This window comes from Dipteris shenzhenensis, chromosome 9 (assembly GCF_047967505.1).
Source record: "Dipteris shenzhenensis isolate YYH24624 ecotype China chromosome 9, Dip_SZ_1.0, whole genome shotgun sequence".
Classification (NCBI taxonomy): Eukaryota; Viridiplantae; Streptophyta; class Polypodiopsida; order Gleicheniales; family Dipteridaceae; genus Dipteris; species Dipteris shenzhenensis.
Window position 1 is genome coordinate 31,705,440 of NC_141604.1, and position 72,089 is coordinate 31,777,528.

General features: G+C 41.0%; 1 protein-coding gene and 1 long non-coding RNA gene across 3 annotated transcripts; one reads left to right on the forward strand and one right to left on the reverse strand.

The window, feature by feature from the left end:
• The first annotated feature begins 1,599 nt into the window (after positions 1–1,599).
• LOC147898520 (paramyosin) lies at positions 1,600–18,842 on the forward strand. The gene is made up of 6 exons (XM_087379418.1): positions 1,600–1,774; positions 1,955–3,473; positions 3,575–3,651; positions 3,788–3,899; positions 4,014–4,139; positions 17,991–18,842. Exons 2-6 carry the CDS (start codon positions 2,052–2,054, stop codon positions 18,339–18,341), a joined length of 2,088 nt encoding a protein of 695 aa, XP_087235544.1. The 5' UTR covers positions 1,600–1,774; positions 1,955–2,051; the 3' UTR covers positions 18,342–18,842.
• Positions 18,843–22,885: 4,043 nt separating this feature from the next.
• Positions 22,886–25,389, reverse strand: LOC147898521 (uncharacterized). 2 transcript variants are annotated; one of them, XR_015541608.1, is made up of 4 exons: positions 25,297–25,389; positions 25,066–25,197; positions 23,105–23,165; positions 22,886–23,011 (listed from the first exon to the last, which is right to left on the reverse strand). It is a non-coding gene; the product is annotated as an uncharacterized LOC147898521 (long non-coding RNA). The 2 variants fall into 2 exon arrangements; XR_015541607.1 differs by lacking the exons at positions 22,886–23,011; positions 23,105–23,165 and adding an exon at positions 24,531–24,704.
• Positions 25,390–72,089: the final 46,700 nt, after the last annotated feature.

Consider the following 72,089-nt stretch of genomic DNA (forward strand, 5'->3'; position numbering starts at 1 on the left):
CATAACAAGACATGCATGAGTTTTGAGTACTATGATTGCATCATTAAATTCCCATCACCCAGTTCCATTAGATCTTGCTCTTTCAACACACCACCTTCATCTCTCTTCGATTGGTGATTGAATCTTTCATTGCTTATGCCAAAATTGACAATATCTTCCACACTAGAGCAATGTTTATGAGAGCTCTACGTTAACAGGTATCCTCGTTTTTGGCTTTCTCTCTATATTCTCACTCTTCCTGATTAAACTTCTCATGTAGCTTGGCAATCCGTTTTAGTTATTTCTTAACATCTTACAAAGGTATTCAACGAACTAAAGCGATATTTCCTTTAGTAGACATGATCATTTGGCAATCTTCTAATCACAACTATGGGTTCTTTGCACATATGTGATTCAATTGCTTCATAAACCTACAATGAAATCCTTCCATGTAGACCTTGGAGTACTTCAATTGCCCCTACGTTACATACAATGCAACATAACCTTTAGAGGCTCATGTGTATATGGATTTAGTTCACACATTGTTTTTTGACTCCTAAGATTAGAGCTTATGAATGTGTTAACTTTAGAGTGTTTTAGGGCCAATAAGCTAGGTGGAAGGGTGACCTTCGAGACATGAGACATAGATGCTTTGGATTGCCATGTCAATGGTAAAAAGCCTCATTCTTCCTTGGATTAGACCTAGGATGTGAATGTGAGAATAGACAAAGAAGCCAATGTTGCCATCTGCAGAATTGGCCATATGGCAAATTGATAAACCACATTATACCTGATGTGTGGACCTCTTGGATGTAGGTTGCAGCTCATATGGAACTCTTTTTCCCTATCATCTAGAGGTAGATAGACTTGGCCGACAAATTTCATGCCATGTGTCTATAATTTAGGAGGAAGTAAAGAACTCTGAGAGTAGCAGGCTTTGAGAGAGCATTATGGGTTCAATGGTGCAATTTGCAACTTTCATGCAAGAGCACTAGGAAGGGGAGATGTACTCTTCGATGCAGATAGACAAGCGTAGTACTGACCACCAATGCTTACCATTGACAACTCCATAGTTGCCATTTTGTCAACATACTTGACCAACTCACGTGATCGATTTGGCTATAATTTTTGGAGAGAAAGCATGCCTGACGCTTTTTTTTGGGGGGGTGAAACCACTGATTCAATTAGTTAATAAAATGTACAAATCACCACCACCAGGTGTGGCATCTAGAAGCAGTGGGAAAACACTTCTAAAAGATGGAGAGAGATTCCACCCATATGATCAGCATCATATAGGGATGTATGCAAGGAGCACTAGAAGAATGCATAAGTATCTAAAGAGGCATGGGAAGATGCCAAATGGTCCAGTAGGCAGTAGATCTAAAGTGTCATGCGTGACACTTTCACGCCAGATGGTCCAGTAGGCAGTAGATCTAACACCAGATGGTCTAGTAGGCAATAGATATAACGAGTCATGCGTGCAGGCTATTGCCATGTGGGCATGACACGTTGGAAAGGCCAATGGGAGTGAATTGCTGACTGGCCTGCCAGCATGGCATCATTGCTTTTTGTTTGGGCTTTTCTATGTTCTTTTGCTTTTGTGATCATTTGATCATTCCTTCGCTTGTGTGAAAAAATTCACGAGTTCTTCGCAATCGATTCCATCGACAGTCGCTTCTTTGATTCTGCGCAACATCAATCTCCGTTCTTTGTCTCTAAAATTCCGTCTTCCCTTTCCCGGTTTCAGATATCCGTCTCATTGTAGATCGAAGAATTGCAGAAGATCAGTGTGCAGGTCAGTTTTCCTAATCCTCGTTTGTTGTTTTTGTTCACATCCCCTCAGATAATCGATAATCATCGCTCTACCCAACAAAAATTTTGAAAGATTAGGGTTCAGTTCCCCTATCGATTGTCGTTGCTTGCGTTTTGCTTCCTTCTGTGAGCAATCCCTGAATATTTTTCATCGTAGCTGCAGAATTTGGAATATGTTGTGATTTATCTTCACGATACCAAGCCTTCCCATTGGATTTTGGGATGGCAACCTGGCCTTAGTATTCTCCTGTTGAGTAATCATGGAAAATGCGGCAGACGAAGAGGAAGCTCTCAGCGATTTGGAAGATGACGCAGCGCTTGTAGTTCTACCTCCCCCTGCAGCTGTTCCAAACGGGGATAGCTTGAACGCAGTTCTTGCGGAGCTCGAAGGGGAGAGGCAGGCAAGGAAAGCAGCAGAGGCTGCAAAAGTGGAATTGCAATCTACGTTTGCGCGTCTCAAAAACTACACACAGGAAGCCGTGAGGCAGAGAGATGAAGCGGTTAGACACAAAGAGGAATTGCAGAAGTCGAAGGAGGAACTCGCTAAACAACTCAATGACGCTTTGCTGCGACGAGACGATGCGATTAGACAAAGAGGCGAGCTTGCAAAGCAAAAAGAGGACGCTCTCAAATTAAAGGATGAGTTCTCCCGTCAGAAGGATGAGGCAAGTAAAGCCAGGGACTCTTCTAGGTCCGAAATTGAAGCTGCTGCACGATTGCTTGTGGCAGGGGCCGAGAAGATCACAGCTAGGGCTAGTTCTATCAAGAGCTTTCCTGGAAACCTTCCACGATCTTCATCCCACACAGGCGTGGCAGCCATTGCCTATGGTTATACAAAGCGAGCAGAAGAGATAGTGGATGAATTAGTAAGACACCAGGAAATAGCTGTAAAAAACATCTCCGAAATGCGTCAGCAAATGGAGCAGCGCAATTATCAAATCGCTATCGAAGTGTCTGAACTCGAGGCATCTATCCAACGAGCGAAAGACGAACTATCACAGAAGTCCTTGGAACTAGATAAATGGCAAAAGCTCACTGCCTCCAAGGAAGGTAGAATTTTGGAGATTGAAAAAGAGATGTCCGAGAAACTGGCAGAGGCTGAGAAGGAAATTGAGGTGTTCAAGAATGCAGTTCAGGCAGCTCAGGCCAGGATAGAGAGTTTGAAGGCACCTGCTTCAGAATTGTCGCATCTCATTTTCAAGGCAAATGACACCCTTGTAAATCTTGCTGATTCATTCTCTACCTCACAGACGCAACAAGATAATAAATCAGCCTCTTTTTCATCCAGCTACAGAGATCCTGAGGAGCATCTCCAAGGGTGCATAATCAGGTTGAAGGAAGTCCTTGAGCTTTGCTTGAAACTAGGGACGACTTGGAAAGACCATAAAGAGCTTAGGAAGAAGGAAATGGATGATTTGGAGGGCTCGATAACTAGACTCATAACAGAGAAAAAAGAAATCACAAATTTTCTTAGAAGTGCTCTTGCCAACAAGCAAGAAGTGTTGGAGGCAGTTTCCAAGTCAGACGTGGGAAGTAATCATAAATTAGACACAGCAGCAAAGAATAGGGAGACACAAAACGAGAGCAGTGGGTCTGATGTGGATGGAGGAGGGATTGTTTCAGTAAGCAGAAGAGAGGGCTCTATTGGTGATGAGCTTAAGACAGGAGAGGCTATCAGCATGGTGCGGAATCTGTCCCTTTAGACATCTCTCACAACGTTTGTTTTACTATGCAATTTTTTTTCTCAACTGCTCACGTGGCTGGATTGCTTGTATACAAACAGGCCTCTGCTTTGGAGAATGAAGTGAAAAATCTGAGGCAAGAGATCTTTGAGTTGCAACAATTTTTAGCTGTTGCAAGGTATGTGGTGTTAAATGGAACCCCATTCCTCATTAAAGTGCGTACATAATCTTAGAACTGTGAGCATTACTTTTCCTTCATGTCTCATGTTACAAAATGTCTCTCATAAATGTGCCTGTTGTCCTGGTACTTTCAGGGGCGAAGTGGAATGGCTTAAAGTCACCTCAGAACGGCAATCAAAAGAACTCTTCGAAAAATCAGCTGAGATACGAGAACTCGAAGAAAAGTGCTCTCTTGCTCAAGAGAATGTATTGATTTGATCATTTTAGACTAGAATTATTTTGCTTTATGCATTCAAAAGCCAGGCGTGCCATGTATAAAGGCATTTTAATGTTGTCATGTGTGCTGTGTTGTTATGAAAGATGGAGGTTCTCAATACGGACTTGGCAGCAGCACATGAAGAAATTCTTCGCTGGAAGCAAGCTGCCACAAAAGAGGCGGAAGCTGGAGCTTCTGTGCTTGAAGAGGCTGACAGATGTCAGGAGGAGGTAAATATTTGAGAAGAGGAAAATCTGATGTGAATTTTAACTAAAAAATATATTTGCCTAGAGTAGAAGTCCTTGCACAGGATGTCTTTTCTTTGACAGAAGTATGGTAGCAATCAACACAATGTATACATGTCTACCTGCAAACCATTCTTAAGTGACTCACAAGAGAATGTTCTCTCTTTGAGTGAGGTAGAAACCAAGAATTGAGTGGACTCTTCCAAATAACTAAGCTTTTAGTCGATTTCAATCAATTGGTTTCTACCCTACTAGAAGCCATAGTTTTCTCTTTTACCTTGAGTAGGGCACGAGATTGTGCACAGGAGCTTACTAATTTCATGCAATTTGCTGATGATTATTTTGAGAAGGAAGATTTTGACTCTTGCTATATATGATAGAAGTTTTATATTTATGAGAGATATTGGCCCAGTACTTTGTTTTGATCTCGTTCATCTCAAGTTTGTATCAAAGCTCCTTTCAGGTGAATCTATTGACTCGTCAAGGATCTCTTGTCCTAAATAGCCATCAACCAGCTGGCTTTAAAAATTGGCTATCTCTATGGCCTTTTGGTAGAGCAAATTGATACGTAAGGCTTATTAATCCTCTTCGTGGGAGGGTACGATTATTAGTCCTCTTCGTTCTGCAAAACTTAGGAGAGAGCTCTTATTAGTTTTCATCCCAAGGTTGCTATGATTTACACAGCGAGATTTGTGCAACCTAGGTAGGAGTTTCCTAGTGTACTCTATCTCCACTCAAAAGAATGATCTTTTTTGAACCAAAAAGAAAGAAGAACTTTGGACATTTTGTTGCTTTTGGGGTTTTTGAAAGGCTCACCTTTTTCTCAACGTTTTCTTTATTAATCTATATGGGTCTTAGCTTTATCTTGAATCTTTGTAACAGATGTGGTCATACTTGGTCAACTCAAGTGCTTCTTATGTTTAGTGAGCGCTGTTCATGGTTGCCAGGTTATTGTTGAGTTCAGACCTGAAATAATGAATGGGTATGCTGTAAGTCAATTGCTATGAAATTTATGAGCTCTCCAGATATTGGGTGTTATTCTCATTGATGCTATGGACTGTAATCCTAAGAAGGATTAATCTCTCTCCTAAATTTTGGAGGTTGGCTTACTAAGCGAGCCTCACCTCTCCTACCTCTGTGGCAGTCCAGCCCAGAAGTAGAACAAAGTACTCAATTGTTGTGGCCTTTGCCTCTGCCTTGGGATGGATCGCCTTGTTGATACACTCGAATGTCCTATGTCCTTATCGGTAACAAAGTCCCATATCTTTGCTCGTTCTAAGAATTCAGGATTCAAAGTCCTCCAGTCCACCGTATTGATTCTGTTCCTTACTGTATTCCCCTTTTTCAAAATCATCACGCGGAGTGATCTTGCTGGCGATTCTGAGTTCAATTGGAAGGGCATCAGAAATTCTTTAATTGCTCAGATGTATGCTGTTTTGTGCCTGAATTTTTTTGCTTTGATGTGCACCTTGTCATGTTGCAATGTTACCCTGTCCCCCTCTATCTATAGATCCCGGGAATTTACTCCCCCAATCTTCGAGCCTTCGTTTTCTGATTTTGTACGCGATGCATCTGTTCATAATTTTCAACTTTTCCAGATGGAGGATTTAAAAGAGACAGTAACCCTAGAGAGGTTGGGGCTAAACTGAGTAATGAGGACATGTGTCAGTTAGTTGATTCAACTTGATGCAGAACTGTATCAAAGATTGTTTGGTATCTACACACACGTTGGTAGGGGCCTGGATGTGCTCTCGACCTAGCTGGGTATTCTTAGAGACTCCGCGGGTCTTTAGAAACCCAATATAGCTGCTTATGCTTGGGCACTGATGACGACACAAGTGTTGCTTTGCTTGCTAAGTACGTCTTCCTTATGTTTTTCATAAAAGTTTTGTTACCTCTTTTTTCTTCTCTTTCGTTTTCTCTTTTATTTTCTGTGTGGATTTTTGGTCTTTAGAACAACAAAAATCTAAATTTGGACTTATTCTAGTCTTACAAAGGTATATTCTTAGAAGGCCCCACTCCTAAGAATGACCCAAGTGAGTAATGGCTCTCACTTATATAGATATAGGGTGTCTTAGCTTAGGACTACATTTAGTGTACCAAAGCTACCACATGTCGTAAATATCCCAAGGTTAGAATACACATAGGTCAACCTAACCTCCATAATACTAGCCACATTATGTCCAGACGTGGACAAAACATGATCCCATAATTGCATGTACCTTTCAGATACAAAGTAAACGTGAACCAGGGTTACAATGATTCTCCCTTGGCTTTGGATAAAACTAACAAAGCAACCTCATGGCAATGGCAATATTTGGGCAAGAAGTAAAGCAAACTAGGGCTGCATGGTATGGGAGACACAGTCTTACCTAGGATGGACTATGGTTGGAGGTCTCTAGCTTGGGGTTGATCCTGAGGGATCTATGGTTGCGTGGTGATGCACTAGCCTATACCCAAGATGACCTTGTGCTTGTATACTAACGCTTATTGATCTTGAAGGTTAGCATGGAGATAGAGGAGATCCTAACACCCCCAGGTTAGTGGCATCTAACATGTAAGGGGCTGGTTCGTTAGGTATCAAAGCGAACTGTATCTTCTTGTTTGTGAGTCGTGTGTGTGTCAGATATGGATTTTGCAGAGGATTCAAGGATGCTTGAATCGAGTTGTTTTGTGCTCAGATATGGCAGCATGAATCGAGTTTGAGCATGCTTTTCATAGGCTGTTTACAGGCCTGTTGAATTGAACTTGGATAAGCATGTTTGAATTGTTGCTTAGGTAGACAGTAGTTGGATGCGAGAGCAGATAATTGATGAAATCTTGGTAGAATTTGCAGCTATAGAGCTGTGATGGAATTTATTTCTGTAGAAATAAATTCTCCAGCAGCCTTGTCTAGTGAATGCAACGAATTCTGTTGCTGTTTGCAAGCAATAGAAGCTGGTGATAGACAGATAGGCAGAGATTAAACTTGTATTTTGAACAAGCAAACTGACCAGTAGGTGCTGCGGGTGATGGATGGCAAAAAACGAAAACCTGCTCACATAATTGTTAGGAGACCAAGGATTTTGGTGCTTCTGATTCTGGTTTGGCTTTGTGATGTTGTGCAGATCTCCATGGGCTAGTTGTGGCTTTTTCTGAGGTGAAATGAAGGCTGAATTGGTTAACCTATCGCCTAGTACTGATTTCGTGGCTGGGGGAGGTAACATGCACTCACTTTTCTGGGCTGCATGCCTTGGGAAGTTGTTCTGGCAGTTGCGATTGCTAGAAATCTCTACTTTGTCCCTTCAGTTGTGTGACAAATGTGTCTCATGCGTGGACTGCATCTGCGTGCATGATAAGTTGCCATGCAAAGTGTCATTGGGCTGGCAAGTGAGTTCTACAGATAGCTTGTGGCTGCATGCATTCATGCATGTGGGAATACTAGTTTGCATACACACATGCAATGTCGCATGTGGTTGCATGCATGTAAAAGAACCAATACTTTCGTTTCGCTTTAGTAACAGCTAACTTAAGACCTTTTAAAGTACTTTGTGTGTAGATGAAGCCATGTGGAGTACCCCAAAGGGCAAGTAACTCATGTGGCTTGTGTGCTCCATAGCCACTTTGCCAGACATGCAACCTATGCATGCACCCAATTTCCCTCTTTGTCTCTTAACCTTTTGAGCAGCTAGCAGCCCACCACCTTTTTTATCTCTATCCATTCACCTGTTTTATCAGCTTGTGGTCGACTCCTTTGTTTGCTCTCTCTCCTCTTGCCAAGCTACTATATCCCTAGCTTGCTTCAGGCCTACCAAGAGCACATTTCTCTCTTTTCTACATAAGGAGAAAGGCGTTGTTCTTCATGCCCTCTTTCTTGCATCCTTTTTACTAGTGGTAGGATGAATACATTGACTTGGGAGGAACTGGTCCCGATGGTGCTCGATTAGGAGGGAGGGAAGCCCTCAAGGCCTCACGTACATGTAACTGTTGTGGCCAGAAAGGTCATTACTGGCAGCAATGACCTCAAAGGATCAGTGAGGGGACTAGTGAGTAGAAGGACGGTTCTGCAGCCGCCACGTCGATTGTTCCAGCCTTCTAGTAGCACTTGGAAGGATGCACTGCCAGTAGGCTTTCTAGTTCCAGATGGAGGATTGCTTGCTTGTATGTGGCAGTAGGACCTGGCAGAGGCGAAGGAGTCTTTGATCGAGGCAGGCTTTCAGGCAGGACCTCGAGTTGTTGGTGGTGACTCAGGTGCAGCATGTTACCAGTATGTTTTTTGTTTGGACGTCATGACGTGGCAGATCCAGAGGGGGTTTCCTTGTGTTTTGCTGTAGCTACTGCCTAATGAGCTGTTGGAGATTTGGATGGGTCGGATGATTGCCAGTGCGGGAATCGAGACATAGTAGATTGGTCCTTGTAAGCTGGTGGATGCCCATTGTTTCTGGAGCACCTAGGTTCATCGATCTGGGGGCAGTGCTCTGGTTTGGACCTAAGAGGGGGCTGCATAGCTTTGAGATAAGATGCCCATGCAGGGAAGCTGTCACGGGGACTTGAATTTCTAAAATTTAGGAATTTATGGTGACCAACCAGATCCACCCCAAGGTCATGAGACAGGCTTCCGGGGTGCCAGATTGGCACCAGATCCATTTCGCCTACTAGGTTTGGACTGCCAGGGGCCGAAGGGTGCCAAAAGGAAATCGTTTTTGCTGTTTTTCACCTCTTCCAAGGCTGCTCCTGCTTATTTTTCTTGCTAGAGTGCTCGAGAATTGCGTCAGACAAATTCACCTTTTTGCTTGTTGCTGTTTCAGGGTTCTCAGAGCCTTTAGATCAGTCGATTGCTTCCCAGAAGCTCTCCTACTACCTCAAAATCTTTAGATCCTATTGCTTTGTTGCAGCTAGCCTTTCTGTTTGCCATGAATAGCCATGGTTGGTTGTTTTGCTGGTCTCTGTCTTGCCAGGACTCCCTTGACGGGTATGAGAGCTGCCAAGACAGACTTGGCTGATTTCTCTCCTGCTCCCCTGGCGGGTATCAAAGCTGCCAGGTTAGAACCCTCAGTCAAAATCAAAAGAAGGGTTGCCATGGGATATTGCACTGGACTGGGATGCCTTTTTGTGATTGCATAGCAAGACAGAAGTGCGTGTGCACGGATTATTCAGTTGGCTAATTTCGGGCTGATGCTTTTCTTGTAGTTGGATGCCTTTTGAATAAAAGATAAAGAATACCAAAAGGGGCGCTAAGTTTAGGGCCAATCTCGTGTCTGGTGCAGGACGAGGGCAATCTAGCTCTTGGGTGTTTTGGTTTGCTGTGGGAATTTCTAAATGGCTGGAAATTAAGTATTTGCTGGTTATGAATTGTTCACTGCCCTTTGGTGTTCCCGAAGGCTGGTTTCAGTGGTTCCAGTGCCAGAAAGTGAGATGTGCTGTTGTGAAAGCACAAGATGTGCCAAAGTATATGCCTAATGAGGAACATCCAACATACAGAGGAACAAGGAGATCTTGATTTAAGAACAGTTATTGGCACACAGTGGTAGAGTTTCCCCGTCGCTATTTGGATGTGCTTTGGATTGAGGAGGGTGAACTGGCAGATTCACCTCAGTTGATGCAACTCTACTTTTCAGCTTGAGCCGACTTCAGTTGGGGCTTATTTAGGCTCAGCAGAAACCCGCTTGCTGATGGTTTATTTGCCATGAGACTTCTAGATCAGTGGACTAGTCAGACTATCTGTACATGGTATATGAGTTGGTTATGTTAGAAAATACCCAACAGAGGGTACACACAGCGGAAGACTTATAGTAATGCCTAGGAGCTCACACAGTGTGCGGTGTGGGGTGTGGAATCACAAACCTTTTAACTTATGTGCATAAAATAGGTGTGCAGACTCATCAATAGACAATGAACTGGCCAGATAGAGAAACCACCAAAAAATTTTATGCACATAAGTTAAGAAGTTTGTGATTCCACACCCCACACCACATTGTGTGAGCTCCTGGGCATTACTATAAGTCTTCCGCTGTGCGTACCCTCTGTTGGGTAATTTCTAACATGGTATCAGAGCCCAAGTAGGAGGCTCACAGGTGTGGGAGCCTGAAGGCAGGGACTTTGCTGAAGGACGACTCTGATTCAGAAGCTCTTTGGAATCGACTTCCACGACTGGAGGATTGTGCCCTTGCGAGAAGTAGGGTGACTCAGGTTCAGTCAGGTGCATTTAAAGTTCGCGGTCCAGGTTATCTGGAGATGTACTTTTGTTGCAGACCTTGCCAAAGGAAGGACGGGTTGAAACAGACCCTCAGAGCATGGTGCTTGGAAGACTCCAGGTTGTTCACTCATTATGAGGGGGACAACTGGAAAATCGTGACGGCTGGATTGCTCGAATTCGAAGGCAAGAATGTGACGGAAGGAGGTGGTGCCAGGAGGTGCTACCAAAGATGGACCTGTGTACCAGGATGGTGTGCGGAAGCGGAACCGGACCTGGTGGAGCAGGAGCCACTGGGTGAAAAGCCAGGAAAAGATTTCGACATCGAAAAGTTCCATAGGACTATGACCAGGGAGTTACTGGAGCATCTTCATCGACGTGTTGGCATTGGGCCTGGATGTGTCGGTGAGAGGGGGTGTTGGAAAGGTCACCTCCCCATCTGTAAGCCCCCAAATGAGGAGAGCGTGGGGGATTGGCGTTGGGCTTGGATGTGTCGGTGAGAGGGGGTGTTGGAAAGGTCACCTCCCCATCTGTAAGCCCCCAAATGAGGAGAGCGTGGGGGAGGGAGACCTAGGGCAGGATGTGCCCAAAGAGAGAATTCCTGGATGTGTGGATTGAGAGGGGGTGTTGGAAAGGTCACCTCCCCATCTGTAAGCCCCCAAATGAGGAGAGCGTGGGGGATTGGCATTGGGCCTGGATGTGTCGGTGAGAGGTGGTGTTGGAAAGGTCACCTCCCCATCTGTTAGCCCCCAAATGAGGAGAGTGTGGGGGAGGGAGACCTAGGGCAGGATGTGCCCAAAGAGAGAATACCTGGATGTGTGGATCTGGGACAGATCTGGAGCATTCATGGTTGGTGGGGTATCCCAAGGAAGGAGGGTACCTAGCTGATCTGCAGGAGCATAAGGCGGAGCAGAGGACAGCAGTAGGGACCCAAGAGAAGAGGCCATGAGCTCACGGATGACATCAGCAACAGTACGGAACAGTACGGAGCTGAGGCGCACACGTGTGGGCAGATCAGGGAGCCAAGAAATAGCGCAGCATAGTGGGGGTCTATGGGCAGGTATACAGCCTGCAGCAGGGTCTCCAGCAGCAGCAAAGGGGAGCCTAGCAGCAGCCCAAAAAGGGCCTGGCTAGGGCCCTTATATAGGGCTGGTTGGGCTGAGCCAACCAGGTCGGTTGGGCCAGCCAACCAGGTCTGTCCAGTAGGCCCATTTAGGGCTGGCTGGTCGGTCCATTTGAAAGGGCCTTGAGGCCTATAAAAGGAGAGGCACTTGCCTCATTTCATATCCAGCATAGCCAGCAGTTCCAGGGCAGAAAGGAGCAGCAGGAACCTACTCTCTGGGCCTATCTACAGGAGGTGAGAGAGTGCAACAAGGGCTGCAGACTTAGCCAGGAAGGGCTGGACCTTGGCTGTTTTCTAGGGCAGCAGGTGCTGAGATCATCACACCTTCTGGAGCAGCCATTCACAAGCAGGTTGGAGCAGTGGAACAGCTATCTTGGGGCCTACATTCAGGAGGACCAAGGGGAACTGTGTGCTGCAGACAAAGCTTGGCAGAGGCTGCCCACCTAGGCTGATTCACAGGCAGTAAGGTGGAGAAGAACACACTGGACGGAAAGTCTACAGACGCTCGAGGTGGAGCACGCGGGCTCGAGTCTAGAGATAGCCAGCAGATTGGAGAAGGACCTTGTGGTTAGATCAGAGGAGCACACCATTGGTGGGACTCTGGATCTATCTATTTTGTATTGTGTCCATAGTTTTGGACGGAAATATATATTTTGGCGGTTTCTCTATCTGGCTGGTTCATTGTCTATTGATGAGTCTGCACACCTATTTTATGCACATAAGTTAAGAAGTTTGTGATTCCACACCCCACACCACACTGTGTGAGCTCCTGGGCATTACTATAAGTCTTCCGCTGTGCGTACCCTCTGTTGGGTAATTTCTAATAGGTTACCCGTAGCTCTACCAAATCATATGTTGCATGTATATCTTGTAATCTTGAATATATAGGTACATGTAAGAAAATGGCAAAATCTGCCAAATCTAGTGAGATGGTTTTGTGTTTGGATATGGTTTGCTATTCCAGGCTCTGCAAATCATATACATATTGAACACCAATTGTGCAGTGCAAGTTAAAGCATTGTTTATGATTCCAATGTTACCTGAGTTTCTGAGAAAGGATAGCATACTGCTACAACGGTCACGGCTATTGTCGAGAAGTAGGATGGCCTACTTGCTAGAACAAAAACAGGAAGTGGTAAACTGTGGTCACTGCCACACATAATTCTATGATATTCTTCTGAATATGTGTGGTTTGGATTGTGAACTTATGTGATATATACCATGGATTATGGATGGTTTCTTTCCGGCCAGGACTCTTTTAGAGTTGCCAGGATAGATTTGGACAGTCCCATATAGCCATAAGATGAAGTGGGTAAATAATTGAAAGGAATGTTGGGATAATTATGATCAAGGGCTTGCTCTATGGTACATGTGTGCATCTAGGGGAGTCACATGTGTGTGTGTGTGTGTGTGTGTATGTTGTAGAGGCACATCTAGTGCTATGATGTGTGTAGTGTGTGACCTAAGTGATGATGTAGGCCAAAGGATCCCACATGGGAGGTTCCTTTGATTTAGGCCAGTTCCATTGATGTAGGGGCTGATTGCCACTGATGTAGGGAAGGTGCCTTTGATCTAGGCCACCTTCTCCCCATTTCTATAAGAGAGAGTCACCTATCTCACAATCTGTAGTGAACAACATTTTTGGTTACATCTTGTGCTCTCACTCCTCTTCCAAGATGCATCTATTCTATCCCACGTGTTTCTACATTTGGTATCAGAGCAGGAATGCTCCTAGCTTGCCTAGCCTAGCCTAACCTAAACCCTAGTTAGGTGCCACATCATCATCTTCTTCCTCACCTCCATCTTCCACCTTCCCTCACCAAAGTCGATTTTCAAAGTGAGATTTCTCTTCAAGCTCGCATTCTCAGCCTCTCATCTTTCAGGAGAGTCTTCCCAAGGCTAGGGCGAATCTATAGAACGAGCTATACACGCTATCTCGCCATTTTTGGGGCGGCATTGCCTTAGGAAGCTGCGCCGACCTTCTTCTTGGTTTCACTATGGAGAGCAACATTGTGAAATCCCTTCCAGAGAGAGCTGGGCGACATCACTACCTTGTTGCTCATCAAGTCTGAGCTCATTTGGAGCAAGATTTGGGTCGAATTCATCAAAAATACAGTTCGGGGTTCTTCTACAGTGCTGGCCGACATGCTCATCATTTGTGAAATTCCTCTCTAAGGGAGAAGCCCTACATGTTTTCCTTCCTCCCCAGTGCAAAATCCCTCTGAGTTTCGGCCTCTACATGTCGATTTGGAGTAGATTTTTGAGCTGCCTCTTTTGGCCATGGAAGCTTGACCATGCTAGTCTAAATTTGACTTTGGACAGTCAAAGTTTGACTGGGAGTTTCCAAGATTTATTTTCAGCTTGCTATGCTCATTTTCTAGCATGTTCTTGGTCATCTTTGCTTGGACATCTTGCATAAATGTTGTTCTGACTAATTGCCTCATGCTTTGACATTTACTTAAGTCACATAGAGAAATCCAAGTCAAAGTATTCAAGTTGTCACTCTGTGAAGGATTATTTTTTATTGCTCATATTTCACTTGTAAGGCACTAGACACCGCCCTTGGGCTTACCTTGCCATGGAAGCTAAGACCTTTTCTGATAAGTTTGATGGAACTAGTTTCCATACTTGGCAAACAAAAGCTAAGTTTGTGCTTATGAAAAAGGGGATATGGAATGTTGTGAATGGAAAGGAAAAGAAGCTTACAAAAGAAGAAGCTGATTGGTTGATAAAAGACAAGAAGGCTCTTGCTATCATTGCTTTGGGATTAAGTGACTCGTACATTCACCACATTGATGGCTTTGAAACTTCACATGAAGCTTGGGATCATCTTCACACAGTATTTGGTGCACAAGGGAAATGCTTCAAATATATCTTGCTTATTAAGTTTCTTTGGCTACAATTGAAAAAGGGAGTGTGTTATTTCATGAAGAAGAACAACTCCAAAGAAAATGAAGCATTTCATGTGAAGAAGAGCTGCATCAACAACAAAGAAAATCTTGCTGAAGGAAAGACTCCATCAGCAAAAGAAGCATCCAACTTTGTGGTAGAAGACAAGGACTTTGCCTTTTGAGCAACTTGTCTTTGAATTTTTGTTTATCATCACTTGGTGAAATTTTGAGGTCCTCTACCTGGAGTAGTACTCCAAAAAGAATGTCATATGTTTTGTCTTTTGTAAATCACCTTTGGTCACCATATGATGTAGGCCATGTGATATGTGTTTGGTCTATCCCATTTTTGTAAACCTTGACCTAGCATGAGATCCTAGACATAGATTTATCCTTGACCACCATGAGATGGCCATGTGTGACCACCATGAGATGGCATGAGAAACTATGAGACTAGATGTATCCTTGACATTGCAAGAGGCAAACCCTTGAGGGGGGGTATGTTGGGATAACTATGATCAAGGGCTTGCTCTATGGTGCATGTGTGCATCTAGGGGAGTCACATGTGTGTGTGTGTGTGTTGTAGAGGCACATCTAGTGCTATGATGTGTCTAGTGTGTGACGTAAGTGATGATGTAAGCCAAAGGCCCCCACATGGGAGGTTTCTTTGATTTAGGCCAGTCCCACTGATGTAGGGGCTGATTGCCACTGATGTAGGGAAGGTGCCTTTGATCTAGGCCACCTTCTCCCCATTTCTATAAGAGAGAGTCACCTCTCTCACACTCTGTAGTGAACAACATTTTTGGTTACATCTTGTGCTCTCACTCCTCTTCCAAGATGCATCTATTCTATCCCACGTGTTTCTACAAGAAACATGTGTGAAAAGTATACATGGGATGTTTGTATGCATTCATGAAGTGCTTTCAAGTGTACTCATGATGTACCACTAGTTGTGGGTCTTGAGGAGGGGTAAAAATTTCATTGCTAAAAACAACTTAGGGGGCCATGTTTAGCAAGCTGGCTTGAGGAGCAAAAAAAAACGGGCAAAATTGGCTTTTAGGTGGTTTTCTGGACCATAGAAGAACAAGGAGAGGTAAGTCACAGCCTATGGGCTGTTGGTGGGCTTCCAGGGCTGCCAGAAGCTCAAAAACGAATTTCATTTTTGTGCCAGGAGCCTCCAGATCAGTTTTTTTTTGCTGCATACCTGCTGTTCATACCTTCCGAGAGCCCCAAATCTGATTCACACTTCTTCTAGGAGCCTTCTAGGCCATGCGCCTGTCAAAATCGCACTTTTCCAGACGGTTTGGAGCTTCTAGGCAACTCGATTTGCTTCCAAGTACTGATTTTGCCGTTCCAGATCTACTCCAGGGTCACGAGACAGCCTTTCGGGGTGCCAGATTGGTACCAGATCCATTTCACCTACTAGGATTGGACTGCCAAGGGCCGAAGGGTGCCAGAAGGAAATCGTTTTTGCTGTTTTTCACCTCTTCTAGGGCTGCTCCTACTGATTTCGCCTGCCAAAGTGCTTGAGAACTGCTCCAGACAAATTCACCTTTTTGTTTGTACTGCCTCAAAATCTTCAGATCGTATTGCTTTGTTGCAGCTAGCCTTTCTGTTTGCCAAGAACAGCCATGGTTTGTTGTTTTGCTGGCCTCTGTCTTGCCAGGACTCCCTTGACAGGTATCAGAGGTGCCAAGACAAACTTGGCTGATTTCTCTCCGGCCAGGACTCCTTTGACGGGTATCAGAGCTGCCTGGTTAGAACCCTCAGTCAAAATCGGAAGAAGGGTTGCCATGGGATATTGCACTGGACTGGGATGCCTTTCTGTGAGTGCATAGCAGGACGGAAGTGCCTTTGAACGGATTATTCAGTTGGCTGATTTTGGGCTGATGCCCAATAGTGCTTTTCTTGTATTTGGACGCCTTTTGAATAAAAGATAAAGAAATACCGAAAGGGGCGTAAGTTTAGGGCCAATCTGGTGTCTGGTGCAGGACAAGGGCAATCTAGCTCTTGGTGTTTTGTTCTAAATGGTTTTGGTTTGCTGTGGGAATTTCTGAATGGCTGGAAATCAAGTATTTGTTGGTTATTATATGTTCACCACCCTTTGGAGTTTTCGAAGGCTGGTTTCAGAAGCATACCTTGCACCGACGGCAGTATCAGCTGGATTGTTGTACTAGTTGTATCAGATGGGTTATTGTACCAATACCGGACCAGTGGAGTATGCCTAGCACCTATGGCTTGGGAGCATTAGTATCAGGTTTCCAGTGATCATGCTGAGACAGTTCGTGCCATGAGGGGGCTCCTTCGATAGTACCTATGGCAGTCTTCAGCAACGGAGCATCAAACGACGGATTCCTCCTGTTGTTCTGGTGGCACACCTAGCTCCCTGGAGATCATGTTCCATTGTGGAGCCGAGAGGGTTTGTTGGAGGTCAACATCTCTTGATGTCACATGAACAAGCCAGGTAGAGAGTGAGGGCCTTGCTTGTGGGTGTCCGCCTAGTGAGAGGTTAGGTTAGGCTGAGTGAGGGCCTTTGTTGTGGGTATGCCTGCGCCCGTGAGGTTAGCCTAGTGTAGGGTAGGGCAGATACGCCTCAGTGGAGGTGGCTCGGGGCCCGATGGGCATGGTAGCAGGCTGCCATTCTGGAGCACTGCTGCGAGGTTTTCCCAAGAGGGTTCGGGCCATATCACCTCTCCGTTGGGCTTCTTTGTGGCTTGCTGGCTGTCACGTGGCACCCCCTGTAGAGGCGCCTTGTCTAGGCCTGCTTGGGGGGCCACCTAGGCCACCTCTTGTTGCCTTCCCACCCCTTTCAGGCCCTTTATAGGCAGAGGTGAGACGACCTGAGGGTTGGCCACCTAGGCCTGCTGGTCGGGCAAGGGGGGCTTGGTGGTTGGCCCCTATAGGCTGTGCAGTAGCCCTCTTATAGGACGACTTAGGGCTGGGGGGGTCGGCCCATAGGGCTGCTAGTCGGCTCACATAGGGCAGGTGGAGAGCCCTTTATAGGGCTGTGCAAGGCAGCCCCTATGGGTAGGTGAGGGGGTCCGCCCACCTACAGCAGGGGTCGGCCCATATGACAGCCGACTAAGAGGGGGGGCGGCTGCCTATATATAGGCCCCATCCCTCACTTGTTGAGGCATCTCAGTGTGGAGCAGTTGTGCCTATCTATACAGCAGAGGTTTCCCCCGAGATCTCTCTCTTGGAACCATACTTAACTATGCCACCTGAAAAGGTCAAACTACAGGAATTCCAGTTGTCCTTACTATGCACCTTACAAGCTCAATAGCTGACAGTAGAAAGGAAGACCAAGTTATAATACTACCAAGATCAAATAAATCCTCTATGCTGGTCATCATTCATGAAATCAGATGCCTCTGCTCCATGGTTTAGCTCATTTTGTATGATTTGAAATCCCTGGAAATAAAGCCACTAAACTGAATCAATGAAACAACAATGTGTGTCCTAATTTGAAGTAGTTGAGCCTTCTATCATTCGACTTAATATTCTTGGAGAGCTTTGAAAAGTTGTGGAGCCAACTGCCACATATGACCATTAAAGATACAAGTAGGTCAACTACAGGATATCATTTTTTCCCCTTTGTTTCTAATTTTGTGTTTTTACGTGCTGATACTTTGTTACTGGCGATGTGCATCCAGATAATTGTCCTTAAAGGAAGAATCGAGCAACTGAGTCGGTCATTGGAAGAGTCCAACAGTAAACTGCGTTCAAAGGAGGAAATGACTACAGCTGCCATTGCTGCACAAAATGCAGCTGAGCGATCTCTTCGAATTGCAGATGAACGTGCTGTAGAGTTGAGGGAGAGGATTGAAGAAATGATGAGGCAGTTCGAGGCACTAGAGAGAAGGGGTGATGGGGGAATGACCTTGGGGTTGTTTGATATGTGTTGGCCGTACCAATGGTTTCGTGGCAGACCACCTCATTTACAGCGTGAAACAGCAGCTCGGGCTGGAGCAGAGATGGAAGAGCTTCTAGAGCCACTTGTGTAGATCTTTTGGCAGGAGATTTTAAAGCGTGGGACTGCTTGTTTTGAGTAGTGAAGCTGTGATGTTTGGGGTCCATTTGCCCTAAATATACCTGACATCACCTCAGACAGCAGATTTCAGTGGGGTCAACAGAAGGAATACGCAATATCTGACCTGATTAAATAGCCTTCGGCCATATATTTTTACTCTATTTTTTGCCATTTTTGAAATTTTAGTGAAGCCATCCCCATAGGAAGGGTGATAATGTTATTCCTTCTTTCTTCCAGAGTCCAGAGGAAACTGATGATGGCCATGGATGTAAAAACGGAGTGTACATGGGTATGTGCCATCTACTTGGAAACCTGTAGGTTTTTCGGGGTGCTGCACTTTAAAAAAGATAACAAGAGATCTTTGTAGATCATGCTAGCTTGCGCTCTAAGGTGGCCACATGTCTTTGACCAAGTAATATATCGATTCAATTGCCAGCTCCATCTTTTGAAGTTGAATGAATGGGGAAATGCAAATACGAGCTAAAAAATTGGCAATATTCAAGTGTCCAACATTGAAGGTTGATTGATTTCGGTCTCTTTGGGGCCACATTTGTTGCTTTCTCACTCGAGCTGGTGAAAGATAATAATCTAAAGGAGACAGATGTTGCTAATTTTTCTATTCATAGTCTTTGATAAAATGTCTTGCTCGTTATAATTAACAGGTTGCCAAATATTATCTGTTGCCTCTTTTCTACATTGATTTAGAAAGAAGTATTAGGATCAAAGAACGTTTAGCCTTGTGAAAAATTTAAGCAACATGGCATATATGACAAATTGAAGTAACACGGCATGTTTCTTATTATTGCATCACAGATTTGACACACCACGTCCTCATATAGGATCTCTCCTTCCTAGTTGGATGATTTCTAGGTCTTAACAAAGCTTGGTATATCTCAAGCTTTGTTAGCTCAAATTGACGGATGAATTGATCGGCACACGCATCTCAACATGAAAAAGAACAAAGCAGATATGCTAGTTTCAAATTCACATCCTGGGATGTCTTGCAGTCACTGAGGTATGAGTCAGCTGTACCAACTAGAAACTATTGGGTTGGGTGTAGTAAACCATAAATTAGCTTGCTTGGATAGTTGAGCAACGACTACTATATGCATATAACCTTATATAACTAAGCAATGACTAATTTATGTGTATAATTTTTATAGCAAGGAATGTACACATTTTCTTGTAAAACATTTGTTAAATCGTGCCGGTACTTATGCATAAAAACATACAACAATATCATGTAGTTTACACTCAATTAAAAAAGTAAATAATTGTTGTTAGGGGCAATAATAGTAGGCCGATTGGGCCTCGAGTGCAATTGTGGAGTAGTCAATTGGCTTGCTGTCATGAATTTGATCCTTTTTAACTATTCATTTTGCTTTGAGGACCCTTCATCAGGAAGCTTTTTTTGGTTTTTGGATGTAGATTCATAACTTGGAGAGCTAGTGTAATGAATTTGCCCTAGGAGTTGATCTTTGTCCTCACATTTTAGCAAGCATGCACAATTGCCCTATCCAACGATCTAGGCAATGACACTACAAAAACTACATTTCAATATTTTCTTCACAAACATCCAAAAGAAAAATACATATCAAGAGGAGAACTTTGAGATTTATTGTGGGAACCATTGTCTCATTTTTCTCACTGGCAACTTGTTTGCCTTTTTTAACCTGAAGTGCAGATATTTCCCATAAGCTACTTCTTGTGATGCTCGTTATGGGAAATAGCTCTATTAGATTCCTACAGCTCGTTTAGGCCACATCTAATTTTGTTGATGTGTATTGCCGGAGGAGGGAAACCACGGTGGCTAAAAATTTCACGCCTTCTACACACTTTTGAGTTTTCACACCTCCTGTCCTACAAATCATTGTATATTAAAGGTACATCAAACCTTCTATCGCCTTGCAACCTATACCATGTAGTTACCTTGATGTGATGTCCTTCTTGTGTACACTTTGGTTTGGTAGTATCTTCTTTACTCGGGTAAGTCATCTTCTATGGAAACGAAAGATACTTTTTGTAGTATTTACGGAGGCAACAAGAAGAAAGAAGACTCCTTGCAGAGCAACAGGAAGCAATTGCAGATGCACGCATTCGATCATTGCCATCAGAGTGAAGAACATGAGTTATGGTCTCATGATTGGTGGGATAATTCAAGGTAGAAATATCAAGCCATTAAGTGAATACTCGTCTCAAGTCTTCACAAGCTTTAGCCTGCACCCTAAAAGTCATAGAGTGACAATCCTACCAATACCTCGGGAGATGCACGCCCAAGAGATGATGCTCTCTAATATGAGAAATGGCCTATAGAAAGTGAAAGGGGTGCACATCTTAGATCAACTTCCTGTAAAGAGGGCGACATTAGCTATGTTGGTATCCCCTAAAATAAAGAAGAAATGGCTTTAGCACACAACACTAAAGATGTTGTCAATAATAAGGACCAATGTGGATCCACCGATTGGCCGTAGAGTCAAAAAATGCATGATGATCCCGATTAGAGACGTCTGGGCTTCAACACAATGCAAGAAAAGGAGAGACAGCATAGGTGCGAAAGCCATTGCTAGGGTGACAACATTTTGGCATGAGAATACGAGAGTTTCTCTAATAACAAGGACATCTATAGAAAGCGGGTGGGATGCAAGAAGTTTACCGAGCACATCATACATATGCTTGATACGATACAAGTCAGTGGTTGCCTAAACCAGCTTGTTGGTTGTCTATGATTGAGTTTTGGAATAGTTCAATTGTTTTATCGGCTGCAATATATCCTAGTAGTTAAATTAGTTTAGTTGAATTTTTGAGCTAGCTCGATCATACGCGGGCTCTAGCTTGGACTTAATGTGATCGTCCAAAACCAGCCTGGTCATTGGAACAACAATATATCATTGAGCTGGTTCATGAGGTCATCCTAAACTAAGTTTTGTTATATTGTAATTGATGGCCATCCTATTGGTTGAAATTATTGTGTTTTCCTAGTAGTTAAATTAGTTGAGTTGTTTAATTTTTGGTCTGGTTCAAGTCATGCATGGATAGCTTGGAGTCAATGTGATTGTCCAAAGCCAAGTGCGTACATATTATGAGCGGTAACCCTCGAGCGGATTATCCGAGCAACACTCAATAGAGTTATACTTGAATGAATGTTTTTTCATGGAATGCCTTTTTTTAAAATCCTCAATCGGTAGCGCTCAATAAAGGGATTAAAATAGAGGCAAGCTTATGCAAAGGTAAGGTCTTATGGATAATTTTCTTGCTTAGATGTCCAAAGTGAGTGACATAAAAATAGCCGTATTGGTCTACTTTAACTTTAATCTTGCATGCATGTACCAAGGTACAAAGAGCCAGAGACATATACCCTTGGTTTGAATGCTCTCATGATGCAATTGTGTGCATTATAGTTGCACATTCATTGTATTTTCTACAAGCCTCAACATGCCATGTTAAGTGTTGATACCTATTAAATATTTTCCAATACTCCTAGGGCTATTGCAAGAACAAAATTAGGACTAGTGGCAATGTTCACTTTTAAGTAGATATGCTTATTAATACCTCCCCTCAAGCTTGTGAGATTGCCAACAATTATTTGTTTTCAATCTTTCTAAGTTCTAACTCAATAGAGGGACGGATATATATTTTAACAATCAAAGATGTAAGCTATGAATTCAAAATTTAGAGTTCACAAACTACAAATTGGTCTCTACATTAAGGTATGCGAATTGCAAATTTAGAATTTCCAAATTGTAAATTCAAACCTAAACAACTTGCACTACATTTCCAAAACAACTATGACATGTTCATATTATTAGGTCAAAGAATATTAAAATTACATGATTCAAAATCCATAATCTATCAATCCATAAGAAGTTAAGGTTTACATGAGAAGGTAATGGCTATCCATCCATAAGAAACCAAGTTTACATGAGATGATAATGAAAACATGAGAAATTAAGTTTTGCATCAATCCATAAAAAGGTAGGACATGCTCTCTAGATCTCATCAGCCAAGTCATCTATGTAGTCTAGTAGATGTCCATGATGCCTCTGCACCAACTCATAATCGAATGTGCTATCTCTTGTCATTTGGGTAGCCACATCTTCTGCATAGCAAGGTAGAACACTAAGCCCAATTAGTCAGTATCTGACCATGCTTAAATTATACACATACATCAAATAAATTACTCACTAATCAAGAGGTGCATCAAAGTCATAGTCTATCTCCTCATCATCTATCATGAGGACTGCTTGATTCACACTTGAAGGCCTTGGCTCTGTGAAGTTGTCTCTAAGAATGCCTTCCAAGTATCTTGTGCAAATCTCTATCATTGTCCACTGCCATGCATGGACGTCTTGAGTGAATTGCTGCTTTCATCCCAGGTCCTGTACCTGCACCAAGCTCAAGCACAGAGCCTCCAATCGGACACAACTCCATGAGCATCAACATCGTGGAGCTACTCTTCTCCAACCCACCACGCCACTGTCCACCTTTTCCCTCTTTTATGCATCATACACTTGAAGGCAAGTAATGAGTGATGAAATAATTATCCACGCACACCTTAAGAGATTGGGAAACTCTATTTGCCCTATCAAGATAGTGATGTGCCTTCTTGCCAATCCTAGATAACGATAGGATTTGAAAGGCGGTAATCTACATGAACCATAGATTAAAAAAGTTAATGGAGAAAAATAAAATACGAACAAACAAGAACATGACAATCACGTAAATAGCCAAATGACATACCTTGACACCAAAGCCAAGATTATCCTAAACATCAATGCAATCTCCCATCTCCACGATCCATCTACATGTACTAACTATAAGATGCCAATAGCCGAACGCAATTCACATAAACAAACATTATCAACTACGAAATATTGCTCACCTACAAGAAACCTCTAGTCTCATTTGTCTTGCCAAACGCTCAACAAATGAAGTGGATACAGGTGAGCACATCACCAATGTCCATCCATAATCATCCATCACAGATGAAGCAATAGCAAGTGAGCATGAGATATGCTCCTCATTTAGAATGTTCCATCTAGGGATTCCACCCTTGATTCCACTCACTATAGATCCTGCAGGAAGGTCAATCAAGCAAAAATCCACACTCCATGCATCATTTTTTCCATTGCGTGACTTCTTCATGCCACCAAGTTCATGGTAGAAATTTCTTATGATTTGAAAAGCCCCATCGTACTTGTATTGCTTAACTTCTTTTCCAAGTGATACATAATCATACTCCCAAACTTTGTAGTTTTCTTGTGAGATATGACTTGCAAATGATGAGAAAGTGGACAAAGGAACATAAACCATATGCATATTACACACTTTCTTGCTAAGAAGAGACTCTTCCTTTCGTGGATCATTGTCTACAATAACAAAGGACCCTAAATTAAATTTGTAGGAAGCTTCTAATCACTTTGAAATATGAAAGAAAGAGTCATAAGAAAATAGACCTGTGTTAGAAGTGCCCGTTGGTTTAGGTCTTCCACCTCGTTTGTTATTTGGAGTGACATGACTTGCCTTTTGCTTTTCTACTATTGCTTTTTGTTCCTCTTCAAGCCTCTTCTTTTGTGCCTCATCCATGTTGCCCGACAAACCCGAGTTTGACTTGCACTCACCTTTTACATGGCGATCATAAGTTTCCTTCTCTTCCTCAATACATGTTCCAGCCTTCATCTCGATCCACCAAGGGCAGTGCTTCCTCTCCCACTCCGTAAAGCAATAAATGACCATCCTTATGCTTATTCTCTCTAAAAATATGAGAGGTATACATGCAATAAGTAGCAGGTGCAAGCATAGTCCAAGCCTTGCAAATGGATGGTACCACCTTAAGACACTTAGTTGCAGCCAAATAATGGAGATACTTGAATGATTTTTAGGATAACATAAGAAAATGCAAGGTAATACAACGATATCTTTCCATTGAATATAAAAGCCAAACGTACGTGTAAACCAATCGTCTGCTGGCATTTGTAAGATCAACTTGCTTAGATGGAACAACAACTATCATCAATGAAGCAAAAGGCTCAAACAAAAAAGGCCTATGTCTCACTATAATGCCATCAAAGTATTCTAGAATAGAACGACTGTCTGGAAGTGTAGATGCACCCTCAATGCTTGATGATTTCATCACTTAGTCAAGCAATCACCCAGCATTCGTCAACACATGGTCCATCCACACTTCTTTTGCAAGCCAAGGTATGAAACCATGATCAGTCATAGGCATCCCATAACTCTCCTTTAGATTGTCATTTGCACTGAGAAGAGAAAGGATAGATAGTTGCTTTGCCTTGGAACACGTTGCAATTGATACTTGGTAAAGCTTCTCCGAAGTGATCTTCATTGAGGTATCCTCAAATGGTAAATTACAAAGGATATTAAACCACTCCTTGCCATGGGAAGGATTGACTATTGAAAGCATTTGTCAAATAGTAAAGTTTTAGAGAGACTTTGATACACACAACAAACTATATATTAAGGTTTTCAAAGTGTAAACTAAAAAATTGCAAGTTGTAACTATAGATTTATAATTTTCAAATCATATATTATGGTTTCTGAGTTATAAAATTAGAATTTAAAAACTATAAATTCAAGTTTACAAACTATAAATTCAGATATCTGAGATATAAAACGTAGAGTTCTGTGGACTACAAATTCCAATTTGTAATCTGTAAATACAAAATTAAGTGAAAACTTACCTGTGTAATTTTTCTTCAATATGTTGCTCCCACAATCTTTTTAATCTCATGAATCTTGGACTCTCTCTCATCCTTTGGCATGGAAGAATGCAATTTCTTGCATTTAGCCTCAAAATCGAATTTCCATTTCCCCTTTCAACATAAATAGATAATATCATCATAATGTTATAAGAACACAAAGAAAAGTTAAAAAAAAAAAGAAAATATATAAACTGAAGAACTAATACTTACAGCAAATACCATCCTCCCAAGAATATCTTGGGTGAGGGGATACCACACCCTTCGTCCACTTCCAACCTCTTTCTGTCTTGCCAACTCAATAGCTTTTTTCTCCTCACTAAAATCCAGAGTAAAATATTGAGCATCACAAGACACAAGTGTGCTTGTGTGGTACAAATAATCCTTGAGATTAGTAACAACAATTGCATCTTCATTAAGCCTACAACCATTGACTTAAATGGATCAAAATTGGTTTCATTTACAGGCACTTACCATCTAATTAGCAACAATCCAACCTTCTTGCTCAATATAGTGAACATAAATAACAAAGCTTACAAGTTAAGTCTTTGTAAAGCAGCAACAAGCTTAAGCTCATCCTTTGCTTCCAGTTCAATAATTTGAGCTTGCACTCTAATGTGTCTAGACTTGATATTTGTGTAAAGCTCTTCTATGCTTTCCATCCAAGATGCCGTACAATGATTTCCTTCCCACACGAAGAACATTTTGTTTGATAGAAAGCTCCATGGTGTGCCAATTATCTCTGATTCAAACTCATCATTAACTAGGCTCCAATTCTTGTCCCAATGTTCTTTTGTGAAATCATCAACATCCTTGGAAGACCCTTCATGCATTTTGATAGAGATAGAATAAAAGACCCTTTTGCTGGAATGTATCCCTCTGTTTTAAATGCTCTTTTCAAAATGGTCAAATCATTCCTAATTTGATGCACAACTAGGTTTATGAGACAACAACACAAGGGAATTGGAGGAGGTGGAATTTCTTTAGTTACTGTAAGAAGCTCTAAAATATATGCACCTGATGGTCTCTCAACACACTCTGGAATGATATCTTCCACATCATCTTTAACTCCTGCTTTGTTGGGTGGACCCTCTATGTTTTTATCCTTGTTGTCCCCAGGATCCCCAATATCATTTTCAATGTCAACTTGGTCAAGCTCTTTCAGTTCATTATTGACCTCTGACTCTTGCTTCTTCCTTTTGCCACCTTTCCTTGTGACAGGACTAGACACATCACGTTTCTTCCTCTACACGTTTGAAGAAACTCAATTACAAGATTTGCAAAAATGCGATGTTGAAATGCAACTACAAAAGGATAAAGAAACCAACTTACTGGAGGCATTTGTTGCACAACTTCAATAAGCTCACCTGCACAAGAAGAAAAACAAATAAATGACAATGAAACCATCTTTGAAATGATTAAATAAAAACAACAGAGTGAAACCATCTTTCAAATGATTAAATAAAAATGCCATTCATAGTTTTGCCAATGAGACCATCTTTTAAATGATTAAAAAAAAATGGAGTTCCTCAATACATTATTATGATAATAGAATGCAAGTTCAGAATAAACATTTGGTGTTATGTGTGAAGCTTCCTTCAGCTATAACTGGCAGTGTGAAGAAGGCAAGATCATAGTTTCAATGGCAAAACCATATCGAGAGGTATGAACCAATAGCTATTACATGTGTGATCTGCAAGATTTTGAAGAAATTTGCACCATATAATAACTGCGCCCATAAGGAGGCCTACACAAGTTAAGTTGATATTTTCATGAGATTGTTGTCATATTCATGTTTGGATCCTCAGGCATGTGCAAGAGTTTTCAAAATCCTGCGCGCAAGAGAGGTATGAACCAATAGCTATTACATAAGATTTTGAAGAAATTTGCACCATATAATAACTATGCCCATAAGGAGGCCTACACAAGTCGAGCGATGAGATTTTCATGAGATTGTTGTCATATTCATGTTTGGATCCTCAGGCATGTGCAAGAGTTTTCAAAATCCTGCATGCAAAAGCTTCCCCAAAACACATAACCATGAAATCGGCAAGACTGACCATGAAAGGGTATCCAAAACCGACTTGAGGAGAGCATGTTACAGTTGACGAAGAAATGGAAAGCCTCAACTGGGAGTTAGATTTAACGCTATTGAGTCATGCAGGGTCGTGGGAAGGGGAAGCAGTCTGAAGTAGGGAGTTTGATGAAGGGTAAAACCAGAAGAAAAGAGAAAGACGGGAACTGGGCAAGGGGGGGAGGAGCCAGAGGAACAAAACAGAAAAATGGGGGCACAAAAAGTTGGAGAGAAGGCATCGGGCAAAAGGCTCAGGATACAGTTTCGCCAGCGAAACTGTATCACTGTAGGAGTGCTAGTCTCTGGTGGTAATTGCAGGAAGGCCATTTTGGTGTTTAATGATGGGGCGGAGGCAGAAAAAAAAAGGCTTGAAACTAGTTTCGCCAGCGAAACTATATTTGGGTGGCAAGATGCCAACAACACATGACGGACATGGGAACCACTACGCCATTCAACCAGGCCATGGAAAAAACTTCAGTCATCTACTAGGATGTAAACGGTTTTGGGCACATCCTTACTCCATCACCAGAAGAGAAGCTTGGACAGAATGAAGCACAAGCTTCGTCAGGAACCTAGAGGAGTTGAGGAAAACATAGATTCTTGGTAAAAAGCTCGCAAGAAGACTATGAGGAATGTTGACAAGAATGAGTGCGCGGGTACCAGAGAGGAGCAATCCGTGATGCTGCTTTTCCTGTCACGCAATATGGGGAGTGTCGCACTGTTGAGGTATGCAGATAAGGTGGACAAGTAAAGGCAAGCTCGGCAATGCAGCGGAGTAATGGCGAGCAGTAGGAAGTTGTTTGTCACATGAGCAGCAGGAAGCTATGGAGAGTTCCGTTAGGGGACGGAGGCGGGGGCAATGGCAATGGAGGTGGGAAATAATGGAGATGGAAGATGGAAGATGGACATTGCGACGATGAGGATTGGAGCGATGGAAGCTTGGTGGCTATGGCAATTGGAGAGAGCTTGGCTATGGTGGCGATGGAGAGCTGGAAGCTTGTTGGCTATGGTGATGGAAGCTTGAACCTTGTGGCTAACAAGAAAACTAAAGTGGCTAATGTGCAAGCTTGTGGTGAAGCTTGTGGCGGAAAAAACAGCGAAAGATAACGTAAGTGGGAGAGCAGCGAAAGATAACGCTGGCGAAACTATGTGGGAGAGTAGCGAAAGGTAAGAGCGAAACTATAGTTTCGCTGTGGTGAAACTACACCGGAGGCACTCAAGCAATTAAATTCACTCAAGCAAATGATAAATAAAAGATTCACATTCAAGAAAACTATGGTTTCGTATGAAATGTAATGCTTTCCTTGGTGTTATGGATTTGCAGATGCATAAAGTTGCAGATCCAATCAAAGCCTTATTAACCATAGAACACAATAGAACACAAGCCTAGTCGATCCAATCGTTGATCCAATCGTCAGCTCGCCCAATTGCTTTATTTTCTACATATTAAGGACCGTACTGAAGACTCCTTGAAAAAGATTAGGATTGTATTACGAAGCAAACGCAAAATTAGAGGTCATCATCGACGTCTAATTCCTCTGAGAATTTGTCCACGAAATGCTCCAGGTTGTTGACAAATGCCTGCATCTGCTCTCGCTCATGCAATGGCATTTGAATCCATTCTCGTTATCGCACATCTGACAGTACCATCAGAGTTACTAGAAGCAGTAAAACTATAGTTTCGCTGGCGAAACTACACCGTAGGCCATTTGAACTTGAATTTGTAAGGTCCCCAGAACCAGAGAAACTATAGTTTCACTGGCGAAACTATATGAGGAGGGCAGTTTGCAAGGTAACAAGAAGCATTGGAACTATAGTTTTGTTGGCGAAACTATATGAGGAGGGTAGTTTGCAAGGTAACAACAAGCACTGGAACTATAGTTTCGCTGGTGGATCGAAACTATATGGGGAGGACATTTCACATGCAGTCTGCAAGATATAGTTTCACTGGCAAAGCTATAGCAGGAAGATCATGAATTGGGAAATGAGTCCTTTGGAAGATCACAAATTGAGAAATGCAATTGTTGGGATCAAACAGAAAGCTTCCAAGCTCGTCATCTCATTTAGCTAATTAAGAGAAATGCAATTGTTGAGTTGCAACAGAGGTCGTCATCTCTCAAATTGAAAGCTTCCTAGCTCGCCATGTTCGGAGAGAGACTGTTGTGCGTATTTTTAAACTGTAGCAGTCGTATTTAAAGGCTGTGGACTGTGGCAGTGACCACCCGGATTTTAAAGGCTGGTAGCACTGACAAGGAAGTCGAAGGATGAAACAACAGCCTGTGCATGATGAAACAACAACCTGCTCGCCACCGTGTTGACTTGTCGACTCCATTGGAAGATTCTGTGAGAGAAATGCAATCCCCGCCACTGCACCACGCGGTCGGAGACATTTCGCCACCGAAACTATAATGTTTCTACTTTTTGCTACCACCTTCAATCCATGATTAAATCCTTCTTGAGCTCGATTAATTGTTTAAATCTAATGATGGCATCATGTCCATCATTTTTCTCTCCCAACTATTCCATCCTTTGGTATGATTGTTTTTTGGAGTAAAAATTATACTAAGAATACACACCCATTTAAGGCCTCTTTGGCAAAAGTATCCTAAAGATTATGTTTTCCATTGTTTAAAGTAAAGTACTCACATTGTGATATTTTCCATTGCTTAAAACATTGGGCATTTCAAAATATTATTTGGTTGAGAGCCCTAATTTGGCCCCTATTCCACCAATTCTGAAAACATATCAATATGCTGAAGAAGAGGTAGTACACAAGACTATGTGGGCTATAAGAAGAACTAATGCGGGTAGTGAGGTGAGGTGTCAAGGATACTTAGAGGACAAAGGAATCAAATGCCATAAATTGATAGATCACAAGGGCAAGACGGGAAAGAGAGGTGTTCCTATACCTAGCTTTTTTGGGAGAATCAACACCAAAGCAGGCATTCAAAGGCAATTGATTTGGTTTTGTGGGGATAACATGGACCACACATGGACACCATCAAACTACATTGAAGGAAAACCACCTGAGGTGCCGTAGGAGTGGCCTATTGAGAAGAGGACAAGCTTGGATGAGGAAGAAATGAGGTTATTAGTAGCTGGAGGATTTAGATTAAAAAAGCAATGCACTAGGGCCAAATCTGCTGATTTAATAGGTAGACCAAGCACAAGGGATGGCATGGTTGTGGAATGGGTAAATGAAATGACATGTGAAATGAGAACAAGGATAGCTAAGTCTATTTCCTTGGAATGTGTTGTTCATAATGTTAATATGGTTGTCCCTAGAGAGCATGTGGAGTACCTAGTGTCCACTCCAGGATCATGTAGAAAAGGGAAAAAGTACAATGTTGTGGTTTCAGTGTTTCCTTCATGCACATGTCTGGACTTTGTGAGCCATTCTCAAGGGCAAAAAGGATATATCCCATGCAAACATCTGTATTACATTTATATGCAATACTGTCTAGATGAGAAGATACACATGTTCATTCACCAATCTGCGCTAAGTAGGCAAGAACTCTACCAAGCTCTACCTGCTTGTTGAGAAGGGCGTTTATCTCTACATATGGTTATATCAAAGGAAGTTGCATAGGTCCATACAAATATTGTATGACCACAATAGCTTGTGTTGACTTTTTGGGTGCATTTTGATAGTCATTTGCTTGACACAATATAGCTATATGTATGTAAACAATATTTTGTTGGACATAGCTTCTTAGCCATAGCGTCTTTGTGAGTTGTATATGAATGATGTATTACTCACCACACTATAGGTTTTGGTGACCTTTTGGTGTGTTTGAATGGTCCTTTTATAGAAATATACCAATCTAAGAAATGTATATTGGTGGCAGCTACAAGATCTTTTCATAGTTTTGGCAATTTTTTATAGATTTATAGTGATATCTTTTTGGTTTTGTTTTCTTACTATTGAAATGATGATTAAAATATGCAAGAATTTTGACTACAACTACTCCATCCATGCACCATCCATGTCTCTCAATTCAATCTTCCTTAGATTCTAGACCATTTGACTATGAATTGTTTGGAAGAAATATCATTTTTACTTTATTTTTTTGCACATGATGTTTACTGAAAAAATATACATATTAAAGGTATCAAATTATACTTGACTAAAGGTCCACTGCTCAGATCGCTCATATGCTTTTGCTCGAAAAATGCCCATCCCCTCCAAAGCCAGTACGGTGGTTACAAATGCAATATATCATCGAGCACTTGTTTGAGTCATCTGGCTTGGACTTAATGTGATCGTCTAAAACTAGCTCGATGGTTGGAAGAGCACTATTTTATCATTGAGCTAGTTAATGTGATTGTTGTTAAATTAGTTGATTTGTTTATTTTTTGGGCTAGTTCGAGTCGTGCACAGGTTGGCTTGGAGTTAATGTGATTGTCCTAAACCTGCTCGATGATTGCAATAGCAATACTGAGCACTGGTTTGGATCATACACGGGTTGGCTTGGACTTAATATGATCATCCAAAACTAGCTTGGTGGTTGGAGCAGCAATATATCATTAAGTTGGTTAATGTGATTATCTTAAATTGAGTTTTGTTATAGTCTAATTGATGACCAGCTTGGTGGTGGAAATTGCTGTGTTTTTCAACTTTAGTTAATTAGTTGAGTTGCATAATTTTTGGGCTGGTTCGAGTCATGTACATGCTAGCTTGTAGTTAATGTGATTGTCCTAAAACAACTCAGTGGTTGCAAGTGCAATATATCATTGAGCATTGGTTCAGGTCACACATGATTTGGATTGGACTAAATGTGAAACCAGCCCAATGGTTGGAACAACAATATATCATTGAGCTGGTTGATGTTGTTGTCCTAAACTGAGTTTTGCTATTGTGTAATTGATAAATAGCCCAACGGTTGAAATTTTTGTGTTTCCATGTAGTTAATTAGTAGAGTTGTTTAATTTTCAGGATGATTCAAGTCATGCATAGGTTGGCTTGGAGTTAATGTGTTTGTCCTAAACCTGCTCGATGATTGCAAAAAAAACATATCACTAAGCACTGGGTTTTGGCTCATAGACGAGCTAGCTTAGACTTAATGTGATCATCCAAAACTAGCCTGGTGTTTGAAACATTAATATATCATTGAGCTAGTTAATGTGGTTATCCTAAATTAAGTTTTGTTATTTGTCTAATTAATGAGACAAGCCCCAGTGGTGGAAATTGTTGTGTATTCCAATGGTTAAATTATTAAATTATTTAAATTTTAGGCTGGTTTGAGTCATGCATGGGCTGGCTTGGAGTTAATGTGATTATCCTAAACTAGCCCAGTGGTTGCAACAATAATATATCACTGAGCACTGGTTTTGGTCATATACAAGATGGCTTGGACTTAATATGATTGACCAAAACCACCCCGATGGTTGGAATAAAAATATATCATTGATCTGGTAAATATGGTTGCCCTAAACTGAGTTTTGTTAATGTTTAAATGATGACCAGCCTACTCGTGGAAATTGTTGAGTTTTTCAATAGTGAAATTAGGTTAGTTGTTTTATGTGACTGAGCCCAATGGTTGAAATTATTTTATTTTTTAGTAGTCAAATTGTTTTGTTTTCTAGTATCTTGATTAGTTTAATTAGCTTGAACTTAGGCTGTTTTTTTGCACATACTATGTTTTTTGATTAGTATACTTGTGAATATCATACATACTTTTAGTAGCTTGAATGCATACATGTGAACTATTTCCATGAAGGAACTTAAGTAGTACTAATTAGGTTTGTTGTAGTTTAATAATTGTTCTTTGCAAGCCCAAAATTATGTTTCTTGCATGTTGGGTGGACAAACGAAGTTGTATCTCAAGTTATGGCTTGAAACCTTAACCTTTCGATTGGGAAAAGGAGCTTTGAGCATTATAAGCCCTATTATATCATGAAACTCAAAGAAAGGAATGTGTGTAGTTGTAGAACACACATAGACTTTGACATGCACAAGCAAGCTTTGATTGACTTGAGATGTCGTCATGTTGGAGCATTTCTCCATGGAGATAGATGCCCATGTCTTGTAGGTGAATGTGCAGTCTGTAGGCAACTTGGATCCTCGTTATGTGTTGCGAGGGAGGCCAAGTTTGGTAGCCTAAGGTCTCAATGGGAGCCAGCAGTCTGTCTCAAGGGAGACTCTAAGTGGCACCACATTGAATGCATTTGTGGCACATGCACACATTGTAATTTAAAGAAGATGCAATTTGATGTTTGTCTAAATGAAATGAGGGAGACAAACCTGTTGCTCTAAAATGGAGGAGATTTGAAAATGCTAATGTTAAAGGATTATAGAAAAAGAGATGGCTACTATTGTATAAGAGCACTCAACGAAGGGAGCTTATAGATAATTACTCATTTCAAGAACAAGATGAGATACAAAGTGCTCACTGGTACAACAAGCAGATAAAAATTCTAGTGCATATCACGTTCAATCATTTGCTTGACTCTTCTACTGATGCCAATCTCATTGCTGACTCACAAGAGTCGGTTAGTGCAATGCATATACCATTTCTATATTTTGGATGATAGGGAACATGACACCTTATTTGTGTAGTAGCATAATTTTCTATTGCCTTGGGAATGGCTAAAACAAGATCATCCCCATGTACAAGAAAAGATAAAACATGTGGTGTGGTCATATGGTGATGTCTCTGAATTTAAATCAGCCCATGGATTCTACTTTGTCTCAAGGTTTAAATCCTTGACTAGTCTAAACATGATGTGGAATTTCTTTGAGTCTAGCCATGTCAAGGGGAACGTGATGGATGTGGTTTTGTTATTAAGCAAACTCTTTATAAACACCAATTAACATGCCCTCAAGAAAAGATCAATGATTCCCATGATTCTATAACATCGCTTATAACCAACCTCTCATAGGGACGGAATCAACATACCATAAACAAAGCCTCAAGAATACTGTAGTGTTCCATGAAGTGAAAGTGAATGAAGTGCAAAGGAGAAGTAGATATGATACTGAGGCCATTAGAGGAACTCATAGTTTGCACAACATATGGGAATTGTCAAACAACCACCTGCTCAAAACAAGAAAACTTTCTTATTTTTATATTGTGTGCATCATAGGGGATCATGACAATTGTGAGGACAGTGAAACTATGAAGAGATGGGATCCAATTCAAGCTACGTGAAGATGGAGGGCCAATAAATGGAGAGATAGATAATGACTCATCATAGTTTGGGGAGTGTTTGATGACCTCACTGACTGTCTGGAAGAGGGGGATAATTTTGCAAACAACTGTCACACTGCCTATGGGGAGAATGAGGAAGATGACCCATAATTTGTATTATAGTGTACCAAACCCAAGCACAAGGTTGAGGAAGCATTTATGGATCATTGGGGAACAACCTATGAGAAGTAATATGTAGTAGTTAGACCTATATGGTACAAAAAAACATCCAAGATTACGAGTTACTACATAAGAGTCTGTAAAAATTTGTGTACTCTCATCTAGTAGGAGCTATTAAGTTACAGTTAGAAGATGTGCCTAGACAAAATAAGGGCAAAAGTGTCTTTAATATGTATCTAGACATGCATGAGGGGTGTATTGGATTAGTGAAAATATATTCTCATTTGTATTCCACTCATCCTGGAAAAAAAAAATGTATTTGAAATTAGCTTGTATAACCACTACGCTTGTTTTAGTAAATCTCAAACAACTACTACGTTTGTTTTAGGAAATCTCAAACAACTACTATGCTTGTTTTAGTAAATTCCAAACTATAAATCCCAAATAACCCTGCGCTTGCTTTAATAATGAGGGAAAATGTATACCAAACATATGCCACTTATCAAGCTTGTACAACCATTGGGTTGGTGACCAGAACTCCTAAATAAACAAATTGTATGCCGTTAATGCATCTTGTAATAATCAAGGGAAACCATTGTGCTGGTGGCAGTTAAATCCCAGCCAACTTATCATGTGCAACTTGTGATTGCATTGCTGCAAACTTCCAAGAACTTTGGCAATATAATATTAAATAATGGTTTCATAATATTTGAACAAATACATCCTATACATTGAGGTCTTTGAGCTGCATCTGATCGCTTTGAGGTATTTAGCTCCCTGATGGGAGGATCAACCCTTCTCGCTTCTTTCCTTTAGGGGGTTGGTTCTGCATTTTACTTTCTTTTTTGAGCTCCCTTCATTAGGTTACTTTGAGCTCTTTGGATTACATCCGCTCCCTAATGGAAGGATCGGCTCTTTTCCTTGGCTTTGCACCCTCCCTAAGCATTCTCTCAAGCAATGCTATCTTTGCTGCATTGGTGGCTTTCCTATGTAGAAAATTCATCTTCTTATCATATTGCTAAAAAACTGATTTGAGGGTAGTCCCCATCAAGTGCATTGCAACTACATTTGACTGAGATGACAATTTGGACTTGCCATCCATGCAATTCTTCAAGTTAGTCATCATGTTCCTGGAGATCACCCTTGAGAAAGAGACTGTATGTCCGCTCAATTTCTCCACTACCTTGTCTTTTTCATTCTAAACATCCTAAACATTCATTGGCAACCTCAATTTCTCCACATCCTAAACATTCATTGGCAACCTCAAAACTTTGACTCCACCATCTATGCTAGTAAAGCTAATTATCCTTTCTCTTCCATGACTTTTCCATGAATTGTGCTTGCAAATCATCTTTAGGAATGTCTAGCACCTTTCCAGTTATGCTATCATCGATGTTAATCCTATGACATTGATAGAAAATGTATCCATCCTTCATGTTCACTTCATCTATCCACCTGGTGCAGTTGGCGAGAGAATCCACATCAGGCTTTTGAAGATTGTGTGAGGAGATCTTGTATGTCACAATTCCAAGATTAGGGGAGCAAATATCACATAGTGCAGAGGGGGAGGGAATATTATGTGAGAAGCTCTTGGAGTATGCAGAGATGGAGGAAAGGGATGGCATGTTTTGGAGCTCAGTGTGTCCATGGGTATCCATTGTGAGAGGGGATAGACATCATAGGAAGAGTGCAAGGGAGAGAGATTGAGGGAAAACAGTGAAGGGAGTTGAAAATGGAAAAGGAGTAAGGTCTAGATGAAAGAGTGAAAGGAGTCAAAGATGGCGAACAGAAATGGAATAGTGAAGGCTTAAGTAGAGTGAGGGCCACGGTAGTGGTTGGATGAGGCCTATTTAGGATGTTTGGCTACCTAATTGATGCCATGCATGTGTGATTAATTGGTAGCTCAAATTTGGATGAATTGTCTCAAATGTGTGATTAATTGGTGGCTCAAATTTGATTAATTGAAGGCAACTCATGATTATTTAGATGGCACCACTAGAGTGCAGTTAGTTACCAGTCATCGCGGTAGCTCATAATGCTATGCATGGCAGCTCCTTGATAACTATTTGGATGGGATTGCATGTGATTATATTAAGTGCAATTAATTACCAATCATTACGGTGGCCCATGATGCCAAGTGGAAACTCCATCATGATTATTTGGAAGTGCATGCATGTGATGATATGTGGCAACTCCATCATGATTATTTGGACTTGCATGCATGTGATGATACTAAGTGCAATTAATTACTAGTCACCCATGTTATTAAATGGAATCTCAAATTTTGACGACATGATTTTTTCACCACAGGGGCCCATGATGCTAGCTAGGCATGTGATTAATTGGCGGCTCAGAAGGCACCACCGGGCTTGCATGTGATTAAGTAGGCTTGCATGCAATTAAGTAGACTCACCGTGGCTCCTTCATGATTATTTGTATAGATTATCTTGTGATTATGTTGTGATTAAGTAGAGTGCAATTAATTACCAGTATTGGAATGGCAACTTGCATACATGCAACTAAGTCATGGTGGTGGCCCATGAGTGATTCATTGGTGGCTCAAATGATTATTGGATGTGCCATCGAATTCAGTGTTAGTATTTAAGTGTGGCCCCAACCATTGAGAATGCTACTTTGCTCCACTCTCCCCACTTACCTACTACGTTCCTTGACTACTCATCCTCTCTCATCTGCTGCCTTATTCCACCACCCTCATCTCTCTTCACCTGTTAATCATTGCCATGTCTGCTACTACCGATCCTATTTTTTGGCTCCCTTGAATTAATGTCATTCCCATATTGTCTTCTTTCTCCTACAAGGCGATCGTAATTCACTCGACATGAGTTGAGATTCTTGCACTTGTTCACAGTCTTTGAGATCTCAATCGGCTCCCCAAAAATCTCCATGTCATCAACTTGGCTGAGATATATACAATTGGCCTCTTTTTGTTGTCTTCTATGGATACCCTACAGTCGTCTCAATGAAGGGATAAGGATTTTTATAGTAGAGTTCTCTCAACTTGTTGCTCCTAGATTTTGATGCTACACTTGTGCAATTTTGATGTTGCACTTGTGCATGGTCTTCGGACTCTCCATTAGCTCCCAAATCTACACGTCACCTTCATCATAGGGTGAAAGCATGCTACGATGTATGTACTATTGGGGCAAGAATGTGGTAGTACTAAGTAGTGTGCAATATGGAGAGATTTCTTGGATCGATGTGCAGTAATATATTTATTGATTACAGATTCTCATGCACAAGATATTCTCACATGTGCATTCTCATGCTCATACACACATTTTCATGCACTGTGTCTCCTCTCAAGTGTTTCACTTTCGAACCTGCACTCTATCACTTCCACTTTACACTTTTGAACTTCTGATTTCCAGTTTCCACTTTCGAACCTCTGAACTTCTGATTTCCACCTCAAATTTTATCGCAAGACGTTGACGTGGGTCGCTCTCTTGTGAGTGAGTCTCTCTCTCTCTCTCTCTCTCTTCGTTCTTCTCTTTTCCCCCATTCTCTATTTTTTCTTTGCTTTTCCTCCATTCTCTAAATGCTTTCCCCCCATAATTCAATATTCGGACCCACATGCGATTGTCTTTTGCTATTCCTTCTGTCGACATGCAAACTTTCTGCTTTTGTTGTTGCTCTCTCTCTCTCTCTCTCTATCTCTCTCTTTGTTATTTTACTCCATTTCATCTTAGTGTGCGTCCTAGTACTAAAATGTTACTCTCTTTACAGCAGCTGAAGATCACCATGTCTCCAAGGAAGCCCAAAGGCATCACATCTCCTACCTCCAAGAAGCCCGATATCCTTTCTCTAAGAAGAAACACTCCATCTAGGAAGTCTGCAACCAAAGAGAAGGCAAAAGCTACAGATAGCAAAGCGGCTTCTATTCCGAATCCAACGAAAGAGAAGCCAAAGACTAAGGACAACAAACCAATAGCAATTCCAACTAGAGTTAGTCTTGGATGGAGATTTTTCCTGAGAGCGCAGCCAAACTCATATCTGGAGTTGGACACCTGGATCCGAGAAATATAGGGAAACAACAACAAAGAGAGCTAGTGTGGCTTTCATATAGGTCGGTTGAAGAAATCGTTGTGCTGAACGATTTTTTGAAGATTTATTATAGGATTTACAATTCAAAAACAGTCACGAATAATGAAGTTTGTACAATGGTGGTGTGGGCATTCACTACATCTACTCATGGAGTAGATGTGGATTGGGATGACTTTGCCCAACATAGAGACGTGAATCTGCGCTCAGCTAGCTGCTGGGACAGCACGTGTATGAAGCACGAACGTGATGTAGGCACGTCTATAGCAAATGGGAGCTTGTAAGTTTACAGGATCAACGGAAGTTTAGCATGGAGCAAGGTGTACTGCATGAGTGGAAGGGTACAATGTCAAAGGAGAATGCAAGATTGCATGTAGATTTTGAGGTTGCTACTACAACTGAGGGAGAAGCCCTCACAAAAGTTGAATCAATTGTACATACACTTAGCTGGGTGCATAGTAAAGTAGACAATTTATTACATGGTAGTGTACTGCAGGACGAGTTCTTGAAGCATGTAGTAAAACTTGAGGTAGAACTAGATGCAACAAAAGTAATATTTGAATCAGCAAAAAGCATCGAATTAGCATTGGAGAGCACTACCGAGAAAGCTCAAGTTTTTTGAGCAATGTGTAGCATCTGATTGAGAAGCTCCCAGTCACGGTCCCGGAGTTTTGAATCTAGCACCAACTCACCATCCCATAGGCTCTGCAACAACAACTATGAACGTGAATATTGAATGGTGAGATTCTTAACTTCTATGTACAAATCAATGTTTTAGTTTTTAGAGTTGGGTCCTCTTACAAGTAGTGTGTACTTACCCTTTCAATAAATGTGCAGGTGTGTTTTCTATGGGCTTGGATTTTCTCAAGAAACTATTGATGTGCTTTTTGCACCATGCTTGCACACATACCACATCATGTGTGCAGCATTCCATTTTTCTGAGAACTTGCAATGTATTCATCTGTCTTGCAATGTATTAGTGTCAAATGCATGGTTGGCTGCCATGGGCTTTGACAAAGCAGGTATATTTTCTTCACTCTTTTTTTCTTATTACTTATTACTCAATAGAGTAATATAATATTGTACATGCTGAACATTTGAAGTCAGTTATTTAGTACTAAATAGTATTGTTTATGCGATTTAGCAATATTTACAATTTAGAACTATTTTGCATTTAGCAATGTTTCACATTTTGCACTATCTAGACTTTAGTACTATTTAGCACTATTTAGCATTTAGTAGTATTCAGTACTATTTAGCATTCAGTGGTACTATTTAGCTTTTAGTACTATTTAGCATTATCTAGCACTGCTAGTACTGTGTGTTTCAACACCATTTAGCATTTTACACTATTTGGCATTTAGTAGTATTTGTCATTAAGTACTACTCAGCACTATTTAGCATTAAGTACTATTTAGCATTTAGGACTATTCAGCATTTAGTAATATTAGCACTACCTAGCATTTAGTACTATTTAGCATTTAGTACTAAAAGCATAAGCATTTAGTACTATTTGGCACTATCTAGCACTGCTAGTACAGTTGTGTTTTAGCACTATCTAGCACTACTAGTACTGTGTATTTAGTACTAAAAGGATAGCTAAAATGGCTAAATACTACTGAGCATTTAGTACTAAGTTAGCATTTAGTACTATTTAGCACTATCTAGCACTCCTAGTACTGTGTGTTTCAACACTATTTAACATTTAACAGTATTTGGCATTTAGTAGTATTTGGCATGTAGTACTATTCAGCACTATTTAGCATTTAGGACTATTCAACATTTAGTAATATTAGCACCACCTAGCATGTAGTACTATATATCATGTAGTACTAAAAGGATAGCCTAAAAGGCTAAATACTACTAAGCACTTAGTACCATTTAGCACTACTAGCATTTAGTACTATTTAGTATTTAGTACTATTTAGTTTTTAGAACTATAATTTAGTATTTAGTACTATTCATCATTTCGTACTATTCAACACTCTAAGTTAGCAGTTAGTACTATTTAATATGTAGGATTTAGTACTATTTAGTAGTATCAGTAGTATTTATTAGTATTTAGCACTAGTTAGCACTTATTTAGTACTATTTAGTCTCAGTATCAATAGCATTTAGTAGTATTTAGTACTATTTAGTAAAAGTTGTATTTAGTAGTATTTAGCACTAGTTAGCACTTAGTACTATTTAGTATTAGTCGTATTTAGTACCTTAGTTAGCACTTAGTATTATCTAGCAGTATTAGGATTAGCATTAGTACTGTTTAATACTATTTAGTATTAGTAGTATTTAGTACTATGTAGTAGTACTTAGCAGTATTAGTAGTATTTAGCCCTATTAGTAGCAGTTAGCACTTAGTACTATTTAGTATCAATTACATTTGGATTCCAACATAACCAATGGAAATATGGCCCTTGAGGGGTCCCCTTTAGGGACAAGGGCTGTGTTGGAATATGTCCCTTGCCTCTAAAGGATGTGTTGGAATATGTCCTTGCCCCTAAAGGGGACCCCTCAAGGGCCATATTTCCTTCAAGTTTAAATACTACTATTTTTTTGACTATTGTCTATCTTTAAATAATATATTTGCCTTTTGAAATCAATTTTAAATAATTGTTCTTTTCTGTACACAAACAGGTAAAGACACCGAAATACCATGTCCAAAAAAGTTAAAGACTAGTCAAAGCAAGCTGAAGCTGTTGAAAATGAGAAATGCAAAACTCCTAACATTTCAAATGTGTTCATAGACTGGTACCAAGAAAGAAACAACAGGTAGAGGGACGTGCCTCATGTGGAAAAGAAGACAATGAACAACTATTCGATGGAAGTCAGTTGGAAGATGACAACTCCTTGGAGGATGTTGGGGATAGGAATATGACGAGGATGAAATGTTGGACAAAGTAAAAAAGCAACAGGCAGTGGCATAGGGGGACCTGAAAGTTGCAGAGGAGAGAGGTAGGACTGTTTTTTTTTCCTATGTGGCCAAAAGAGGGTATTTATTTTTATAAGCTCCTACTTTATCTATTTCATTTATTCCTGTTTTATATATTGCATCTATTCATGTATTATATATTGTTTAGCAGATGAAAGTTTGCTAGTTAAGGAAACTCTTACTAAGATGAAGTGCCACATACAACACAAGAAGAAATCTGCTATGCGGTCATTGTACAGAAGCAATAATTTAGAGGAAAAGGAGGGTATGTATTTTTTTGTGAAGATGCACATTTACAGTCTTATGTATACAGCACCTCAAACACATTTCTGATCTGACTTTATTTCTTTGTAGACAAACTAAGTGGAGACATCGAAGACGATCAGCTTTGGATGAAGATCATCTCCTGAACTTGGATGAAGAAAATCTACAACAACCGGACAGGATTATAGAGGAAGCAATAGCAAGATTGGACATGAAGGACTTGTCAAGAAACCAACGCAAGGACGAAGACATAGGTGGTGGTGGGGAGTTGATTGGAAAGAACAGCAAGGGTGAACACACGAATAGTGGTGAAAAGCTCAATATAGATAGCGGCGGTGAGAGGGTCACTGAGGCAATTGAGATTATATCAAGGCTAAAGCCTAAAATGCTTGCTAATAGCTCTGATGGAGAGCAAATGGAGGATGACACAGTACTAGGTAGCCTTCTCCCTATGGGGACAAAGAAGAGGAAATCTAGTTAAATAGTTACTAAGTCGTATTTGATTGATCCTAACAAATGCCCAACCCCAAATGTTAGGACTAGATCATTTATGAAATGACATTGTATGAGAGCTGGTCTCGCAAGTATTAAATGAAACTCTGTTGTCTCTATGCCAACATGGACTTAGGTAGAACAGAATGTGTGTGTAGAGTAGTGGCAAAGCTCCGCTTGTACTTGCATAAGGCTAGAAATAATCCCTCTTAGAAATCCAACTTGCATGTTCTACATGAAGTTCTACATGCGAGTTCTACATGCAACTCCTACATGCGAGTTCTACATGCAACTCCTACATGCGAGTTCTACTTGCAAGTTCTACATGCAACTCCTACATGCGAGTGCAAGTCCTACATGCGATTCCTACATGCATGTTCTACATGCGAGTTCTACATGCAACATGCAACTCCTACATGCAACTTCTATATGCAAGTTCTACATGTAGAGAGAGAATGTCTTACAATTCCTACATGTAGAGAGAGAAGCTCTCCAACTTGTATAAATACCCCATAATGGAATGAAGCCCACACTCTTTGGGGCATTGTGTTGAGTTCTACTTTAGTATTCCAACAAGCAATTGTTTCAAGTGTCCATGCTTCCTTGCACTCCACGTCCAAAAGCATGTCCCAACCTTGCAACTCCTCCTCCCCTCTGCTCCAACCTTGCAACCCATCCTCTCCCTCTCCTCCTCCCTCCTCCTCCTCCCTTCTCCTCCTCCCTCCTCCTCCTCCTCCTCCTCCTCCTCCTCCCCCTCCTCCTTCCTCCTCTCTCTTCTTTCCCCCATGCTCTTACACCTTTTTCATCTCCCACTCCTATGCTCCCCCTAAACCCTTAGTTCCTCAAACCTTAAGCTCCATGATCTACGAGGAAGATGAGTTCTCACCATGTACTCTACCCTGAACTTTGGATCCTCCTTCTAACCCTGGAACCTCTTCTAAACTCTGGAACCTCTCTCTAAACCTTGGAATCTCCTTCTAAACCTTGAACCTCCTTCTAAACCTTGGAACCTCCTCCGAAACCTTGGAACCTCCTTCTAACCCTTAAACTCCTCCTAAACCCTGCAACCCCCAATGAAAGCGAAAGCCTTCATTACCTCAACCATGATGAAGCACATTTCTTTTACACATGCATGCACTATGTTTGCTTACCACACTTAAGCCTACGTCTCTCATCGATTTATGACTCAAGGTCCTAAGCTACACGTATACTACAAACGACAACCCCGATATATTTGTAGGTGACAAAAAGCCTCGGAACCCTGCATACTGAGAATACCCTGCTCTTCCTGCAGAAGCCATGGGAAAGAGCCTGTAAGAAAATAATACAACGTTTGTGCTCAACAGATAACAGGATCTCGTACACAAGAGAGAAAACAAGATAGTATGGAGAATCAAAAAATTTGATTACTGTAGAACTGATACAATAGATGGCGCTGCCTCCCAGCCGTGCGCTCCTGTGAAAGAAGCTTCGATGGCATGCTGGAAACAGTAGAAGACGGAGGCTGAATGCTAAGGAATCAAGGTTGCTGTAGCCAGTGATGAAATGGGCTTCACGGGTTTACTCTTATATAGCCACCAGTTGTAGTTGGTTAGGCTCAATTGGGTGATCGACCCAGTCTACCCAAAACGGTCGACTGGGGGTCGGGAAATAGGCCATTGACCATATGATAGAACCGGTGCGCAAAACAGAGCAACTGACCTACGGTTGCCGTTTGGCTCATAGCCATCCGGGATCATCTGAGGCTCCAAACGGGCCCCGCAACTCGAGAGTGGGCTGCCTCGGGAAATGCTCCATCTACCCTTAGTGCAGTCAGTCAAGGGATGCCTTCCTGCACTTGCATGTAGCCTAGTTGGCGGTGTGCCAAATCTATCTGAAGCCGTCCAGCCATCAAGCCACACATGGCCCCCATTTGGTGTCCAAACCAGGACCTACCAGATAACCGAGCTACTCAAATGCCTTCTCCTTATATGGGGGACTTACAAGTAGAGTGAGTTGGTTCCTGATGAGAGTGGAGCATTGATATCTAGCACCCCCCCTCAATGTCCACCCACAAGTGAACTTACTTTTTTGGCCCAATGCCAAGTCGATAAAGATGCCTCTCCAGCAACTCTCTTCCAAGAGCCTTCGTGAAGATGTCTGCAGCATTCTCTGTAGTCGGACAATGCACTAAGTCGACCTCTCCATCCATGATCAGCTTGCATACAAAGTGATATTGAATCTCAATGTGTTTTGTGCGAGCGTGGAACACCGGTTCTTTGCAATCGCCATGCAACTTTGATTGTCACATGATAACTGCGTAGGCTTGTTCTGCACTGCACCCATGTCCCCCAAAATCCTCCTCAACCACACTACTTTGCAAGAAGCAAAGCATGCAGATTTGTACTTGGCCTTGGTAGAAGAAAGAGCAACTGTGGGTTGCTTCTTGCTGACCCATGACACAACTCCAGATCCAAGTGAGAAACCTCGGGGGGGTCACTCATCATATGTAACCCTATCACGTGAGTTCAACATAAGGATATTTTTTATTTCTAAAATTTACAGAAATAGATATACATAAGGGACTATTTAAAGTAGTTTTGGAAAAATTTTACAGATTTGTATAGAAAAGGGGTACATTTTATTAATGAAAAATTTTACAAATAAGGGATTTTAAATATAGGCCTTGAACGCACATGATATAGAGGATTTATACATAGTGACCCCCTTGAGTGAGAAACAGTACCCTATCACTGATCTCCTACTGTCCACATCTCCTGCCCAATCCGAGTCACAGAATCCGGTCAAGATGTTGCCCTTGGTATAGGTGATCCATAATCCAGTGTGCCTTTGATGTATTTCAGCACCCGCATCCCTGCCCTCCAATGGTTCTCCCAAGGCTTATTGGAAAACCTACTAAGTACACCAGTCGCAAAGCTGATGTCCAGCCGTGTGTTACACAGGTAGATCAAGCTGCCCACAAGCCTTCTGTACTTCGCTTCGTCCACCAGTGGTGATGAATCCTCGTTTGAGAGCTTCGCGTCAACCTCCATAGGGGTACCAACTATCTTGCACTCAGCCATGCCAAATGTCTTCAGTATCTCTCCAGCATACTTCAGATGTAAAATGAAGATCTGTTTCGGCTCCTACCAAACTTCAATCCCCAAACAAAAATGCATGAGTCCGAGGTCTGTCATTTCAAACTCTCTTCCTAGCAAATGCTTCGTCTGTGAGATCTTCTCTTCATGGTTCCCTGTTATGACAAGGTCGTCCACATAAAGGACCACGATCATACACCTACCTCCTTCTCTGAAGATATACAAATTTGCATCAGATGGGCTCCTCCTGAACCCGTTTTGCAAAAAGTAGGCATCAATTCACTGGTACCACGCTCGTGGGGCCTGTTTCAGCCCATAAAGTGCCTTCTTCAGTTTGCAGACTTTACCTTCTAAACCGGGGATCTCAAAACTTGGTGGTTGTTCCACGTATACCTCCTCCTTGAGATCTCCATTCAGAAAGGCGGATTTCACATCCATCTAAAACATGGGCCAACTTCCTTGGGTAGCTAAAGCCAAAACACTGCGAATTGTGGTTAGTCGAGCTATGGGAGCAAAAGCATCTTGATAATCAAAACCATGTACCTGTGCAAATCCTTTTGCCATGAGCTAAGCCTTGTACTTATCCAATGTGCCGTCGGACTTATACTTGATCTTGTACACCCACTTGGTTTCAATTACCTTGCATTTTAGTGGTCGATCCACAAGGTCCCAAGTGTTGCTCTTCATTATGGAGCCATACTCCGACTGCATAGCCTCCATCCACATATCATCACCCTTTGCCTCTTCAAGACACTTGGGTTCATCAGCACGGATCACTTCTATCATCAAAGCATAGTTGACCAAGTGTTCTTGTGCCCTTCTTTGCTCCTCTAATCTCTTGGACCGGTGGTGTTCAGATGGTTCCTCCTCAATGGCTGGAGGTTCTTTGTCGTCTAAAAGCTGCTTTACCCACTTTGGGAATGGCCATTGCCGTTGTGGTTCTGTAGGCTCTTCTTCATCTTCTTTATCTTGAATCCTCCCAAGCACTGTTGGGGGAGTTCGGTCTACTGTTGGTGACGATACTGGATGGATATCCTGGTCCTAGTTGTCTGGGAAGGAAGCATCCTCCTCCAATTGATGCGGCTATTCTGAGAAGACTAATCACGACTTACAATTACCTTCTTGGTAACAGGGTTATAGAGACGGTAACCCTTTGCCTCTTCACTGTAGCCCAAGAAAATACACTTCCGGCTCTTCGGTTCCCATTTGGTCCTGGTAACATCAGGGACATGCACAAAACAGTCACATCCAAAAACTCTAAAATGTGCAGCTGAAGGTTTCTTACCAGAGACAGCTTGCAGTGGAGTCATCCCCCGTTCACAGCCTTCGTGTAGCTACGATTGAGGATGTAAACTACCATGTTACATGCTTTAGCCTAGAAAGTCTTTGAAAAATCTTTCCCTTTCATCATACTCCGGCCTATTTCGCAGATGACGCGCATCTTGCATTCTGCTACTCCATTTTGCTATGATGTATGTGGCGGGGGTTTCTGCCTCTTGATTCCGTGACTTTTGCAGTAACTTTCGAATTCAGTCGATGTGAACTCTCCACCTCTGTCTGATCTTAGCTTCTTCACGTTCCTTCTCGATTCTTTCTCGACCATTACATGCCATTCCTTGAACCTAGTGAAAGCCTCGTCTTTCGTCTTCAGGAAGTATATCCATATCCTTCTACTGTAGTCATCGATCAGCTTCATGAACTAGAAGGAACCACCCAAAGCTTTTGTCTCCATCTTTCCACAGAGGTCCATGTGAACGAGCTCTAGAGAGCCTTTGCTCTACTGGCCTCTTTAGGAAAGGGCTGCCGATGCTGCTTGCCCATCATGCAAGCTTCACATACATCGGGCAGATCTGAAATTTTTGGTAGGTCTGCAATCATTCCACTTTTATGCATCTCCTTCAAAGAACTAAGGTTTAGATGACCAAACCTCTCATGCCACAGCTTAGTGTTCTTCACATCCGCTCGAGCACTAAAAGCTGAGAGTTCGTAAATGTTGTTGCGACGTGTACCTTTACCAATGACCTTTCCTTGAAGATCCAGGATCTGTGCACCATTCTTATCGAATTGAACTTTGAGGTCCCGATCCGTGATCGCAGAAATGGACAACAAGTTCCTCTTGATATCTGGCACATAAAGAACATCGGACAATTGTTTTACAACTCCATCTAACTTGAGAGCAATCGTACCTTTTCCTTTTGCTAGACATTTTGCATCATTGCCGACTGCTACCATGATGTCATTCCCTACCGGCTATAGAGAGGTATACCAATCCTTCCGACTGGTCATGTGGCGCGATGCACCACTGTCAATGATCCAAGGTTCATCCACAGGTACATGAACTACCTTCGTGCAAATCTCCCCAATTGCGACGAATAGCTCTATTGGTACTGTCTACACGCTGTTGCTGGACTCTTTCTTCACTCCGTTCTTCTCATCTGCAATCTTCTTGTGCCCTGCCTTGTTGCAATAGAAGCACTTGATCTTCTTCTTTCTCTTTTTATCATCAGAAGAAGATGGGTTACCAGAGTCCTTACCCTTAGCTTTCTTTGATCCGGTCCAGAAAGCCGAATCTTCTGCAGTCCTCATCTTTTGACGCATCTCCTCCTCTAGAAGCATCGCGCTGAAATCCTCAAAGTTGAGGGGCGGATTTTATTCTAAGTATTCAACGCCATAACAAGACCGTCATACTTTGGTGGGAGAATCCGTATGCACCTTTGTGCTAGATTCTCGCTGGTGATGGTGATGCCAATCGCAGTCATCTGATCGCGCAAATTCTTCACCCTAGTGATGAACTTCTTTGCCGCTTCAGACTCAGACAATTTTTCATTTGCGAGTTGAGTCTCGAGATTCTGAATCCGCGTTTGATTCGTGGTCTCGTACTGATTTTTCAAGACCGTCCATGCCTCCTCTGTTGTGGTGACATGTTGAATTAATGCCATGACAGAATCACTGACACTGCATGCAATAGAACACAATGCATCTGCATTTCTTCTTGTCCACGCGAGAATCTCATCCGTAGTTGGTACTATCTGTTGTCTTGTATTGGCTGGATCCGGTCTCGGAACTGGCCTCACGTCCACCCCAGTAGCAGTGTCCCAAAGCTCATATGCACTTAGGATGGTCTTCATCTTGAACTTCCAGAGAGGATAATTAGAGCCGTCCAAGTTTTCGCTTTCGTCGAACGGTGGGATTCGCAGTCTTGCGGGCTGGGCCATCTCTCACAATCTGCTCGCAAACAAAAACACACTACCAATCTTCTTGCTAGAGTCCAGGCTCTGATACCATGTAAGAAAATAATACAACGTCTGTGCTCAACAGATAACAGGATCTCATATGCAAGAGAGAAAACAAGATAGTATGGAGAATCAAAAAATTTGATTACTGTAGAACTGATACAATAGATGGCATTGCCTCCCAGCCGTGCTCTCCTGTGAAAGAAGCTTCGATGGCATGATGGAAATAGTAGAAGACGGAGGCTGAATGTTAAGGAATCAAGGTTGCTGTAGCCAGTGATGAAATGGGCTTCATGGGCTTGCTCTTATATAGCCACCAGTCGTAGTCGGTTAGGCTCAATTGGGTGACCAACCCAGTCCGCCCAAAACGGTCGACTGGGGGTCAGTCCTGAAATAGGCCACCGACCATATGATAGAACCGGTGCGCAAAATAGAGCAACTAACTACGGATGCCATTCGGCCCATAGCCATCCGAGATCATTTGAGGCTCCAAACGGGCCCTGCAACCCGAGAGTGGGCTGCCCTGAGAAATGCTCCATCTACCCTCAGTGCGGTCAGTCAAGGGATGCCTTCCTGCACTTGCATGTAGCCTAGTTGGTGGTGTGCCAACTCTATCTGAAGCCGTCCAGCCATCAAGCCACACATGGCCCCCATCTGGTGTCCAAACCAGGACCTACCAAATAACCGAGCTACTCAAATGCCTTCTCCTCATATGGGGGGCTTACAAGTAGAGTTAGCTGGTTCCCGCGTAGTTACATGAGAGTGGAGCATTGATATCTAACAGAGCCAACATTTGGCACTACTGCCGGGGAGACTGGCATCTCAAGTAACCGAGTAAACATATGTAGGTATGTGTAAAAAACAAACTACTTCGAACCTTCACTAACATATTACTCAAGAGCTAGGAGAGCTAAAATTTTTCCAACTCAAGTAAAAAATAAAAAAATAATTCTTAGCTGAAACTTTTCGTTACCGGTTTAGGAAAATGCATGTTTTCTGGAAAAACAGCACCTTAAGAAATAAATCAGACCATGTGATGGTTGTCAGAGTGTAGAGCTTGAAAACATGAACATTTCTCTTTTTTACGGAAGCACATTCTGACACAACCACCAAAAGTTATGGGCAATCAATGATTAAAGGTTCTAAATGCCATAACCCAAAAGAAAAATTAAAACCACCTCCCTAGTCAAACGTGGACAAATTCAAAACTGGACATATATTTGACTACTCAAACGTGGACAAATTCAAAGGTGCACATGTCTTTGACTAAATCCATAGCTCCCCCTCCTTCCCTATAAAAGAGCACCCATCCCTCTCATACTTTTTCTTTCACATTTTGCCTCCATCCTCTTCCCTATTCCGAGCCCTACGTAAGACACTCCTCCCTCTCCATCGAGCACCACCCTACTCCCATCCTCACATGGTGAGTTACTTCGAGCCCATCTCGCAGCGATAACCTAGCCATCCGTCCACCGTCCATTGATCCTCAACAATCCTTTTACATCGAGAAAGACTTGGAGAGTGTTCAAGTGACCATCTCTTCCTCCCTTTGGATTTCTGCCAAAGTTTTTTGTCCATCAAGTTTTTTCTTTTTTTCTTCCCCCCCTCCCGTCCCCCTCCACCACCACCCTCTCCCACTCCTATGCTCCCCCTAAACCCTTAGTTCCTCAATCCTTAACCTCCATGATCTACGAGGGAGACAAGTTCTCCACCATGTACTCTACCCTGAACCTTGGATCCTCCTTCTAACCCTGGAACCTCTTCTAAACTCTAGAACCTCTCTCTAAACCTTGGAATCTCTTCTAAGTCTTGAACCTCCTTCTAAACTCTAGAACCTCTCTCTAAACCTTGGAATCTCCTTCTAAGCCTTGAACCTCCTTCTAAACCTTGGAACCTCCTCCTAAACCTTGGAACCTCCTTCTAAACCTTGGAACCTCCTTCTAACCCTTAAACTCCTCCTAAACCCTGCAACCCCCAATGAAGGCGAAAGCCTTCATTACCTCAACCATGATGAAGCATGTTCCTTTTACACATGCTGCACTATGTTTGCTTACCACACTTAAGCCTACGTCTCTCACCGAAATACGACTCGAGGTCCTAAGCTACACGTATACTACAAACGACAACTCCAATATATCTTTAGGTGACAAAAAGCCTCGGAACCCTGCATACTAAGAATACCATGCTCTTCTTGTGGAAGCCATGGGAAAGAGCCAACAAACCCTTTTTGCAATTTATCTTATTGTTTTTTTTACAATTTATCTTCTTATTTTTTGAATGAAATTATTTTTGCAATTTATCTTCCTTGTTTTTTTAATGAAATTCTTTTTGCAATTTATCTTCTCGTAAGCTGATGTGAAATTCTTTTTGCAATTCATCAACTCAAGTATGATGGATTTGTGTATGTGTTATTGTTGCTTTGAGGTGACTTCGAGGATGTTTTGCCTCAAAAAAAGTTGTTAATATTTGATTTGAATGGAATATTGTTAAAGAGGTGGTGGCGGACTGCTCCTGAAATGGCCCGAGGTGGTGATGTTCATAAATTAGGCAACCATGTCGTCTCTTTGCAGCCACAGTTGATCAATTTCATGAAATCTTTATGGGAGCATTTTGAGATCGCTACATGGAGTAGTATGACAAGGAGAAATGTTAGTCCCATAGTGTCTTTGATAGAAAGCAAATTGGGATATGATGGGTTTAGGGAGTTCAAGTTCCTATTCAACTTTGCACAGGAGGATTGTTGTACAAGGGAAGAATTTCGCCACCCAACACGGCTAGATGAGATGTGTCTGCTTAAGCCATTTAGTGCATTGGCTACACATGACATTGACTATGATCCCATGAACACACTCCTGGTTGACGACACTCCTTTGAAAGCAGCATTAAATCCACTCGATTCCTGCATAACTCCTTTCTTCTATGATAGAGATCCTAATGATGAGATGAGCTATTAGATCAGTTGCTCCCATACTTATTGGATTTAGCAAATGCCAGAGAAAGTGTTCCTACTTTACAGTGAGATACCCTTATGAAGGCCATGTGATTGAGCGCATTACAGCAGTTGTCCGTGGTGAGCATCCAGCCAAATTATTTGTTGAAGTCTTCTCTGCAGATTATGCTGACATGGGGTGTGTTGATGCTGTTGTTTCACTGTTAACTGAAGATCCAAAGCCCATGGACTGGTTTATCATCCAACAAAGAATAGCAAACCTTCCACATGAGATGTGCCAACAGATTCTTAGGCATAATACTTATGTAAACCAATACCCACCATACACTAGGCCTTGAAGGCCAGATTGTAAAGGACTTTTACATTGATGAATACAGGTGTTGTTACTTTCTAAATACAAACTTGTACTGGTTACTTTATAATATAGACTTTGTTGGTTACTTTGCTGATAAAATTAATGGTGAGTTGATAAATGTACTGGTGCTCTTACATTGTATTGGTGTTGTTAAATGGTACTGGTGTTTTATGGTATTTTTTGCTCAACCATACAGTACCAATTTTGGTTCCAGATAAAATAATACTAACTGTTAGTCAGGTCTAAGCTAAGGAATCATGTGTCATGTCTGATATGGTGCTCATATAGTTGGCTGTTTTTGACTGGCATTACAGATCCATCAATGTGTAATAGATCTGTACACTCTTCTGCTCTAGAGCTACAAGATGGAATTGCAAAAAGGGCTGATAACATCTTCAGAGATCTTACAGATGCAAGGTATGGCCCAGAAGAAATAGCAACTTTGGATGTCCGAGATGACAGTCCCTTGAGTCGACTACTAACAAGGATGTTGAGGAAGAAGGGCCAAAAACTCCTACGTTCTAGGGTCATTGCTTCCTAGAACATAGTATATTGGGGTGTGTGGAGTGCTATATGTATCCAAGCTTGACCGGGTTGTATATTAGGGTGTGTGGAGTGCTATATGTATCCAAGCTTGACCGGGTTCTATATTGGGGTGTGTGGAGTGTAGCGCAAAGCTATTGTATCCAAGCCGTTTGGGCTCTGTAATGTCATATGACTGATTCTATATGTCTCATTATGATTTTATATGGCACATTCCGATTTTGTATGGCTCATTCTGAATTATAAGTGCAATATATTAAAAAGAGGAACAACATTACAAAAATATGTTATGATAGTAGTACAATGGTTCTCTCTCTCTCTCAATTGATAGCAGATGTGCTACATAAGATAGTACTACATAGTATCACATAGTACTAACCAAGTAGTACTAATAAGTAGTATGATATGACAGTAGTACAATGGTTCTCTCTCTCTCTCTTCTCTCTCTCTCTCTCTCTATCTCTTTCTCTCTCAATGTCTCTCTCTCTCTCAATTAACAATAGATGAGTTACTTAAGATAGTAGTATATAGTACTAAATAGTACTAACCAAATAGTTATAACTTTTCAATTTTAAAAATTTTCAATTTTCTTTTGTGAAGACAAGATGCCTTTGTATTACAAAAAGCAGCCCCCAAAGGGATAGCTAAAAATATAAAACACGCATAAAAATATGTAAGAGCCATTGCAAAAATACATGCTCAGCAACAATTCTTATAGAGAAATGTTTGCCAGGATTCATTCATGCACCTCTTGGGGTACATGATACACAGTTCTCTGGCATTTAACCTTGTGCTTTGCTTGCAACATTTGGAACTTTATTGCCAACACTGCATCAGCATGCACTATAGCAGGTGGTGCATCTTTTAGTAATGCATAACTACTTTTACATTTTGGGATTTTTGCATAAAAGATTCCAGAAGCCACTTGATCCCTAATGTTGAAGACATTACCCTAGCCATCTATGAGGACTATTTTTGATTTTGAGCATAGCACCACATAATAATCCTCATTATCTTCATTTGTAGGGGACCGTAGTACTGTAAAATGGTCATCCATCTAAAGCATGTCAGCTAGCTGGTCTCTATCCATCGCATATGTTATAGATTCCTTCTCCATGTCTGATGCAGTCTGCCCATTGATGGGCTCCAACCTATTCAAGGTACATGGACTTGCATGAGATAAATTGGTGAACTTATCCCATGTTTCATCCATGCAGAATGAACAAAATCATGACAAATGTCTAAACAAGGCTTGTGTGGGATCTTTGTTACTAAAACCCAATATGCACTGTGTCGAACAACTTCCTTTGATGGTCTGGTAGTTCCATGCTTTAGACCTATCAACATCACCAACCTTTACTTCTATGAAGAGCCTTTGTTTAGAATCATCTCCCATCTTCCATGCCAATCATTCCACAACATCGTGTGCATTTTGTAGCTTTGCACCATTTACATCCAATTGCTCACTGGTTAGTGCACGCTTTATGACTGCACGAGCCCCATCATGTTCTCCCTTGCCATGACTGCTTTTGAAAAAGTTCCACATCATCCGAATGCCCGTCAAAGAGCAATATTTAGCATAACAAACAACAGATATATTGCATTTTAGAATATGCAACATCTTCAGTGTGATGTAAAAAATAAGGGGGCAGTGTCCAATGTCTTACCTTGCAACAAAGTAAAATGGGCGAGCGGCCTTGAACTAAGATGCTGCCCCATCTAACCAAACCTAGTGTCTTTTAAACTTCAAGCCTTTAGACACCAACCATTGATGGTGGAGCATAAAGCAATGCTGCACAAATAGTGTGTCATGTTCTTTGTCTCATCTGAAATGTAAAAGATCTCCTTCCAATAGCAAATATGAACCAAGATGGTCACTTGGTCATTATGCCAATGCATTGATTGAACCTCATTCTGCACTTTGAATGTATAGTTCTCTACAAAGTCAACAACTGAAAGCACCACATTATTAGAAAAATTTGTGGTGCACTCTTTGAATTGAGAGTGTTGCCAGTAACTACCAAAGTTGTGAGTGATAAACACATTTAAGTGTTGCAAGTATTGAGCGATAATGATGGATGGAGGAGTTTCCTTGTATAAGAATTTTATTCTTTTCTTTGTATCACCTTTTCCCGTATCCTTAGTGACATATTCATATGTATTCCATCTTATCAATGCACCATTTGCATCATCCAACTCACATGGGCAAAACAACGGTTGTGGGCACTTGTCACATTTGCACAATAAGCATTCAAGCTTGTGCCATTTAGCATCCTCTTCCTTTGGACATACTGCCGAATGCCACATTTTAGACACAGAAGAATAATTGCTGGTGTGGGCAACACATGTGTCCTCCCCTTGGGGCCTACAAACCTTGCATAAACAATGTGCTATTCTGCCTAATGGAATTCATTGCTAGTCGGAACAATTCTATTCTTGTATGGTAAATACAACAACAAGTATTCCTTTCCTTTAGTTTTTTAATGAAATAGGGATTCAAATTCTGAAAAGAATGGAAACCAATATCTATGGAAGGATGCTCCTCCTTGAAATTAAGGGAGAATTCTACCTGCAAAATCAATCATCAATAATCAGTATTATTTAAACCTAGACAGCAAACAAATTATTTAAAACTTAGAGTGCCATCATTATTTTTCTAAAATCTATCACTCAATTACTAAGTCTTAACTGCTACTAGTCGTGCCAAATATCTTTTCAGTAAGTGCTAGATAGTACTAAATGCTAAATAGTACTAGGTGCTAAGTATTATTGTAAATTCTAGATAGTACTAAATAGTAAGTACTAAATAGTAAATTCAAGATAGTACTAAATATGTTTACATAGTACTAAGTACTAAATATTTTACTAAATGCTAGATAGTACTAAGTGCGAATATTAGTAACTACTAGTTTAGTACTATTAGTAAGTGCTAATATTACTAAGTGCTAGATAGTACTATTAGTAAGCGCTAACATTACTAAGTGCTAATATTAGTAAGTGCTAATATTACTAAGTGCTAGATAGTACATATTAAGTGGTAATATTAGTGAGTGCTAATATTACCAGTGCTGGATAGTACTAAACAGTAAGTGCTAGATAGTACTAAATAGAAAGTGTTAACATTAGTAAGTGCTAGATAGAAAGTGCTAATATTACTAAATAGTAAATGCTTGATCTATAGTACTATTAGTACTAAATAGCAAGTCCTAGATAGTAAGTGTGATATTACTAGGTGCTATATAGTACTATTAGTATTGAATAGTAAGTGCTTAATATTACTAAGTGCTAGATAGTATTGAAGAGTACTTACTAAGTGCTAATATTACTAAGCGCTAAGAATTATTGAGTCCTAAATAGTACTTACTCAGTGCTAAATGTTACTAAGTGCTACATAGTACTAAATAGTGCTAAAATACTACAAAATAATACTAAATAGAACTAATAGTAGTAATAGTAGAGGTAAGGCAAGGAAGAGAACAATATCTAAATAGTACTATATAGTACTAGTAACAGGGTTAGTGAAAGGGATAGTACTAGATAGTACTAAATAGAACTAGTAGCAGGGTTAGTGCAAGGAGAGAATGATTAAGCTCGAAGTCCTTCTCTAATACAAACAATTTCAAACATCACATACTACTAATTAACACTAAATAGTACTATTTAGTCATAATAACTGACTTGAAAGAGCAAACAAAACTATTTTGTCCTACCTTTATTCCTAGGACTGATTTCTAAAATATGGTCTATACTATAAACATATTAAGTCCCCAATGTAGTATTTAGTACTATGACTCTATGATTTAGTGCTAACTTCGCTTCATATAGAGTCTGTTATAGTGTTGAATGTTAGCTTTAACATCTGAACAATACTAATATTATCTTTAACAGTACTAAATAGTTGTAAAGAGTACCAAATAATAGTGTGTAACTTGGGCTTCATTGAAAGAAGGAAGATGCACCTCTGTGAGCTCCAAGAAATGGGTGGGATGTGTTGCATACTTTTTTGGGCCAAGCCTATGCCTACAAACATCCTTCTTGTTTGGGGAAACCCTGGTGTTGTCTTTCCAAAACTGGACAACACATTGAACAACCTCACAACTTAAGGAATCCTATCTTTGCTTTCGACCTCCATCTGCCCATTTGAAGGAAGCTTGTTTTATGTCCACACGATGTTTCTTCAGATTCTGTGCTTGAATTCCAAGGGCTTTAGCTACTTTGCTATCACTATATTTTTTAAATGCTGAAGTGTTAGCAATCATGTGGAGAGCTACTCTCTTTGTAGCAGCTAACTTATCGACACTTTCTACTTTTTTCACAAGCCTCAATTATGTCTTTAGAGTATCCACTATTACCATTGATATGGACCGGCTTTGAAAATTTGTCTCATCGACAACCTCTTGCATATCTGGATGTTTTATAACCTTAGACAAAATGTCAGTCTTTTTTCTCAAGTCCAAGTTCTTTGTGGTATGCTTGAAATGTCGCACAACTGTTAATGTCAAGTATCTGATGTTCCTTTTGGAGCAATGCTGTGGTAGTGCATTGAGCGAGTTCCCTTCATGGTGTGGCACTTCTAGTGCAGAGTTCTCCATCCTGTGCACAATCATATTTCAATGATAAATCATAAATTAATGAACAACACAAGAAGACAATACGTCAAAACATGCATGCTCAATCTTACTGTATGAGAAAGTCATCCTGAGAGAGAGAGAGAGAGAAAGAGAGAGAGCTGTAGAATTACTCAAACATAATTGGTTTTTGCGCCAGAGAGAACATACGGTCCAAAGTGTAAGGGCTTTAATGAGAGAGAAGGGGAGAGCCAGTTTGCACAGAGAATGGAGATAGCTAGGGAGAGAGAGAGCAATGGACCTCTAGTAAAGATGAGTGTAGATAATTGCAGGGACAAAGACAGGACTCCACGAGAGAGAAGAGAGTCTACTGTCAATGGTTTCAAACATGTGCGAGTGATTCCACGAGAGAGAAGAGAGTCAATTGAGAGTAGATTGCAGATCGTGGATTCCTCGATGTGCAGGGAAATCATCCTCAATTGAGAGTGGATTGCAGATTGCAGATTGCAGATCATGGACTCCTCGATATGTGGAAATCTAATCCAACTATTAGCACCTTTCAGTACACAATTTAGTACTATATCTATGCTAGAACCTTTGCCAAAAATAGTACTTTTTTAGACATCATAGCATGCTTTCACCCCATATGAGATGTAGCAACCTAGCCTCTATGAATACATTGTTGTTTATCAGCAAGCCTTTGTATAAGAAGCAGACTTGTATGAGATGCAGGAAGCTCGCCTCCTTGAATACCCTTTTTTCTATCAACAAGCCTTTGTAATGCTCTATGAATACTCATTTTTTTTCAATTCTAGTATCAACATTTTTTAGTACACAATTTAGTACTATATCTATGCTAGAACCTTTGCCAAAAAGAGTACTTTCTTAGACATCATAGCATGCTTTCACCCCATATGAGATGTAACAAGCTAGCCTCTATGAATACATTGTTGTCTATCAACAACCCTTTGTATAAGAAGCAGACTTGTATGAGATGCAGTAAGCTCGCCTCCTTGAATACCCTTTTTTCTATCAACAAGCCCTTCTAATGCCCTATGAATACTCAATTTTTTTCAATTCTAGTATTCTTTGTAATGGCTGACTTGTTATTCTCACCAAATGTGATCTCTTTTGTTTCAAAATGGTTCTTTGAATAAGCAAAAATGGCACCCTTTTGCCAACGTTTAGGATTCTAACGAGTTATCCTCTTTGGATGTAATCTCTTTTGAGGCTCTCAGCAATGGCTCAATTGTTATCCTCGTCGGATGTAATCTCTTTTGTTTCAAAACAATTGCCGTCATTTAGGATTTGATTGAGTTGTATACTCTTTGGATGTAATATCTTTTGTTCAACTTTTGCTCAATGAGGCTCTTGTAATGGCTAAGTTGTTGTCCTCATCAGATGTAATCTCTTTTCTTTCAAAATGGTTCGTTAACAAAGCACAATTGCCCTCATTTAAGATATGATGTGATTGAGTTGTTATCCTCTTTGGATGCAATATCTTTTGTTCAACTTTTTCTCAATGAGGCTATTGTACAACCACTGCACCTGTTTTAGTAAAACTCAAACAACCACTACAATTGTTTTAGTAAAACTCAAACAACAACTGTGCTTGCTTTAGTAAATCCCAATCAACCCCATACTTTTGCCCTCATTTAGGATTTGACTAAGTTGTTATCCTCTACATGTAATCTCTTTTTAGGCTCTCCGTAATGGTGGTTGAGTTGTTATCCTCATCGGATGTAATCTCTTTTGTTTCAAATGGTAGTTTAAAGAAGCACAATTGCCCTCATTTAGGATTCGGCTGAGTTGTTACCCTCTTTGGATGAAATATCTTTTGTTTAACTTTTTCTCAATGAGGCTCTCATCAATGGCTGAGTTGCTATCCTTGCCAGATGTATCTCTTTGTCTCAACCACCGGGCTAGTTTTAAACCTGCCTAACGGCACCTAAGAATATAAATTTAACTATTACGATCGGGCTGGTTTTAAACCTGACCGATAGCACACTAAGAACATAAATTAAATTTTTATCACCGGGCTAGTTTTAAACTTGCCCGATGGCATGCTAAGAACATATCGACATGCCATTGGACATATATGGCATGTTGATATGGCCCTTTTCCCTAAAAAGGACCCCTCAAAGGCCATATCAACATCAAAAGGGACAAGCCATATCAACATGAAAAGGGACCCAAGAACTAGCGCGATGATAAAAAATGCATGATAAGGACATAGATTAAACTATTAAGGATGCTCACAATGACTAGGAGTAGTCTAAATTTCTATTTTGCATGTAAGAACTGACAATTAATGTGTGCCATGGTGGTGTACTTCATTAAAGTATTGCAGGTACTGTGATGCCAAAAATTGATATTTTTTATTTGGCATTGGTATTGTTTTCTTGTATGTTTGATAAGAGTTTGAGTATCAAGTGATAGCCTAGCAGCTCACTTATTTCTATTTTCTAAGATATTTTATGCGATTGAGAGGATGAGTGGAATGGATCATTGTAAATACCATAGGTATGAATTATAAATACCTTGGTATGGGGTGAGAGTTATTTGTGTATGGGATATTATGGGATTTTTAGAAAATAGGACTCGAGGGAGTCATATAAAGAGGTGGGTTCATGTCCATGTGTTCCAAAAATATAAGAGAGGCCACATGCCAAGCATGTGGAAGGCATGTGGAGGAGTGTGGAGTCAAGAGGAATCCTTCTAGAATTCCCATGTGGAATAAGGAGGATGTGGACATATGGAAAAGAGACGGTCCCTATGGGCTCCATGTGGGGAGACTCTTGACTTTCTCAATATTTTAAGAGCCTTGAGAATCTTTTGATGGGACACATGGCAAGAGTAGCCAAAACGGACATGGATGGTGACATACGGGCTTATGTGATTGATGGGGAAAAGAATCTACAGGCAGCCATTGTAAATGGGTGAAGGAGGGTGACAAAATCTCTATAAAAGGAGCCCTCCTCTCCCTTGTTCATCATCTCTTCCACCATTAGACCTCATGTTGTTGTAGCTCTAGTCTCCTCAAGCCTCTTCCATGAGCCTTCTCTCCCTCTTGTAGATATTCTCTTATGTAGACTCTTGAGTCCATCTCTCTCTAGTTCATTCTCTCTCTATGAGTTAGTCTTGGAGCTTTTGCTCCCTCTTGTATGTATGAAACCTCTTCTTCTCCCTTGTGTTTGTAGTATTTTGAGTTGCATTAGAGTGGAATCTCACTCTATTGGTAATGAAGGTCACCTCAGGTTCTCTCTTGAGTGTCTCTTTCCTTTTTCCATTGTTTTCTCTTCCAAAGTGCTCAAAAGTGTTGTCTATTCGGTTGCTCATTGCATATACATGGTTTATCTATTTTCCAAGCTATAAAGGGGGCTCTTCCTTCCCTTATAAGCAACCTCTATGGGACTTGGACCGTTGATGAAGTCTAAGCATGGAGGTAGTATTCTCCCAAGTCGGCACCAGTAGAAGGAGTAGGTGTTTTTCATGACAGTTTGACCCCCTGTCAGTATTTTGCTCATAACTTTTCGCTCGGTGGTCCGATTTGGACGAAACTTATATCAGCATGAACCTCTCTTCAAGGAGCATCATCTTATGTCTTCAACTATAGTATTAGATGTCAAACCAAAAATCTATGACTCTCTATGTGTGACTATTTCTTTTTCAGATAGTTTTTACCCCCGTCTAGTAAACTGCCCATATCTTTTCGACTGCTTCTCTGTTTCTACGAAACTTATATCAGAGCAAAGCCCATTTCAAGACACATCTCAATATGTGTTTGGATATTTGATAATATGTCTCTGCTGAAAGTTATGGGTCTCTATGTCTTATGATATTTTGGAGAGTGTTTTGAGGTAATTGTAAAGGTATCTATGAAGGAGGTGCAATGTTGCCCCAGAACCTACCCATTTGACCCAATCATCCCCTTAAAACTCCTTGATATATATTAATTCATGTCATGTTGAGCCGCAAGATCTTTTTTCAACAACGTATCTCTCTTCTCTTCGCTTGCTGAGATTATGGCCTTCGCTGACCCTTTCCCTCGCCCTATGCTTGAGTACAACATCACTTGGGATGTTACCATCTTCATTCTCATCTAAGGGATGATAGTATGGTGTGGTCTCTTGGTATAAAAGCTTCTTTTTAATGTCCCTTTCCCAATGATGAATATCTCTATTACTCAGTTCGAAAGGAGTAGGAAGTGAAGAGGTGTGTGAAGTTATTACCCCCAACTTCATGTCACATCTTTTTGGTGGAGATGCCGGGTACGTTTGGTATTGGACTCATCCCACCTTACTAAATGGTCTCGAGTGTACTTGATTGCATGTTATGCCTAGTATAGGCATGTGTTTTCTGATGTGATAAAGAAGATGTCTAGAAGAACTCCGTTACAGGAGATTGCAACCCGTTTAAGAGAACTAGATTATTGTGAAGGTGATGCTCAAGCTATTCGCACGGTCATTATGATCATATCCTTTATGTTTGCACTCTTGAATATGTTGGTGAATTGACAATGCTAACAGCAGGCACAATGATAGATTGGGGATTATTTCATGCACTAGTAGCTTGGTGTGAAGAAGAGTTAAGTCTTTGGGTAGTTTTTGACTATAACAGTGGAGTGGTGATTCTCAATGCTTTCAACTTCTTTTGCTATGCAAATGATGAAGAGTACAATATCTTGAAGCTGTTATGTGCACCTCCAATTGTGAGAAGGGTGATTCTTGAATGCATGTATACACAATGTTTTTATGGTGTTGGTTGGTCACTTATTTTTGAAGATTTTATTGAGGATCACATTGTGGAGGGTTTTCAACAAGTGGTTATGCATAATAAGTTGGTCTTGGTATACTAAGGCTCTGTGGGATCTTGTTTGAGATGTTATTTGGATCTTGGTGTTTCCCTTTTGTGTTTCATCATGGTGAAGATTCTAGTGTTTTGAGGGACCCAAGGGGAAGACCTGGAGTCTTATCTTCGGGATTTTGTTTGAGGATGCCGGCTTTCTAGATGGTCCATGAAGGATGGGGTGGAGATTTTGCCTGATTTTCTTGAAGGTGTAGCCTTGAGTTGGCATAAGGCCTTGCCGGACTCTACCAAGGAGGACTGGGACCAAGTGGTGGTTGCAATGAAGCAGAGATTTGGGGCAGTGGAGTCGCCAAATGCTTTGATGTTGCAGTTGGACTGGTTCTGTCAAGGAGAGGGTGAGATGGTCTCTATGTTGGCAATCCAATATGAAACTTTATGGACAAAGTATGAAAGGGCAACTTTGCGAGTTGTGGCATCTACATCATCGGCCTCTCAAAGTCTCGTAGGGATGGAGCACTTAAAGATGAGAAAATTTGTTATGGCTTTGGAGCCTCGTCTTCGGTCAAAAGTAATGAGTAAAGATCCAACAACATACGTGGAGGCACTTCGCATTACGACCAAGAAAGAAGCTTCTCTAAAGATCGAATCCTCTTTTGTGTCTTCAACAGCTTCAACTTCTAAGGTGGAGGTAATGGGCACGCCTCAGGTACCAAAGTCCTCTGAGTTAGATCATAATATCTTCCAATTGATGGTAGAGTTTGCTGATTTGAAATTGCATTTGGTGAATGCATGACAACCTAGAGCACCATGTTGGTAAACTGAAGGGAAAGCAAAGAGCGGATACAAACTCAGAATACTTGCATTTTGGAATGAAGAAGAGTGAGGTCATTAAGTAGGCACCTCATACATGCTCACTGACATCACTGATGACTTCAAAGCTCCACAATCATCTCCTCAATCTGCTCCTAGATTCTCTCAATCATCCTATGTGGCTCTCCACCACCTAACTGTGCTTATGGGCACCTAACTGTGCCTCTAGCACTCACACATAGAAACCAAGGTGTGTCTAAGGCATACACCTTGAGATATCCCATCAAACCCCCCCTCAAGGGAATGCCTCAGGCTATGTCAAGGATACATCTAGTCTCATAGTTTCTCATGCCATCTCATGGTGGTCAAGGATAAATCCATGGCTAGGTTCTCATGCTAGCAAGGGTTCCCATGGGTGTAAGGTAAACAAAAGGGATACAAAAAGACCTTCCAATGGTTATCTCCCCTGCATGTACATGCACACAATGTCTGCAGGAGGTACCATGGAGCAAAACATACACATGGCCTACATCATAAGGTGACCAGAGGTGTTTACAAAACACACAAAACACAATAGTTTATTTCATTCATTTTGGAGGACTATCCAGGCTGAGTACCTTGACATAAAAAGAGAGATCTGGAGCATACATAGAGATGATTTAAAATGCATAATCTTCAAAGGATGCCTCATCTTGTGGAGGCTCATCAACTAAAAGTAGATTTGCATTTTCAGTCTTTGCTTTGGCTCTGCAAAATTTCTCATGATAGTTGTTCTTGCCACAGTATTTGCATGGGTGAATTTTGAAGCAATCCTTTGAAAGGTGATTTGTCTTTCCACAGTGATTGCAAGGGGTAAACTTGCCCTTCTGGACTTTTACAGCATAAATAGTGTCATTGCCTTTCCTAAGCTCCATATGCCTTTCTTCTTCTTGGAGAGCAGAGATAATACCTTCAAGATTAGGATTAGGAAGATTTTTCAAAGTGTTAACTATGTGATCATAATCTTCAGGCATACTCTTAAGTAACAGTGCCATAGCATTATCTGGAGTAATAAGAGAGTTGATAGAAGCTAATTGAGTCATAAGACTCCGCATATAGTTGACATGAGCTACCAAAGTAGTACCACTAACCATCTTCAATTCAAAGAAAGAGATTTTAAGTGATAATTTAGAGATGTGAGAGCTAGCACCAAAAATCATGTCAAGCTTTTGCCAAGCTTCTGAAGGAGACTCTAAGTCAGAGATGTGGTGAATATAATCATCTCCTAAAGCAAGAGCAATGATACCATATGCTATTTCTTCTCTAGCGGGATCCCTTGCCGGTCGTGTCGGAGTTGAGGATTCTCCAGCATTGGAGGCCGTAGAAGAAGCAGTTGGAGTCGGTTTGACAAGTCCCTAGAGGTTCTACCTCATCAATGCAAATTTCACCTTCATCTGCCATGTGTGGAAGCCCTTTCCATTGAACTTCTCTAGATTCAATAGGGTAGCCATGAGAGGGTCTAACCCAGATATTGGGCAGTGTCTTTCTCTCTTACAAGGCAAAAATAACTAAAAGGCTTCCAAAATATAAGCACTTGATGTAGCAAAGACTAGTGACCAATATTCAATCAATGATGCTTCTTCTTACATGCTTCATAGAGGTGGCTTAAAATGAATACTTTCCAATCAAAACCAGGTCTAGCAATTCAAAGCAAAACTGAAGCCACACTTGTATTGATGTTATTGAAAGTTTCAAAAAACCAGAAATGCTAGAATAGCATCTTATGTAGCATCTTCTTCAAAAACTTGTCAAAACCAAAAGGCTGAACTTGGAGGGCTTGTAGCTTACTCTTCAGAGCAAAGGAAAAGGGGGTTTTTAAGGCAAAAGAGAGCTGCTATACCACAGAAGGTCCTCTGGGAAGAAGAGGCAAAAAAACGTGTCAAAACTCCATAGCTTGTCCCTTCAAAGTCGACTGGTTTTTTACTGATTTCTCCTTGAATATGCAGCCATTGCTACTCATATTTCAGCAATAGCTTGCCCTCAGTGTCCTCCAACATAGGCTGAAAGGAATTTGCAGATGGACAGGTACACAGATGGAATTGCATGGATTTTTGTCGATCAGTGTAAGTGCTGGCATTTCACGTACAGTCGCAATTTCCCAGAAAGCTTGCAGCTGGAAGTTCGCCCATACTAGAGGAGTTTGTAGCTCAGAGGGTTTGGGCAATGGTCGTTTGTAGGCAGAGAACCAAGCTCTCAAAGATTTTGGGAAGAAGGAGGAAAATGGGGAAGAAGAAGATGAAGAAGAAGAAGATGATGTGGCAGAAATGGGCTCAAGGGGGATCAAAGGGCTCTGATACCATGTTGGTAAACTAAAAGGAAAGCAAAGAGTTGACACAAACTTAGAATACTTGCATTTTGGAATGAAGAAGAGTGAGGTCCTTAAGTAGGCACCTCATACATGCTCACTGACATCACTGATGACTTCAGAGCTCCACAATCATCTCCTCAATTTGCTCCTAGATTCTCTTAATCATCCTATGTGGCTCTCCACCACCTAACTGTGCTTATGGGCACTAGGGATGTTTTTATCGAAGCTATACTTATATATTAATATAAAATCTTGGCGAAAGTCTATCAAGCTAGTTTTTTTAGTTTCACAACATCTATAGAACATATTACAAATTTATCTATTTTCTTTTGAATTTTAAAGAAAAAGGTGTAAATCCTTACGAAACTTTACATTTTTTCTCATAAAAGTTATAAATCTTGGCGAATTTTTCAAAACTTTATTTTTAGCCACGAGATAAGAGTGGGGTCACTTGCTATGAATGTAATGAAAAAGGTCACTATCGCCCTGAGTGTCCTAGATAAGAAACAAAGAAGAAAAACAAGTATCCTTGTTAGAAGCTTCTTCAAGGGATGAGGAAAGAGAGGTAATGATGGGTAAACGAGGGCATGGTAAAGCAAAAGAAGAAGAAGAAAGCGAGGAAGAAGTAGATGAGGAACATCATAGTAAGAAAAAGAAGGCATCTAGAAGGAGAATTAGCCAGTCAGACTTTCCTTTAGGACAAGGCATTGGAAGCTATGACTTGTTGTTTGACCTTAAAGAAAAGGAAGCTCATATCACCTTTGGTCAATTACTTGCTTTGTCTCCGAAACTACGGAAGGAATGGGGAAAGCTAGCAAGCACAAGAGTGTCAAAGAAGAAATAGAAGAAAAGTACCATTCCTGTTGTTTAAAAGGTAGATATAGAGGTTTGTGATGATGATGTACCTGTGGTTGATGTGATCATTGATGGTCAAGTGATTTCTAATGTTTACATTGATGGAGGTGCATTGATTAAGGTCATGAGTGAGAAGACCATGATAGATGCTGATTTAAAATACTATAGTACTACCTCTCCTTATCGCATCAAATTGGCTGACAACACTAGGGTTAAGACCTTGGTAGTTGTGAAGAATCTAGAAGTGGATGTATGTGGAATTTCTCTGCCGACTACTTTTTAGGTGATCCCTACCAAGCCAGATGCACGTGCCTATCCATTGATTTTGGGAAGGCCTTGGATATGCAAGGTGAAGGTTGTTGAGAAGTGGGATACTGGGAGAATTTATTTTGTAGGGAAATGATAAGAAGGTGCGCTACAACATCTGAAGCCGCAAAAAGGAAGTTGTCAAGGAGGAGTCTTCAACATCAGAGAGTTTGAGCTCTCACTTAACTGATGAAGAAGAAGAGATAGGGCGTAGCTCCAAGGGCGTAGCTCCAAAGAGTCCAGCTCAAAGGGTGAGGTGGCATCACTGCCATGTCAGCATTACCACGTCATCTGATGACATCATCAGCAGTGCCACCTCAGCTGAGCTCCACTAGCACACCTCTTGCTAAGCATAGTGCCACATCATCACTGCATGTGACTCACAGTGACACATCATCATTGAGCACATTTGCACTCCTTTTGCCCCTCCACCTAGATCAAGTCATATCTCTTGATCCAAGAAGAATTTGAGGTCGCTCCAAAAAGAAAAGTCGCTCGTTTTTTCACTCTAGGCGCTCGTTACATCACGCACACATTTCGGTGCAAGTTACACTCACATTTGAGCCTCACCGACAAAACCACTTCCTTCACGCACATTTGCCTCTACATCGATGCATCTGACCTAGCACTTAAAAAGAACAAAAGAAAAGGAATTATTTGCTATTCTTTCATCGATCGATGGTTGGTTTGGATCTAGATCAGAGTAGACTAGATCGCCATAGAGGGGATGCTTTGAATTTCCCCAAGTTGCCAATCTAAGCCATGCCCGAAATTCTCGACTAGTATCTACTCGGAGTTAGTCCATATGCTCACATACGATTTCACATCATTACATTACCTAAAACCTTACGTTCATCAGTTCAGTGAGCAGACTTCAGAGAGTACAGAGGCATTGCAAATTGTTTCAGTGGGCAGATAGCATTTGATTTCACACAGACATGCCAACATTGTAAAGCCTATTTGGCTATCTCATGGCATCGTGCACATAATTTCAGCCTTCTAAAGCCTCTTGGCTATTCCCGGCATCATTGCCACAAGCCTTGTAATATAGATCAGATTTTTTGATTCCGAAGCTACAGTTTCTTGGAAAAGTTTGCGAAGCATGCTGCTTCGGCAAACAAAAGCAACCAACTTTGTCAAAAGTACCTCTCGTGCACGAGGTATTCTTGATTTGATACATACAGATGTATGGGGTTATGCCCAAACCCGCAGCATCAATGGTTCACTTTACTACTTGACCTTCATCGACGACTACAATAGATATTGTTGGGTCTACTTTTTGAAAGAGAAATCTGAAGTGTTTTCCAGATTTCAAGAATTCAAAGCCATGGTAGAAAACCAGACAGGCAGAAAGATCAAGGTCATGAGATCAGATAGAGGAGGTGAATACATGTCTTCAGCATTCATGAACTTTTGCAGAAGTCATGGCATTCGAAGACAATTCACATGTGCAGATACTGCTCAGTAGAATGCAAGAGCTGAAAGGAAGAATGGGACTTTAGCAGATAGTGCTAGAGCAATGCTTAGTGAAAAGCATCTTCCAAATCAGTATTGGGCAGAAGTAATAGCTACAGCTAACTACTTGCTTAATCGGCTTCCTACCGAATCGACACAAGGTATGACTCCTTATGAAGCATTCACTGGACAAAAGCCACACATTGGGCATCTCCGCATATTTGGTTGCATAGCATATGCTCATATACATGATGATCATCGCAGAAAATTGGATGCAAAGTCATGCAAATGCATCATGGTTGGCTACAGTGAAGAAAGTAAAGCATACAAATTGTATGATCCCATCAACCGCAAAGTCATTATCTCCATAGATGTAATCTTTGATGAGGAATCAGAATGGAAAACCTCACCTACACAGGAGATAGAAGCATCGACTTCACAATCATCTACAGAACAGGTTGATGAAGATGAGCAAGAATTGCCAGCAACACCCCAAGTAGAGCCATAGCAGCTCAGACGGTCTACTAGGGAAAGCAGACCTCCAGCCAGATTGACATATGCTCAAAAAGGCAAAGCAATTCAGGTGGAAACCACCAACTATGCTCTTATGACTACCATCATGGCTACAGAAGAGCCAGTGTACTTCGAAGACGTAGTAGACAAGCCAGAATGGCAAACTGCTATGAATGAAGAAATGGATGCTTTGTATAAGAATAATACTTGGGAATTATGCGACCTTCCACCAGGAAAGAAGGCCATAGCAAACAAATGGGTATACAAAGTGAAGTACAATCCAGATGGAAGTATTCAGAGATATAAAGCCACATTAGTTGCAAAAGGATTTGCACAACAATATGGTCAAGACTATGATGAGAATTATGCAAATGGAATGTGTACCAGCTCGATTTCAAGAATGCATTTCTCAATGGTTATCTAGACGAGGAAGTCTACATGCAACAACCAACAAGTTATGTTGAACCAAGAAAGGAGAATAAGGTTTGCCATCTCAAGAAAAGTCTCTACGGCTTAAAGCAAGCACCCAGAAGTTGGTACAGCAGAATCGACAAGTATTTTGCTGATTTGGAAAACATGAAGTCCAATGCAGATCATACTCTCTACTACAAAGTTCAAGGGGAAGACATTACTATTGCACTTTTGTATGTAGATGATCTGATTGTGATAGGAAGCAAGGATAGCTTTATTAGAAAATTGAAACAAGACTTATCTACAAAGTTTGACATGAAAGATCTTGGACTTATGCACTATTGTCTTGGAATTGAGCTTTGGAGAGATTCAGATAGCACATTCATGAGTCAACTCAAGTATGTTGACAGTCTCCTAAAGAAGTTTCATATGGCAGATTGCAAGATTGCAGCCACTCCCATGGAACAGAGTTTGAAACTTACTAAAGATTCAGAAAATCCTACAGTCAATGACAGATACTATAGGCAGCTTATTGGATCTCTTATATATTTGACAATCACACGGCCAAATATTTGTTATGCAGTAAGCTCACTAGCACAGTTTATGGCAAATCCAAAACAGTCTCACTGGAATGCAGCCAAAAGAGTCTTGAGATACATCAGAGGTACAAGACAATTTGGCATAGAGTATAGAGGAAGTCATCCACAGTTGCATGGGATACTATGATAGTGACTATGCCAGAGATCATGAGACCAGGAGATCGACACATGGATATGCATTTTTCCCTGGTCAAGGTGCTATATCATGGTTGTCAAACAAACATCCAACTGTTTCTTTGTCTTCGACTGAAGCAAAATATAGAGCACTCACTATAGGTGCATGTGAGGCTATATGGCTCAGAAGACTATTGTCAAAAATAGATTACTTTGATGAGTCTAAGCCAACAACAATATACTGTGATAATCAATCGGCTCAAGCATTGTCCAAAAATCCAGTATATCACTCCAGGACAAAGCACATTGATGTCAAAGAGCACTTCATCAGAGAAAGAGTGTTATTTGGTGACATCACACTGCAGCATTGTGATAGCAAAGAAAATGTTGCAGACATCTTTACCAAACCACTCGGTAAAGAGCTATTCGAGAAACACCGACTAGCTCTTGGTTTGACACAGAGGAAGGACATTCCCATTAAAGGGGTGTGATGGAATGTAATGCTCAGTCCTTCTTCAATTCCCCAAAATCATCATCTTGAGGGAAGGCCTACTTCATGATGTTGATCTTGAGGAAAGGTGTTGAGAGTTCACGCTCAACATCATGTGATACATGTGTGCATAGCACCATCACGTGATCATATGTGCATAGCAATAACCTTATAGAGTGCTATAAAGGAAAGGGTTAGATCCCCTAACCCTAACCCTAAAAGGGTTTGTATATATTCTATTTTTTCAACTAAATCTAGTGTACAGTTAGTCATTTGTGGTGTGCTCTCTAGCTGTGACCTCTCTCCTCATCTCCACTCTTCTCCTCTCCCCTCTTCATATTTTGTCAACCACTTACTTGCAAGTGCCCCCAATTTGCCTTTTGTGTGACAGTGCCTTTGAGTTGAATCGGCACCTGTTCTAGCTCTGCCCGGTGGTTAAGGAGGTATGGGGGGAAATTTAGAGTGGGGTCAGACAGTCATGCTTGATGCCCAAGTTCATGCTAGGTTTGAACTAGCAACCGCCTCTTCTCGGGGTCACGACTAGTCTCCCATCTACGCTCAAGGCTTGCTTGCCCCATATTAGGGCTATTGTTTTCCTCTCAATATGGGAATGTAGAAACCAAGTGGTATTTCGTGGGAAAGCCGAAAGGGGGATAAACCTTCCCTTATCTTGAGTTTGGTTAAAATGAACATCAGTGGGTCGAGTTGGTCAATGCGTCTAAAGGCCCAACTGGGCCACCATCTGCTACTTGGTCTAGCATTACTGGTGTAATGTTTTGTTGTGTCTACAGTGTAGGCCATGAGCAACAACTCCCTTGTTATGGCCAATTTTTGTATGGTCCTTCTTTTTTAGGGTTTAACCACCCCATTTTAATATATCCGACATAGTTGGTTTTTTTTTTTCCTAAAGTTTGACATTCAAATTTCATTCAAGTGAATCCTTTCAATTTTTTTATCCATCACAAAGTGCCATTCAATTCCTAATTTTATGGCTTTTTAATGGTGATTATGAAGGCCATTGCAACACCCATTTGAACCCACATTTCACATAGGCTTAGCCATTGTTCAAGCAAGGTTTTTTTTTTAAATATAAGAAGATTTGTCATTTTCAAATATCATTTCAAGGGTCCATTTAAGCGCCTATTTCAAATACTTTGCAAAGCAGTTTAAATGAAAGGATAATGTTTTGCATCCACCTTAAAAGTCATTTTCACAAATAGGTCTAGTACATAGTAGGAACTTTTTCTAATATTCTACATATTTTCCACACAAAATGAAAATATTACTCAAAGCAACAATTTGCAATATTTAATTAGCTACTTGAAGGGATTGTTCTTTTTTCCAACTCATGTATGGCATCATCATCAAAATTCAATATCAATTTATCACAATAAATATGTACGACATCACTTTTATATCAAAAGACCTACATGAGCATGAGAGGAAGACAAGACCAACAAGTGGTCTACCTGAGGCACCAGCAGATGGCACATTGATGCGAAAGGAGAACGTTAAGAGAAAATATACAAGTTTACTTGTTTAACATTCCAAATGCTATGAAAAATTAAGGATATCAAAACCTCAAAGTTAAAGGACCATTCCTAATTGCACATTAAAGGAATATATCGGAGGTCCCATTAGAGATTTCCAAATGATTTTATTGAAAGCCTAACCCAATTTAAAGAGCTGGTGTGCAATACATTTGTGAACACATCTAACATATCAAATCCAATATGAGCTTGTGAGTATGACGCCCTTTTGAGAGACAAGGCATTGCATTTTCATTGTTTTGAGTGTGAAATGTGTGTGTGTGTGTGTGCGCGTGCGCGCACATGGAGGGAGAAGAGAGCAGGCTGCTCATGTCTAGTCTTTGAGGAGAGGCTGCTTAGCCTTGCATGCAATCGTCCATCTCTCCCTGCTTTATTTTGTTTGTTGGCTTTTTGACCTACTTAGATTTTCCATCCGACAAATTCAAGTCTTGCTACTTTTTCATCCCTTGCTTTCCACCAACTCGCCTTATTGCTAAATTTCCCTATTTTTGATGCTCTCACCTTTTGCTACAGCACCTGTTTACTTGCTCCTTGCTCTCGTGGGTCAATTTGATAGCATTCGGTTTTGTTCATCTCACATGATTCATGTGCGTAATCGTCTTTTCATCTAGTTTCCCCTCTATTTTATTATGCAAGGTTTGGATTTCCATTTAAGGTATTAAGGTTATTCCTTCTAAGGTATTAAGGTCATCTAGTTTGCACATATCCCTTGGGTTGTTGTTTCTTCCCTTTTCTTTTAGGTTCTCCTCTGCCCCTTTACTTTCATCATACTACTTTTGGATTCTACCATATGATTTTCTTTTATAGTGAGAAGCTATGACTTGCTCTGTTTCTCACCAAGATACTTCTTAGGATCCCAAATGTCGACATATTAATGTCTCAAGTGATAGCTT

Bases quoted from the DNA above. Each gene is read 5' to 3' on its own strand.
- LOC147898520 (XM_087379418.1), top strand. From the start codon at position 2,052: ATGGAAAATGCGGCAGACGAAGAGGAAGCTCTCAGCGATTTGGAAGAT. The intron at 3,652-3,787 runs GTATGTGGTGTT...TGGTACTTTCAG, and splicing joins CAATTTTTAGCTGTTGCAAG to GGGCGAAGTGGAATGGCTTA. The intron at 4,140-17,990 runs GTAAATATTTGA...ATGTGCATCCAG, and splicing joins CTGACAGATGTCAGGAGGAG to ATAATTGTCCTTAAAGGAAG.